This window comes from Adiantum capillus-veneris, chromosome 1, assembly GCF_014529385.1.
Source record: "Adiantum capillus-veneris isolate H3 chromosome 1, ASM1452938v2, whole genome shotgun sequence".
In the NCBI taxonomy this organism is placed as follows: Eukaryota; Viridiplantae; Streptophyta; class Polypodiopsida; order Polypodiales; family Pteridaceae; genus Adiantum; species Adiantum capillus-veneris.
In genome coordinates this window covers 119,645,464-119,717,552 of record NC_140931.1, presented here as the reverse complement: position 1 = coordinate 119,717,552, position 72,089 = coordinate 119,645,464, and the positions used below count along the sequence as shown (strand labels likewise).

Genomic DNA, 72,089 nt, shown 5'->3' with positions numbered 1-72,089 from the left:
GGGGACTCCTTTCATTCTGTGAACGGATCACCAAAGCCTTAAGTACTTCATGACGCAGACCAAGCTCTCCGACAAACAAATGAGGTGGGCAAATTTCCTTTCGCAATTCCATTTTCATATTGCTCACATTGCTGGCAAGCATAATCAAGTAGCCGATGGACTCTCAAGACGACCAAGAGTGAATGTGGTATCCATAGCAACTCACAATGATCTATCTTCTATGATAGGTGAGTACGCTATCGATCCCAATTTTAAAGATGTGATTTCAGCCCTTGCACTAGGGAAGAAGGAAGAACCATTTACCCCACAAGATGGTTATCTTCTCTATGGCAACAGGCTATGTGTTACTAACTCACTACATGAGAAAGTAATGTATGAATCTCATGCTCCTCGTTATGCGGGATATAGAGGGATTCAGTCTACCCTAATAGGGATAGAAACATACTTCTATTGGCCCGTTAACTGAGTCGACGTTAGTTAACAGAAGCTGCTAAAGACTGAAGACCGAAGATATACAAATGCACATCGAGGATGAATACAAAGAAGCAGTGAAGATAGGAGTTACACACTTTTCACATTTTTCCAAAATGGCTATGTATTGTAATTTCCTGAATTATTTAGCCAATGTCATCATTGTAACGTGTTACGGGCTCAATAAGAGTTCCAAGGTGTAAATCATAGCCCAGGTAGTGTACCTAGGTTGCAGATACAATAAGTGTGGAGTCTCAAAGGTCTTGGGCGCCAGACATTACACATTTTAGACTTTGGCTAAGGTATAAAAGCCAACTTTGTAAAGATTTTATTAAGTTTTGGATAAGAAATACACAGCGTGAGCTAACGGCGCTCACTTCTCTCCTTCTCGCGCTTCTTACTCCCCCTTCGGTTGTCACATTGCGATTGTGTTTGTTGCATTCCAACCGCATGTAAGAGCTCTACGAATTGACGTAAACACATCACGGTATTTCGTAGCTTTTGGTGTCGCCGACCCTAGGCCTAATTTCATCATAACTAGGAATTTACACTTCAAAATCAAAAACTAAGCATAGACGGGGTATTGGGGCATCATTGCTAAGCATTTAGATGCATTATGGGTCAAAAACGACTAAGGTCAAAAATCCACTGCTGTTAATAATCGCGATTTTGAACTTGACATAAAGTGGGGTTTGAAACCATAAGCATGTGTGCTTAGGTCTTATAAACTTGTCCTAGAAGTTTCGTAACGTTTGGATGTCATTTGATGCTGTAACAGATGTGATTTGTTTGCCGATGAGCGATTGGCTTTTGGTGATTTCAGACACTTGAGTGTAGCTTGAGTTAGATGCGAGTTGTTAGTTGTTTTCCGAGAGATTGACAACCTCTTGTAGCCTCTATGCACTAGTCGAGTACGCTTCATCCCATGGTTTGACAAATTAATCGTGGTTCTCGCTAATACTGCAATAAGATAGGATGGTGAGGTTAGACATGCATCCCACATTTGGTGCCGTTGCCGGGGACAAATAGACCTAAATTAGGGAAAACACGAGCGTCTTGTGTAGTTGTCCATTAACTTCCTCTAGGTTCACCTAAAGTAAAACTTTCTTTTTAGAAACTTCATAGCTTAAGATTGTGGTCTTTTGCTGTGTAGAGGTAGCTTGAAAGTAATCGTACTTGCTGAGTGCCTTTAGGATTGTAGGATTGTAGATTTAGATTAGGATTTGCAGAATGATTGAAAGGCGAGACAAGTCTTAAGATCAAGGCTCTAAAAACCGTAAAAACAAGAAAACAAGTGTTTGTGGATACTTTCCACAACCCCATTGCATGAGAACGTAGAAGTAGGGTAAGTAGGATCCGAGGTGGATTTCAGAACATTGCTCACTCCAAACGAATCATCTATGAGTTGTTTATGTGAAGTTGCAGAGTTTCAGGTCTACGGCTAGAAATAGCACGAAAAGACTCCAACCCACTCAATCCAACTGGAGAGTAAGCCTAAAAGTTGTATGAACCAGTGGATAAGCTCAAGGACACTTCGAGGTAAAAATTTCAAGAGTTGACCAAAACTCAGATTATTTACTTTTTCTTGACATTTTAGGCCAAATTAAGTTTTGACTTGATTTATAGGCTCAAATAGATCATGAAAAGAGTGTCCAGTGAAAAAGTTCAAAAAAGTGTCAATTTTGGGCCAAGGTTCATACCAGTGATTCATTATATGTGTACAAACAACTTTCAGCTCAGATTTGACAAAGGTTCATACCAGTGATTCATTACATGTGTACAAACAACTTTTGTAAAGACACAAAAGATTTGGATCACCAAACTGGCAAAAACTAGGTAAAAACTAAAGTTTGTACTGACTTTCTGAGTCTGAGTGTAATTTGGAAAAAAATTTGTCCAAACTTGATGAAATTTGATTCATAGGCTTATATTGATGTGATAAACCTGTGTACGTGATCACTTGATCAAAAAGATGAAAAAATTTATCAGTTGTAAATAATCGCGATTATTTATATTTGTCCCATTTTTCAACTTTTTTGGCCAAGTCAGCATACCACTAGTTTTACCATGTTATAACAAGGCCACAAATCAAATTTGGTAAGATTTGGATCATTGGATTGAAAATTGTGACCAATTTTGCAAAGTCAGTCTGCGGACAGAAAACTGATGACCATTTGACCAAAAGTTGTCCAAACTTGATGAAACTTGGCTAGAGACCTTAACTTGAGGTGCTTAACAGATATGTGTCAAGATTGGAACAAAAACTTGCAAAAATTTAGCAGAAGTAAATGATCACGATTATTTACATCTGCTCCAAAAATTGACAATCTTGCATATTTGAGTATACCACAAGGTAAAGCATACCAAGTAGACCACACAAATCAATTTTGATGAAATTTGGATCACAAAAGTGAGAATTAAGCCAGATTCTTGAAATCGAAGTCTACGGACACGAAACAGTTGATAAACTTGATGAATCTTGTCCAAATTAAGTTTGAACTTGATTCATAGGCTCAAAATAGATCATAAAAAGATTGTTTAGGGAAAAAGTTGAAAAAATTGTTCATTTTAGGTCAAAAGTTAATAATCGCGATTATTAACTTTTGGCTCAAAACTGATCAAGGTTGATACCAAAGACTCTATGCATGATTGCAAACATCTTTTGTGAAGGCTCATAGAGTTTGGATCACAAAACAGGCTAAAAACTTGGTAAAAACTGAAATATGTAATGACTGTCGAGAATTGAGTCTGACTTGATGAATCTTGTTCAAATTAAGTTTTAACTTGATTCATAGGCTCAAAATAGATCGTAAAAAGACCGTTTAGGGAAAAAGTTGAAAAAATTGTTCATTTTAGGTCAAAAGTTAATAATCACGATTATTAACTTTTGGCTCAAAACTGATCAAGGTTGATACCAGAGACTCTATGCATGATTGCAAACATCTTTTGTGAAGGCTCATAGAGTTTGGATCACAAAACAGACTAAAAACTTGGTAAAAACTGAAATCTGTACTGATTGTCAAGAAATTGAGTTTGACTTGATGAATCTTGTTCAAATTAAGTTTTAACTTGATTCATAGGCTCAAAATAGATCATTAAAAGCCTGTTTAGGGAAAAAGATGAAAAAATTGTTCATTTTAGCTCAAAAGTTAATAATCGTGATTATTAACTTTTGGCTCAAAATTGATCAAGGTTGATATCAACCAGAGACTCTATGCATAATTGCAAACATCTTTTGTGAAGTCTCATGAAGTTTGGATCACAAAACAGAACAAAACCTTGATAAAAATTGAAATATGTATTGAATGTCGAGAACTTGAGTGTGACTCGGTAAATCTTGTTCAAATTCAGTGAAACTTGACTCATATACTTATATTGATGTGTTAAACAAGTGTACATGCTCATATGACCAAAAATATGCAAAAAATTACCAAAATAAATAATCGCAATTATTTACTTTTGAGGAAAAAAGTTCATTAAAAAAAAACTGTAGTAAATAATCGTGATTATTTACATTTGCTCCAGAATGAGAAATTTGGCACAACTGAGTATACCATAGGGTCAAGCACATCAAGTAGACTCCACAAATCAAATTTGGTGAAATTTGGATCACAAAACTAAGACTTAAACCAGATTCTTGGACACTAAACAGTTGATAACTTGGACAAATCTTGATCAAACTCAACCAAACTTGTCCAGGGACTACAACAAGGTAATTACTTGGCAAACCAAGCCTAAAAAGTGTAGAAACTGAGAAAAGTAAATAAATTGAGATTATTTACTTTTGAGCCCCAAAAACAAGATTTTGCACTTTTGAGCTTGTACAGTGCTACAACAACATAATACAAGGCCACTGGTCAATTTTGGGTTCCATCAGATCCAAATTGGTACCTGTTAACTTAGTTTCAAGTTGCAGATTAGTCCTTTAGCTCCTCGCAAGGATAGGATTTGGAAATCTCATGTGTGAAGGAGTATGAGCGGAAGTGCGACGCGAGAGAGCGTGCGAGAAGAAGAGCATTACGATATGGTGAACTCACTCTACTGTGATGTGTAGAGCATAGTGAGTTCTTATTAGGTTTCAACAAAAGAATATGTGTACATACCTGGCGGCCCGCCCACTTACCTAGGCGACCACATTGGGCTTTATACCCCAACAACCTCTCACTTAAAGTCCAATGTGGTACTTTAAGTGTGAGAGAAGCTACTATACAAGCTAATATACAAGAGATATAGAGAAGTGATGTACTACCCTACACCTAACTGCTTGCGAAAATGCGCAAAGCTCTCTGAGAGAAGTCCTTTTGTAAGTAGATCAGCAGGATTTTCTATGTTGTGAAATTTGACAAGCTGAAGTTGCTTATCCTCGAGCATTTCCCTGATGAAATGATACTTCACATCCACATGCTTTGTCTTTGAGTGATAAACTGGATTGCGAGCCAATTGTATAGCACTTTGACTATCACAATATAACACAGGCATCTCTTCTTTGATTCCCAAATCTGTTACTAGTCGATTAAGCCAAATTGATTCTTTGCATGCCTCTGATGCTGCAACATATTCAGCCTCTTTAGTAGACTGAGTAACACAATCTTGTAATCTAGAACGCCATGATACTGCTCCACCAGCCAATGTAAATACATACCCTGACGTAGACCTTCGGTTGTCTAAGTCACCTGCATAATCTAAGTCTGTAAAGCCCTTTACACTTAGCTCCTGACTCCCATAGCATATACACATTCTCCTTGTAGCTTTCAGGTATCTCAATATTCCTTTCACTGCCTCCCAATGTTTCTTGCTTGGGTTTGACATGTATCGACTTACTACTCCCACTGCAAATGCAATGTCTGGGCGAGTAGCAATCATTGCATACATCAAACTACCCACTGCAGACGCATATGGAACCTTATCCATTTCAGCTTGTTCTTCCTCAGACACAGGACAATCTTGTTTGCTAAGTTTCACATATGGTGGCAATGGAACACTCAATGCCTTTCCCTTCTCCATATTGAAACGTTGCAAAACCTTGTCAATATACTCTGTTTGAGATAACCAAATCAACTTCTTTGATCTGTCTCTCTCAATGCGCACACCAAGTATATGACTTGCCTCACCCATGTCTTTCATGTCAAACGATTTTGCCATCTTTGACTTCAAAGCTGAAATTTCTTCCAAGTACTTGCCAGTCAACATGTCATCCACATACAAAATAAGGATCATCCAACTGCCATCCTTAGCCTTCTTTGTATATAGACAGTGATCGAAGTCACTACATTTGTAGCCTTGAGAAAGCATAAACTTGTGGAACTTATGGTACCATGCCCTCGGTGATTTTTTTAAGCCATAAAGACTCTTTAACAACTGGCATACCAAATCTTCCTTGCCTTTCTCAACAAACCCTTTTGGCTGCTGCATGTAAATTTCCACATCTAAATCACCATGCAAGAACATTGTCTTGACATCCATTTGGTGCAATACCAAATCTAATATGGCAACCAATGCAAGAAAGCATCTCAATGTAGTCATCTTGACCATCGGAGAGAAGACTTCATCAAAGTCAATGCCTTGTTCTTGCTTAAAGCCCTTGGCAACAAGCCTTGCTTTGTACTTTTGCTGACTATCATGAGCGGTGATCTTGTACCTGTAAACCCATTACAAGGTAGAGCCTTTTTGTTCAGTGGTAATTTAACTAGCTTCCATGTCTGGTTTTTATGCAGAGCTGTCATCTCTGACTGCATGGCCAATTGCCAATTCTCGGAGTCCTTCATTTGCACTGCTTCCTTGTAACATGAAGGGTCATTGCAATCAGTCAACATGACATAGTTCATAGAGGGAACAAACAAATCAGGAGGCCGAGAGATCCGTCCCGATTTACGCAAAATAGGTGGTTGCGGCTCAGCCACAACCTGGTTCCACTCTATCCTGTCCTTGCTCCTCTTGAGCCCTGACATTTTGTCTTGCATGTGCAGGTCCATCTTCTTGGAAGACAACTCTTCTAATCTCCTCAACCCTCTCTGGTTTAGAATGATATTTGGCTTCATTAACGTGAACATCATTGCTGCGGATAACCTTTCTGGATTCGGGGTCCCAAAGTCTGTACCCAATCTCACCAGAATTACCATAGCTTAGAAAGATGCACTTTCTACTCTTTGGCTCAAGTTTGTTCCTAAATTCCTTTGGAACATGAGTATATGCCTCACAGCCAAAGAGTCTGAGATGCTTGTATGAGGGCATTTTGCTTGACCATACCATCTCTGCCACTGAATCCTTCTGCAAAACCTTGCTAGGAGATCTATTTATCAGATGAACAGCTGTTGATACAGCTTCAGCCCAAAACCCATTTGGCAGTTGTGTATTAGACAACATACTTCTGACCTTCTCTTGTATGGTCCTATTCATCCTCTCAGCAACACCATTTTGAGGAGTATTGTGAGCAGTAAGTTCACGTTTTATACCTTTTGACTCACAAAAGTCCTAAAAGGCCTTTGAAACATACTCTCCACCATTGTCAGTGCGTAAGCATTTAAGCTTCTTGCCACTCTGATTCTCCACAAGTGTCACGAACGTTTTGAAAACACTAAACACTTCATCCTTGTGCTTGAGGAAGTAAACGCATACTTTCCTCGAGTAATCATCTATAAATGTCATAAAGTAAGAAACTCCCCCTAGAGATAGGTTAGGAATAGGTCCACACAAATCACTATGAACAAGTGCCAACTGTGTATCTCTTCTACTGCTTCTATGCTTATGTGGCTGCTGTGTTTGCTTACCATACAGACAATGTTTACAGAATTCAAAATCATTAAATGAAAAGCCAGGCAAATAACCAGAATGAGACAAGATTTCCATTCCCTTCTTGGACATATGTCCTAACCAGCTATGCAACAAAGAAACGTTCGGCTGCTCGGTTACATTGATTACATTTTTAGAGACATTTGATACATAAATCATGTAAAGTCCTCCAGACTTTAGTCCATGTGCTACTGTCATAGAACCCTTGGATATCTTCCACATGTTCAGTCCAAAAGTGATGACGTAGCCAGCATCATCAAGTAAACCTGTGGTGATCAAGCTCTTTGTAATTGCAGGAACATGTCTCACATTTTTCAGCGTGAAAGAAGAGCCATTCTGAAACTTCAATTGAACATCTCCAACACCTAAGATCTCACATGTCTACCCATTGCCTAGCTGAACATGATCTTTAGTGGTCACATAAGAGGTAAACCACTCCTTGTTTGGAGACACATGAAGTGATGCCCCTGAGTCTATAATCCAGTCACTCAGTGCATTTCCATCAGATGCTGTAAGAAGAGCTGAGTCCATTGTATTCTTCAAGAAGTAGATGTCTCCTGACACTAGACTGTCATCCTATGCACAACAGTGTTTGTCACATTTATTTCTTGAATCTTCACTGAGGACTTGTTCTTCTCACCATGGTCTTCAGCTTTCTCTTTGCCTTTTTCCGCTTTCCATTCTCTGCAGTCTCTTTTCATGTGACCCTTCTTGCCACAATGGTAGCATTCTATGTCACTCTTGCCTTTAGCACTGCGGGACTTGCTTCGAGACTGATTCCTCTTTCCACCTTTGTAATTTTCTTTGGTCCTTCCCCTGACAACTAAGGCTATTCCTTTTCCTTTGTCCATTGTCTTTCTGTTGGTTTCTTCAGTAAGCAAACTGCCTTCTACACCTGCTATGGTCAAACCATCTGGAGGTGCAGAATTACTCAAAGCTGTGCGAAAAGTGTCCCAACTTTCCGGCAATGTGACTAACAGGAATATAGCTCTAATAGGTTCATCAAACATGACACCTTGAGCTGACAACTGATTGTAGATGGTGTTGAATTCATTTAGATGATTGGACGTAGGTGTCCCTTCTTTCATCTTCAAGTCAACAAGCTTCTTAAGCCAATATACCTGTGAAGCTGCACTCTGCTTCTCATAAAGATCACTCAGCTTTGTCCATGCTTCATAAGCTGACATCTCGTCTGCTACATTGAAGTAAATGCTTTCTGCCAAAGTCAGCATAATGGTAGAAAGTGCCAATTCATCCATTTCGCTCCATTCATCTTCGTCCATATCTTTTGGTTTTATCCCCTTGAGCTTTATAGGTTTTATCTTCTTCTTTTGTACCAACACGTGCCAAATGTACTTCTTCCACAATGGGAAATTGGTTCCATCCAGCTTCTTGATATTGTAAAGAGCGGTGTCCTGTGATCCAGCCATAGCTACGCTTGACAGTAGTTTACTTTCCTAGGAAAAATTCGGCAGAGTTTACCTTGTAAGCTGACCTCTGAACCAATATCAACCTGTCAAATGAACCAAGAAAGCTTCAGATTCTGCAGAAATTTTGGCAGAGTCTCCTTTGTAAAATGGCTCTGGTGTACTCAAAAAACAGACCAAAACAGCTCCAAAAACCATTGTCTCTCTAACATTGTAAGCTGTGGGTAAACCTGTCCTGCACCTGTACTGTCTCTCACTGTCCTATCACTGTCCTGTAAGCATAGACTGCGACAATGCCTCAACGGCAGTAAAGCAAAGATGCAATCCCAGCTGTCTAACTCATAGTCAATACATCCTAGCTGCCTATCTAAGGGTGCTCGAGGGATCGCTCCAAGACCTGTATCACTGAAAGGATCTCAACATTTGAGAATCCCCCAGCACAATAAAACCTCACTCGACCCTCAACAAAGGCTGCAGTAAATCTGACAATACATATGTTGGGTTAAAGGCCCGCGTGTCCGGCTACCCGTTGTTCAGCCGCCCATGTACAGCCATTCATTTACTCATTCATAATAACTATACTCACAACTACACATTGTAGTGTGAGTACCGCCCCGCCACACACTGTGTCTATCTCCTTCTTCGTGCTGGCTCTCTGTGTGTGTGCTCTCCGATCCCAACAAGTGGTATCAGAGCTTGGTAGTGAGAGCATTGAGAGCTTCATCATCATTGTTGAGTGTGTTGAAAATTGCTGCTGTTTCATTGCTGTTTTTCGGTTTCGCGCACACGCGCATTTCTAAAGAGCAGAAGGTTTTTCTGAGCTTGGCATTGGAAGGTTCAGCACTCCGCGAGTATTTTCACCAGGCGTCCCGGGGTTTAACCCCCCTTTCGGAGCCATTCGTGCCATTAGAAATCCCATCCGAGCTACAGACTAGGAGCTGCGTTTTTCAGCTCTCTTTGGTAGTTTTCTGCTGCCAGAGCTTCCATAGCCATTACAGGTGCCATTGTTGTAGTGTCTTCCACTTACATGAGCCCATAGCTCATTTGAGAGTGTGTAGCCTCTTCTTGGAGTGGCCTCATACACACAGATAGAGTTGGAGTTTTTGGCGACATTGTCTTCTTCGACTACAGGTGCAGGTACAGGTACAGGTACGGGTACAGGTTACAGGTTACAGGGAGCTTTGGATACAGGTTTCTTCTGTGGTAACAAAACATGTATTTTGACTGTGGGACAGCCATGTATATGGTTGTGGTTTGAGTGGGAGCTTCTACTCTTCTGGGCAGTCTGTTTATGCGTGTTCTTGAGCTACAGGTTTACATCATCTATGTATGTTGATGGATGTGGATATGGCAGTTTGACAGACACTCTTTATGCATGATATTGTGGAGATTTGGTTCACTTATACATAGAGCGGGTTTGCTCTTGCTTGCAGTGTTGCGGTTTGAGTACGGACAGGTACTTGGTTGACAGTAGAGATTGGACTTCGTTGAGCTTGTGCATTGGTTATATGCTCACTTGGATCCATTTATGCTCACGGATTTGTGTAAGCTTGGTCAGCTTATGTCTCTATTGTGGTTATTCAGACATGGAGTATGTTTATGCCTCTATGACAGCTCATTGTTGATGCATTTTGTGGGACGGTTTGCCTAGGCCGGTTGAGTTACAGGTGTCACGGGTTTATGCATTTGTTTGTGGATTTCTACGTACGTTTTTTGACCATATTATGGGCTGATTTATACTCTATGTGTTTGCTCTTTGATTGAGCAGCAGGTGTTGTCAGATTTGCAACACTACTTTGTTGTGGCAGTTTGTTGGTTGGTTACATGTTTCTCATTGTTGCATTCTTGTTGTAATGGGCACTAAAGAGGACACAGTTTTCAATATTGAGAAGTTGGATGGTGCTAACTTCTCATATTGGAAAGATCAGATTTGGGATGTCTTGGTGCAGAAGAAACAGATTCGACCTCTAAAGTTGCAGGGAGTTAAGCCAGAGAACATGGAGAGGGATGATTGGGAGGAGTTGGATGAGATGTGCAGGTCTACCATTAGGCTTTCCCTTTCAAAGTCTGTTTATTACAATGTGAAAGATGCACAGGGTGGAGCTTATGAGCTATGGCAGCGGATTTGCGATATGTATGATAAGCATTCGGCTGCTTCTATGGTGTATTGGATTAAAAAACTTATTGATTTGCGAATGGAGGAAGGTGCTTCCATGAATGCGCATTTGAATGAGTTCAATACAATTTTCAGCCAACTTGCTACGCAGAAAATTATGTTTGAGGACAATGTAAAAGCTATGCTTTTACTTGTCACGTTGCCTGAGTCATGGGACACATTTAGGACAGCCATAAGTAACTCGGTTCGTGCGGATGAGTTGACAAGTACTAATGTGGAGTCTAGTCTTCTCACGGAAGAGATTAATCGAAAGAATAATGCAGGTAGTAAGTCTTCTAGTGCAATGGTTGTCAGAGGCAGGACTATGGACAAGTATAAGTCCAACAGGGGTAAATGTGCCGGCTGGTTTGAAGATTGAGGATTGTGTCATTGACAGTGGTGCTTCTTTTCACGTTACGCCTCATAGGTCGTGGTTTCATGACTATGATGCTTCGAGCACAGGTACTGTCAGGATTGCCGATGGGCGTTCTATGCAGATTCATGGCATTGGGGATATTCATTTGGCTATGCCAAACTCTACTACGTTTGTCTTGCAGCGTGTGCGTCATGTGCCGGCTCTTGCAAAAAGCTTGATTAGTGTGGGTCAGTTGGATTCACTTGGTTTCAATGTATCTTTTGGTGATGGAGGTTGGAAGATCACTAAGGGAAGCCTTGTTTTGGTTAAAGGTGCTAAGAGGAATACATTGTATTCCCTTTGTGTAGCTAGTGTGGCTGATCACACTGTGGGGATCACTGAGCAACCTCCTGCTTCTTTATGGCATTAGCGTTTGGGGCATATGTCACTGAAAGGTTTGAAGTTGTTGGCACGTGCGGATTACATTCCCGTTTCAGATTTTGGTGGTTTTGAGTTTTGTGAGCATTGCCTTTATGGTCGACATGCTCGGTCTTCTCATAAGAAAAGTGTTCCACACAGATCTTTGGAAAAGCTAGCTTTGGTGCATAGTGATGTATGTGGGCCGATGCCCAATGCTTCTCTTGGAGGTGCTATGTACTTTGTTACGTTCATTGATGATGCTAGCAGGAAGGTATGGGCATACCCCATTCGTCAGAAGGATATGGTGTTTGATATATTTAAGCAATGGTTGGCTCTTGTCGAGAACCAATCAGGTTGTAAGTTGAAGTGCTTACGTACGGACAATGGGGGTGAATTTATGTCTCATGCTTTCACAACATTATGTGTTGAGAAGGGTATACAGCGCGAGCTTAGTGCTCCCTATACACCTCCTCAAAATGGTGTGGCAGAGCGCATGAACAGGACTACACAGGAAAAAGTCCGTAGTATGCTTTCTATGGCTGGTTTGTCCAATGGATTTTGGGCTGAAGCTGTTGCCAGTTCTGTGCATTTGATAAATCGTTCACCTAGTGTTCCTTTGGGCTTCAAAGTGCCTGAAGAGGTATGGACAGGTTTGCCACCTTCGTATGGTCACCTTCGTGTTTTTGGCTGTGAAGCTTATGTACATGTACCTAAGGCAAAACGCAGCAAATTGGATCCAAAGAGCAAGAGATGTATCTTCTTGGATTATGGTAGCTCTGGTGAGATGGGTTATCGATTGAGGGATCCTATTGACAGGAAGATTGTGCGCAGCCATGATGTTGTTTTTCATGAGGACTCTATGTATAGAGCATCACCGCAAACGGTTGAGGTTCGGCGTGTGATATTTGAGGAGGATGGTCATCGGTATGATGGTCCCATGGCTGCTCGTGGGCAGCAAATTGACCCTCAAGTGGGAGATCAGCCCTTGTTGGGAGATCATGTAGATGTGGGACAACCCTTGTTGGGAGATCATGTAGATGTGGGACAGCCAGATGCACCTCCTGCACAGTCTTTGAGGCGTTCAAAGCGGCGTGCAAGACAGCCTCAGCGTTTTGTGCCTTCTATGGATTATGTATTGTTGACTGATTGCGGGGAGCCATCATGTTATGATGAGGCCATGTCTAGTGTTGACAAGCTCAAGTGGGAGCAGGCTATGCAGTCAGAGATGGATTCGTTGATCCAAAATGAAATGTGGGAGCTTACTCCTTTGCCAAAGGGTAAGAAGGCACTACCATGCAAGTGGGTTTACAAGATAAAATTGTGTTCAATGGATGCAAAGCCTAGGTACAAAGCAAGGCTTGTGGCTAAAGGATTCAAGCAATAGAAGGGCATTGATTTTGACGAGATCTTCTCCCCAGTGGTGAAGATGTCTACTTTGCGTATGTTGTTTGCTTTGGTAGCTACAGAAGACATGGAGTTGAAGCAAATGGATGTAAAGACAGCTTTCTTACATCCGGACTTGCACGAGGATTTGTACATGGAGCAACCAAGTGGGTTTGTTATTCATGGTTCAAAGAAGATGGTATGCCGGCTTCTTAAGACCTTGTATGGGCTGAAGCAATCATCTCGTGAATGGTATCGTAAATTTGATGCATTCATGAGTTCATTGGGCTATGTACGTAGTTATGAGGACCCATGCCTCTATACTCGCAAGGCTGCAGATGATAGTCTTATTGTTTTGGTTTTGTATGTGGATGACATGCTGATCGCAGGGAAGCGTATTTCTGATGTGGATGCCTCGAAACATAGGCTACATGAGACCTTTTCCATGAAGGATCTTGGGGATGCCAGTCATATTTTGGGTATGCGGATCACTCGTGATCGTTCTCGCAAGATGCTCTTTCTTAGTCAGAAAGAGTACATTGACAGGGTGCTTGAGCGTTTTCATATGGAAGGGGGGAAGGCCATTAGTACCCCGTTGCCTCCATATGTAAAACTCAGCCATGATGACTGCCCTCAGACAGATTTGGAGACTACAGAGATGTCTCAGATTCCCTATGCGTCAGCTGTTGGTTCCTTGATGTATGCCATGGTGGCTACGCGTCCAGATCTTGCTCATGCAGTTGGTGTGGTTAGCAGGTACATGTCTAACCCGGGCAAGCGTCATTGGGATGCAGTGAGAGGTATTCTCAGATACTTGAGAGGGACTTCAGAGTTGTCCCTATGTTATGGTGAGAAGGATATGTATGCTTGCGGATATACAGATTCAGACTATGCAGGGTCAGTGGACTCGAGGAAGTCTACTAGCGGCTATGTGTTCACAGTTGCAGGTGGACCGGTTTCGTGGGCATCATGTTTACATCCATGCGTTGCTTTGAGCACTATAGAGGCTGAATATATGGCTGCCACTGAGGCTGCCAAGGAGGCCGTATGGCTCTCACGACTAGTGGGAGATCTTGGTATGGCTGGTGATGCTCCGATTCTACATTGTGATAGCTAGAGTGCCATAGCGTTGGCACGGAATCCTGTCTTCCATGCGAAGACAAAGCACATTGAGGTGAGGTATCACTTCATACGAGAGGTGCTAGAGGACAAGCGCATAGAGCTTGTCAAGGTACACACTGACGATAACCCTGCTGATCTACTCACGAAGTCGTTAGCCTCACAACGGTTTGCACACTGTAGATCGCTGATGGATATGGCTTGACTTCTTTTGCTGTACTTTGGCCACTTTAAAGGCACACTGCCTTTAAGTGGGAGATTGTTGGGTTAAAGGCCCGTGTGCCCGGCTGCCCATTGTTCAGCCGCCCATGTACAGCCATTCATTTACTCATTCATAATAACTATACTCACAACTACACATTGTAGTGTGAGTACCGCCCTGCCACACACTGTGTCTATCTCCTTCTTCGTGCTGGCTCTCTGTGTGTGTGCTCTCCGATCCCAACAACATAGACTTCCCACAAAGTCATACATCCACAAATTTCCCACTATATGTTGTAACCGCTGCGGCGGTTGTTTGCTGCATGACTCACATTGGGCTTTATACCCCACCAATGTGCTGACTTACTTAGGTCAAATTGAAGAACCACATTGCAGGCAAAGAATTGGGAGCTTGACAAGAGCAGAATTCAAGTCAAGTGGAAAAAACGGATAACAGTCTAATCTGCAGGTTAGGTTATTCAAGGCCTAGATTTTCATCATTTCAAAGGCTGCAATCAATTCTGACACTTTCGAGCTATAGTTAATCAACTCTTGTGACTCTAAGAGAAATCAACTGCCAGAAGTACTTTAGCAAAAGCAGTCTTATCAAACCCGAGAAAAAAAAAATTCTAATCAATACCAAAATCTGCTAGGAGACAGTTTTTACAGAACTAGACGACATGGACTCATCTCGAGCTGAGAGTTCAAGTACAGCAAAGCAATCCCCGTTAGCAGTGGTAACACAGGTACAAGTGCAACAGAGCAGATTTTACAACTATATGGCTACAATGGAGACAAAGTCTTATATGCAGATTCAAAAAGTCTTATATGCAGATTCAAAAGGCCATAGATATCTAATGAGCAGCAAAATCAGCACAGGAGCCAAGATCTTATTAATGAGAGTAAAGCCAGATTTGGAGAATTCTCAGATGGTCACAGACTTCAATGGAGCCAGGTATTGCAAGCTCAAAGATGAAGTGCAGATAGAAGTTCAGATAGTCAACCCAAGTGTTTATCCAGAAATTTGCACAAGCCAGCAAAACATACAGTTAGTGCATATGCAATCAGGGTCATTGTACATGGACTACAGTGGTCAGATCTATAATCGAGAAGCAGAAATGAAAATTCCGACATATCAATCAATTGAAGCCAGTCTAATTGGAGAACCGAGCCAAAGACAGTACAAAGGGTCAAGATGGAGCATTCTACAACTTGATGCTTAGTGTTTTAAAAGAAGATGCCGACAACTTGGTAAGCATAGAAACATAAACTTCTCAGCTAGGGTTTGACATGACAAAACCAAATGAAATACCACCAGTCATGGCGTATTGCTCACATTATGGACGAAAAGGTGGACATTTTTCTGAAGATTGTCCAAGAAATCCTGACAACTAGGACATATCAACCGCCAAGCAAGGTACAGAGAAAATTGGAAATGCGAATTTCGATGTAAGTGCATTTAACTCGTCAGTTTTAATGCAATCAAATGATTCTGCATTACCATTAGAAGCACCAGCAAAAACACTTCAAGTTCAAAATCAGCATAAAGAAGCACAGGCACCTGAAAAACTTAAAATTGATTCTTTGAACAACAAATTCTTGCATGAATTTGGTCGAGGTGTCCAGATATCACTGAAGGTTGAAAAGATTGTTAGGTTTGCAAATGATTTTTCATCCATTGCCACAAGTGTGCAATCATTCACGAGTCTAAGAGACACATCAGACAGAATGATGTTAGCTTGCACACTATGTAGAACAAAAAGGACAATTATACAAAAAGGATCAACCAGTGTTTGAACGGCCCACATACCAGCTCATAGAAGTGCGTCCAGTGATAGATCAGAAAGGATGGTTCATTTTAGAGGAAATAATATATTATAGCCCATCCTCTCTAGAGCTGAAGGATATTACCCAAGTGAACCCAGAAATCTGTTCAGAGCCAAATTGTCCTCCATTAGAAATCAAGCTTTGATGTTGTGACCAAACAAGCATATACTTTGACCAAAATAGTCGTAGATATAGACGAGAGTCTAGCATTTATGATGCCTTGGGTCCTGAAACCACAGAAGCTCGTATCATAGGAGACCCATGGGATAGACAATATCATGGAAAAGATAATGCTATCTACAGTTTGACTTGGGGAATAGTTTTTCATGTTTCACAGAGATACATAGAAAACTATGCAGAAGGTTTACATATGCCAAACATCAACAGTGCTACCCAAAGTGTACCTTCACAATCCCAAAAGGTGAGACTCAACCAGAGCCAAACAGTTTTGAGCTCTCACAATGAAGCAGGCTATAGTGATCACCCTAGGAAGGGGGGAGCTGCAAATTCATCAAGCTCACCTCTAGTACCGGAAAATGCTACACCAGTTAGAAGCCCAAGAACTTCTAGCCAACAGACCCCTTCAAAGCAGAAACCATTGGAAGACCATATGGTTGTTGGAAGTTTTCCATTGACCCAGAAACCATCAAAATCTGTAGAAAATTTCTTCTATTGAAGATCATCAGGGACAAAAGTTTCAGTCGATCTCCACATGTCAAAGCCAAAAGCCGAAAAATCCCACAGTGCTCAAGCAATTGCATGAGACCAAGCTCACATATGCATATCAAGATGCAAATGGCAATGATTCCCAACAGGTTCATGACCTTGTACAAGCCCCTACGGAAGCTAAACCTAAAGTCAAGGACTATCTGAAGATGATGCAAAGCCTCAAGCTACCAGAACAGGTGATAAAAAAGACAAAATCAATGAAAGCTAAAGTCCAAAAGGCCACACAAAGGTCACCACCAAAATCTCCTCCAAAGAGACAGATTCTGCCAGAAAGCACAGTGGATCTTCTAAGATCAAAAGTTACTCAAATGCAGGCACACAGTGCTCAACAGTTGCAAGAAAAAGGTGCAGTATTACAACAAAACGAGCCAACATCAACGAAAGCAGGTGGTCAAAGCAAAAAAAGTGCAGATAAAGTTCAACCAAATTCAATCAAGTGCAACATTATTGGTGAAAACGAAGAAAAAGTCTCAAGCAAAGTAAAGCTAGATTTCCAACTAGACAAAAACCTCATGTTTTTTCGCACTTGGAAAAGATGTGGCCAACCACAGCTGGAAGATGCTCTTGGATTTGTGAGAATATCTGGAGTTATACGAGCAGAATGTTGGGGAATCATCTCCACCACCATTGAAGTAAGTTCACAGATCATCGTAGCTCAATTCTACGTGATCACAACAAAAGTATGCCAGACAACATCATAATGGGAATGCCAATGGCCGAGAAGATGTTAGAGATACAAAATTCAAACATGACGAAGTCATCATAGACAACAAAGAATGAAGACCAAGACTGGTCACTCGCAGGCGACAACACAAAGTCCTCAAGCACAATTCAAATGGAAGATCTTATTGAAGATGATTCATCTCCATTGAACAAAACTTTAGAAGAGCTTAAAACAAATCAGGCAATAGCAAGTGCATATCAAACAGAGCAAAGAGCAACCATAAAATCTATTGAGCAGAGAATGCCACCAAAGTCAGAAGTTAAGAAGAACGAGGTTGCAATCAACCAGGAAGCAACAGGAAGTTCAAAGATCAATCACTCATTGCCAGTTGAATCATCTGATGAAAGTCAGATTGGAAAACAGGGTCTCAAGCCACCCTCCATAGAGACATAGTTAGATCAAGATGAGACCATGGAAAAAGCAGAACAAAGATCTTCAATAGAACCAAAAATGCTAGATTTAGAGTTGCACAAGTCACAATAATCAAAGAAAAATCTTGCAGACAAAGGTAAAGCTAAAGTGGACCCTCCACCGACTAGCAAAGAAGTTGTGACAGCATATGCCCCTACATCAAAGAACCCTCATGGATCAGCTTCTTCAAGCAAGTCAGGCTTTCAAAACTTAAAGTCAAGTGCTGACCCAACTGAAACTTCTAAGGAGACACCCAAAAAAACAAAGATATATCAACCAAAGTACTCAAGAAAGCAAAGGAAAGTCAAGCAAGTGTTCGTTCCGAGCAGTTTAGTCAACGTCAATGATCCGATTTGGGTTAAAGACGGAAAATCAACACAAAAAGACAAACCCATGGAATGGATAGCATCACACTGGAGGTTAAAGTAACATGAGTAGTATGGAGGTAATAAACAGATATGGGTGCCAAAACCGCAGGTTAGGGCATATGAAGTAACTTCAAGTCCCTCCCAAGAAAGAAGGCCCACAAGGTATCAACCTCGACAATATCCTAGGATACCTAAGAATCAAGTATACAACAAAACAACATTGAAAGATGCTAAAGTCAACCACAACTCTCAAGAGGATACAAAACAAAGACGGAGCTCAAAGGATCTTTCTCTCAGACAAGGATTCTACACAGGTTATACAAAGATTTGGCTACCAGTCAACTGCAAGCCAACTGCAACTACACCAGACCTGCATGAAGATCTAAAAAACTCAACAAGACCTAGAGCAAGGCAAAGTCAACAAAGGAGTTACAAATGTCATCAAGAGATTTGGATTCCTAAGTCTTCCAATGCTCCTAGTCAAAAGCCAAATGCCGACAGTGAACAAAGGCCTACAACAACATCAAAGACTCCTATCAACCGACCTATTTGGAAAATCAAACAGATAATGGAATCTTCAAAGTCAAAGAAGGACGACCCAACCAACGCAAATGTAGATTCAAAGATAATAAAACAAGTATGGCAAAAGAAACCTTTAATGCCAGCTTGGTCCTTCACTAATCCTCTTTTTGAGGATTCAAGCTTACTTTTACCTTATGAAATGTTTGTAGTAAGCACAAGAATGTAAAAGTCAAGTCACCAGGGTACAAAAAACACTCTTTGACATAGTCAGAGTCGGGTTGTTGAGCCATAAAATGAGCAAAGCACTAGTCCCAAAGCTTCAAGTCATAATAAACTCTGTGCTAAGAGTTGTAGTTATAAGGCTTACACTCAAGCTGGAAGAGTTGAGCATATCTAAAGTCATGTTGCTCATGTTGGATGAGATGAGCATAAGAGTCGAAGTCTAATAACTTACAATTGGTGGAGTGTTGTAGAGTCCAACACTCACGCACAGTGCACAGTAAGATGAGAGCACATATCCTCGTCAACGAAAACCATTCTTGAAGGGGTGTCAGCTTGCTAAGCTATGTCATATGCTTTTATAGCTACACTATCTTTTCTGAAGACCCCTCAAAATCCTTTTGGCACAGCATATTGTTTTCCATGCATTTTTCTGTATGCATAAATAGGATGTCCCACCATTTGACATATGCATTAGACACTCTTTTTTTCTTCCACCTATGCACCTTGAGTGGACTACAACAGGCAAAAAATGTTCCATCGTGCTACCCTTTCATATTTGCTGCCTCTTTATTTCCATATCTATCAGCAAATAATCCTTTGAGTACTTAATTAATATTTCCTATGCTAATAAGTACTCCAATAATGCGCTTATCTCAAAGACACTTTTTTCCCACTGGGTTTTTTCCTTTGGTCATCCAGGTATTAGACCCTAATTTAGAACCTCATCATTCTATTTCCCTTGTACATAGTTTTTGTAAATAAATAGAAGCCTCCTCATTATGCTATTGCAACGGACAAATGCAACATTATCTCTCACATCAGACATATTCGGACCAATGAAGATACTACAGCATATTGAACCTCATCAAAAAATTCAATGACGTATGAAGACAATCAGCCCATCAACAACCAATCAAAAACCTTTCACAACCTCCACGGACACTTTTCAACAGTGCCCGAGGATGTGCACTAAAATCGGAAGGGGAAAATGTTAACTGAGTCAACGTCAATTAACAGAAGCTTCTAAAGATTGAAGACCAAAGACGTACAAACGCACATCGAGGATGAATACAAAGAAGCAGTGAAGATTGGAATTACACACTTTTCACATTTTTCCAAAATGGCCATGTATTGTAATTTCCTGAATTATTTAGTCATTGTGATAATTGTAACGTGTTATGGGCTCAATAAGAGTTCCAAGGTCTAAAGCATAGGCCAGGTAGTGTACCTAGGTTGCAGATACAATAAGTGTGGAGTCTCAAAGGTCTTGGGTGCCGGACATTACACATTTTAAACCTTGGCTAAGGTATAAAAGCCAACTTTGTAACGATTTTATTAAGTTTTGGATAAGAAATACACAGCGTGAGCTAACGGCACTCACTTCTCTCCTTCTTGTGCTTCCTACTCCCTCTCCGGTTGTCACATTGCGATTGTGTTTGTTGCGTTGCAACCACAGGTAAGAGCTCTATGCATTGACGTAAACACATCACGATATTTCGTAGCTTTTGGTGTCGCCGACCCGCGGCCTAATTTCATCATAACTAGGAATTTACACTTCAAAATCAAAAACTAAGCATAGGCGGGGTATTGGGACATCATTGCTAAGCATTTAAATGCATTCTGGGTCAAAAACCACTAGGTCAAAAATCCACTGCTGTTAATAATCGTGATTTTGGAACTTGACCTAAAGTGGGGTTTGAAACCATAAGCATGTGTGCTTAGGTCTTATAAACTTGTCCAATAAGTTTCGTTACGTTTGGATGTCATTTGATGTTGTAACTGATGTGATTTGTTTGCCGATGAGCGATTGTCTTTTGGTGATTTCAGTCGCTTGAGTGTAGCTTGAGTTAGATGCGACATGTTAGTTGTTTTCCGAGAGGTTGACAACCTCTTGTAGCGTCTATGCACTAGTCGAGTCAGCTTCGTCCCATGGTTTGACAAATTAATCGTGGTTCTCGCTAATACTGCAATAAGATAGGATGGTGAGGTTAGACATGCGTCCCACATGGCCTGCCATGAAAACAAACGTACAAGAGTATGTTTCAAAATGTGTGGTATGCCAAAAGACGGTGGTTGATAGAGGGAACCAACCTGGATTGCTTCAACCTTTGCCAATCCATAATTCACCATGGGAGAGCATATCCATGGATTTTATCTTCGGATTGCCCAAGTCTATCCATAGGAATACAAGAATATGGATGATAGTGGACAGTTTTAGCAAACAAGCACATTTCATACCTGTTAAAAAGACTATCAAGGCCCATTAAATGGCTTGAACCCTCTTTATATCACAAATCTTCAAGTACCACAACTTGCCAATGTCCATAGTGTCGGATAGAGATCCTAGAATGACCAGTAATTTTTGGAAGGGTCTCTTTTAGAATTTAGGTACAAGGCTTAACTTATCTTCGGCCTATCACCCCCAAACGGATGGCCAAAGTGAAATAGCTAACCTAATAGTTCTTGATCTACTAAAAGCTTATGTTACAGAAGTAGATCAAAAGTCCCAATGGGAGAAGTACTTACCTTTAGTGGAGTATGCTTTCAATAACATAGTACATACTTCCACGAGGAAAAGCACCTTTAGTGGCGTATGCTTTCAATAACATAGTACATACTTCCACGAGGAAAAGCACCTTATAAGGTGATGGAGGTAAGATCAAAAAGTCAAGGTACATGGGAAGATCTTTGTTGCAGATGAATATAGCCGAGACTTGCAAGAATATTTTCAAAAAAATTAAGGATGTTATATCAATCTCTCAGCAAAGGCAAAAGGCTGTTGCTGATAAGCACAAAGATCCCTAGCCTTTAAACAAAATGATTGGGTTTTGCTTAAATTTCCCAAGGCTCGATTAAGTCACACGATGGGCAAGAATCCTATGGGGCACCAAAAGTACTATGCTAAGTTAGAAAAAAGGTACTATGGTCCCTTTCAAATTCTTACGCCGATCAATGAGATGGCCTATCAACTCAAGTTGCCCAACAATTGGCTCATACGCAATGCTTTCCATGTCAGCCTACTAAATCCTTACAAAGGAGAGCCACCTCAAGAAGCAACCATTAAAGACCCACCGGAGATCGAGGACCAAGAAGAGGTGTTGCAACCTGCGTCCATTCTCCGACATGAAGACAAGGTATTGAGAGGCGGTAAGACTATCCAAAAATATCTTATCAAGTTAAAAAATTATCCTTTTGAAGATGCTAGATGGATGCAAGGCATACAATTAAAGGATAACCTAAACCTTGTACATGCTTACAATGATTCCCTCGAGTAAGCGAATGTATATATGTATCAATGAACAAAGTTCTGTCTTATAAGACTCTCTTTTTCTTTATTGTGCACAAATGGCAATAAATATGCATGCTTAGGATCATGTTTGTGGAGACGACGTTTCCCAAACACCAAGTAAAGCTTGTCACTCTACAATGGGAGATTGATATGGACTAATGTGCAGACATGCTTGCCTGTCGGTAAGGCTCTCAAGCACCAAATGGACTAGTCATCCATTCTAGAACGGTGTCGTAGGGTAAAATAGGGATCCTCTACCCGCTAGCAAACAGACTAATGACTAGGCTTTATCTTCTCTACCTCATAGTCGAGGATGGCTATGATTTCAAGAGAGAGGTAATGTCATACAAACTACTATCTAATTTTCCCAAATGATTTTCTCATGTTAAACTGATCATTTAATATGGGGAGGTACCAGGGAGTAAAAGCTAGAATATTGGTAAGGTTGCCAGACCGATCTCAGCAGGGATCCAAAGGAGGGAAAATAGGGATCCAAAGGGGGACATTCTGCAAAAGAGCAATGTGCATCAATGGGGCTTAAAAGACCTAAGGTTTAGCTCCAACAAGACTTCCATAGGCTAAGGTTCCAAAAATTAATTAAAAAGTCTATTGGCCAAAAGTGGAAAAATTGGATGGTTATGCGAAGACTAAAAAGTCTTCCCACATCCGTAGGAAGGAGGGGGCAAGCCCTAAAGGTAGGGACACACTCCCAAGCTCTCCCTTTACACAAAGGGAATAATGGACACATGGCAAGCTCCTAGCCTAGATGCCCCCAATCTCTCCTCAAATCCTATTGGATAGCCATAGAAGTGGACCAATGAGAATTAGGCTAGAGTAAGATTAGTCTAATCAATTTAAAAATGCTTGATAAAAGAACCAATAAACATTAAGCTCCCTAGAAGACTATTGACAGTCTACCAAGGGGTCCAATGAGCATCCATCAGCCCAATGGCTTGCTTGATCCCTATTGGCCAGAAGACTAAAAGGTCCAATGAGAGTTTAAATAAATTATTTCAATTACCTAAAGCTCTCACAAAAGGGGAAAGGGGGAAACTTGTCACAAGGATATCAACTATGCTTCTTAATTGTTATTGGATAAGCTCCGATACCAATGTAACATTTAATGCACTAGTAACTTGTGTGTAGCGGAAAATGATAACATAGTGAGCATTTCATTAAGAACAAATTCCTAATGAGAATAGAGAGAGTAATTAGTTGAAGAAAGCAACATAGCAATTACATCTAGCTAGTTTGGCATAGACAATACTTGAAAAGAGAGAGAAATAGAACAATTGACAACAGTTGGGGTCCTGCTCCATGTAAATCTGGTCCTCAACTGTTGTCAATTGTTCTATTTCTCTCTCTTTTCAAGTATTTTCTATGCCAAACTAGCTATATGTAATTGCTATGTTGCTTTCTTCAACTAAGTACTCTCTCTATGCTCATTAGGAATTTGTTCTTAATGAAACGCTCACTATGTTATCATTTTCCGCTACACACAAGTTACTAGTGCATTAAATGTCACAAGAGGTGAAAGGGAAACAGAGACCAAGTGGGAGACTAGAGCTGGTAAAGGCAAAGAGAAGGTGTACGAGCGTAGGGAGCAGCCAAAAACTAGCAAAAAGAGGAGGCATTGCAAGATCAAACAGGGTGATTTCCAACTAGGATGCGGCTACCCCAATTATGACATGGTAAGTGATGTGCAAAGCCAAAAAGCTAATATAACTTTTGGTCAGTTGTTGGCTTTGAATCCTAAGCTGAGGAGATAGTGGTCTACAAGTGTGTGCATGAGGATACCAAAATCTAAGGGAAATATGCACGCAATGCAGAACATGGCCTTAAGGGTGGGTAGTCCAACAGATGCTCTTCCTCTTGTGGATGAAGTCATTGAAAAGAGGATGCAAGTACATGCCTATATAGACAGTGGAGCATAGGTTTTCATCATGATGGAGGATGCCATGAGGGAAACAGGTGTTAAAGCAATGGCTAAATCAAATGTGCACATGAGGATGGCTAGCCATGCCATAGCTAGGTGTTTGGTCGTGGCTCAAGACGTGAGAGTAAAGGTGATAAGCATTGAGTTCCTAATCAATTTCTTTGTGATGAAAGCAGGTGATAATGTGTACCCTATCATCTTGGGTAGGCCATGGTTACTTGCAATAGGTGCTAAACAAGATTGGAAGAGTATGGTGTTTACCTTGCCAAACAAAGAGAGATGAAGATAGGTGGTACTTGATTTGAAGACCAAAGAGAGCCGTTTCCATCCAATGGTGGTGAAAGACGAGGATGATATGACAAGCTATCAGTACAAGACCGAGACAACTTATGATGAAGGCTATATAGATATCGAAAAAGAGGAAAGCAAGGATGATATGTTGAAGATAGATGCCAATTTGTTTGGTGTCATTGTTGAAGGCTCTCATGCAAAAGAGGAAATGCAACCATAGGTTCATGGCATAGGTGCAGATTGTTGAAGGCTCTCATGCAAAAGAGGAAATGCAACCATAGGTTCATGGCATAGCGAGGATTTGACCAAGCAGGAGAGATAAATCTATGTCCAACTTTGTGCCTCTTTTCCAAATTTATTTGCAACAGATTCCAAGGATATGCGAGGAACAAAGGGTGTCAAGCACAAGATAGTTCTCAACGAGGGGTACAAGCGAAAAGTGCAGAAGCTAAGGAGGTTAGGGGAGATTCAAAAAGAATCTCTTTAGCAGGAGGTAAAAATAAGCTCTCTCTTGAAGAGCTTGAAACTTTTCGCAAAATTCACAAATGTTTTAAGTGTGGGGAGCAAGGACATGGCTATCGTTCTTGTCCCAAAAGAAATGCTCGCAATGAGACTCCTAGAGCTTCCACTATCGAAGCTTCAAAAAAGAGGATACTCATTGCAAAGGATCACCTCTCTCCTATGCTTGGGGAAAGGTAAGGGAGCATGATGCTTTCATCCTGTTTGACCCTGGTTCTGGTCTCAACTTCATATCAATGGAGTTGTCCACCAAGTTGGGCATTCAAGATTTTGAGATGGGAGATGCTGTAACGGCCGATGCCGCTTTCAAGGGACAACAAGCCTTCGTTACTCCCTTGATTGGGAAGTTGAGGCTTCATGTCCAAAGCTATGTCGACAAAGAAGACTTCTTCATCTCTCCTCTCCAGCATGAGGATGTTATTCTAGGGATACCATGGTTCAACCGCATGGCTGCCAACATGAAGTTCCCTGAAAGGAGAATCTACTTCACCTACAGGGGAAAGACTATGTATATAGATGCTAATGAGTTTGGTCGTACTATACCACTTGTAAATCCTCTCGCCCTTGATAAATCAATGAAAAGCTCAATTTCTGTGTACATGATTTTTGTCAAAGAATCCCAAAAAAGATCCTAATGTTTCATCAAAGGTGAATGGTAGGAATCAAGAAGAGTTAGACTTGTCTAACTTTCTAAAAGGATTCCAAGATGTGTTCATTGATGATATCCCTATGGACTTACCTCCAAAACGAGGGGATGATGACCATCGAATTGAGCTCCTATAAGGAAGCTCACCGCCTAACAAACCTCCTTATTGAGTTTCGCAAGCTCAACAAGAGGAGATCATGAGGCAAGTACAAGAACTGATAGACAAAGGAATGGTAGATTAAAAGCTGCAAAGACTCTGTCTAACAAGCATGAGATTTCATCTCAATAACCCATGAAATGTTAACTTGGAAGCTAGTACAAAAGTTTAGTTTTAATGTGATCTAGGTTTAAGCTGAAAATCTATGAGTATTTTGTCTAAAATATTGTGCAAAGTTTTGTACGTATATATGAAATAAACTTAGGACCTTGTTGGCCTAAAAGATCAATGTTTCACATTCCAATAAACCATCACTTTGAGCCCAAAAAAAGAGTCATTTGGTAATCAATAAATCAGTAAAGAGCTCGATATGTCTATTTGTAATTTCATTCTAAAGTTACATATCTATGTCCGCAGAACCTACAACATGAACTTTGTCTGAGTTTCTTCGTATATCACTCCTTGAACTCAGCATAAAAGGAGCCTAATGCAGCGTGGGTGGCTGTGTGTGGTGTTGTGTGTTAACCACTATCAAAATCTAGTTATAAGTTTACTTAATCTTTATCGGCTTGCTTTTAGAACTGATAACAAGAGTTTACTTGATCTATATCCATCGTAGATTAAGTATAAAAAAGCATGCAGTTATTTCTTTATTTTGTAAAAAAACCAGTAGCCTACTCAAGATCTTTTATTACTACCATGGTTATCACCACAGCTAGATATGAGTGCAATCAGGTGACATTACATCTCTATCACCAAAATCCAATTCCTTTCATCTCATAGGATATCGTTGATATTGACACTCAATAATCAACAATCATTCAAGGATGATATAGTAAAAGCCTAGAATATCAGTTTCTTCATGTATTTGCATAAGCAAGTAGATTTAACTCAAAGCTATCCAAAACCTAGCATTTCCTATGTCATTGGATGACCAACCAGCATCATGTTCACGACATGTAAATGGAAAAACCAGTAAAATGTACCAAGTAGGTCAAAATTATTTACCCTAAAATGTATAATTTAAAACTCACAGCATAGTAAGTTCCCTTAAAATTGAGTAGAACTACCGTACTTATGTAATTCCAAGCTAGAATGAGCTATTCAAGGAGTTAACATAAGAAATAGTTATCTGATCTATCACTTTATGAGATTTAATTTGCAATTTTCTACAAGTTTAATGCATGTGAGATCCCCCAAACCAACTCTTCTAAGACATAACTTCCCTTTGATTCTCAACCATGTTTTTGTATTATTTTTTACAACGATGTGATGTGTTTTTGAGGAATGATGCAAACCACCCAAAGTCTTTGAGAAATGTTTTCTTTATGCTTTTGGACCTGGATGTAAATAAAGCATGCTTGTACAAAGTGTACAAAGGTTGTGTGTGCCAGTTGTCTCTACGCATGAGAGCCTGTTGTGCGGGGTACATAGTTTTGTTGTTTTTGTACATAGAAGTGTCGAGAATTCAAAGAGTGAGTAAGTGATCTAAAATTATGAAGAGAAATTGAGATTTATCAGGTTGGGGTCGTGAGTGAGGAGGAGTATTCAATTGTGAAGAAGAAACTATGTGTTGCTGCAGCTTGCGATGAAGGGTGGGGGTTTTGATGTAGGGGTGCACCCTCTTGCCTTGCGAGAGCTTGGTGTGGTGAGTTGAGAGTATGTCTCTCCTCAATTGTCTGATGAAAGTGGGTGCTTAGCTCTACATATTGACCTCTCTTCATTTTTGTTTGAGGTATGGCAACTATGTTGTGTGTAATTCCATGTGGCGCAACGAATCGAGGGGAGACTATGCGCTGCAATTCCTTGCTTACACATGTGAAAAAGGGCAAGGTTTTCCCCAATTTTTCCATCACTTTTTTTGAGTTTTTTTGCTGAAATTTGTGAGTTTTTGAATTGGGCTTCATTTGGATGGGTTTTGGTCAAGCTATGTGTATATATGGGAGCCCTATGGAGTCTCTACTAGCACATGGAAGGGCGTTTGAAAGGAGTGAAGCCCTTGGTTTTATAAGGAAAAGTTCATAGATTTTTTAATTTTTTTTTCCATCACTTTTTTTCTTTGGTTTTTTGGATTCCTTTGCTTCCTTTAGTGCATCCAAGTATAGTGGGAGTTGTAGCAGTGTAGAGAGAAGCTAGTCGAGGGTAGTCGAGATTGAGTGTGAGTGAAGCTAGTCGAGGTTGAGTGTGAGTGAGGGTAGTCGAGGGTTGAGTGTGAGCAAGGCTATCAAAATTTGTGAGCAAAGATCAGTTCATATTATCTTTAGAGAGCTATTCTCTTCATCATATTTTATTTTGTGTTGGTTTGAGGTGTTGTAGAGGCCAGCCCTCCAATCCTTCACATAAACTGGTGGCTCCACGAAGGAAGAGAGAGTATATTTTGCTGCTTTGATTGCCAGGCTGGAGTCCACTTGGGAATCAATTCAAGGCCTTGTGTAATCTTGGTTTGAAGATGATTTTGCAAGATATTGATCACTTGAAGAAGTACTTGGAAGCTTGTGAGAATGTATTGACAATTGTGGACAAAAAGATGACCATAAGCAAGGTTTCAAATTTATGTTGGCTTGCCAATATAGGAAATTTGACTTCTTACATGTACTAAAGAAGTATGTCATGGATGATGCTATGTATTAGACATGTGATAGTTGGACAAATATAAAGGATGCGCTTGTGGATTTTGGCAATGAAGGGTATGTTGATGACTATGCATATTTGTGGGATAAGGGTATGTTGATGACTATGCATATTTGTGGGATAAGGAAGACATTGCGATTGATAGCACATGCAAAACGGATAAGGTTATGAAAATTGTGAATTTGAATTTTCTAGTATAAAGAAGCTCATTTGTGTAAGCATATGGTAGAGTATGCATTGTGGAACTTGAGGTAGGTCTTTGTGATCAAGAAGTCAAGTGTGAGAATGAAGCATCATGTGATTGTATGGAAGATGAACCTGTAGATGAGATAGACACTTGTCATGTGGATTTGGATACTACAAATGCTCTCATGGATACTTCTCTTGGTGATAAAAGTGTTGATTTTGATGACTCAAATGTTGATTTGAAGCCCTTTTTAATGAATGATATTGAGATGTAGGAAGACTATGTGTCTACATGTGGACTGTTTGATGACAATGTAGTAGAAGTTTTGGAAGCATACGCTACAATTGAAGGTCAAGATGTGAACTCTTTGGACTCTTCTCTTGGGTATAAGAGTGCTAATCTTGATGGTCTTCATGGGTTAGAAGACTCTCATGTCCTTAATGTTGCAATGGATGAAGACTTTGTTTCAATGTATGGCTTATTTGATGAGATAGCTATGGACACAAATCATGTCAAAGATAGTTGCATTGAAAATGATCTTATGGAATTTCGTAGTGAGAAGTTTTTGATTTTCATGCTTATAAGGTTTATATGGATCCTATGGTTATGCATGAGACTATGATCTCCAAAGATTATGCTTCCACTTATGGCTGGTTGGATGATATACCTATGGTTGTCAATGTGTGGATGGTTGTGTTATGATTCTATGCATTCCCATGTTGGCTTAAAAGTACTAATTTGGACACTTTGAATGTTGATTTGAAGCCCACATCTATGCATGAGTTTATGCTCTTCAACGATGGTATACTTAATGATGACATGTTTGATGAGCTACTTGCTATTGCAAGCTCTAATGTTAAGCAAGAAAAAATTTTAGAGGAGTTTGTGAGGGTAATGAAAGAGGGCTTTTTCTTTGGAAAACTTGATGAGATGGATGGTCATATGCTTTGTGTTAATGTTTTTGATATGCTTACCAATTTAAATGATGGCATGCCTTATAGTCTTAACTGTGGTGGGCAAGTGAAAGTGCTCTTTTGTGATTTGGCATGCAAGGATACTTTGAATGTCTTGATTGGACAAATTATGGTTGCAAATGTAGAAGCTTTGATGGATAGATTTGAGATCAGTAATTTGTATGAAATGAAGCATGAAAATTTTGTCTTGGATTCAATGGAATCTTATGTGTATGACAGAGGGAAGTGTTTGGTGTCTTGAGCATGTAGGTCTTTGCTTCAATGGAAAAAGATTTTGGTATGTTGTGTATGGTTATTGGAATCTATGGGTATCGGTGGTGAGAGAATCTATGCTGTTTTTAGCTCTTTTTTAATATAGTGATGCTTTTGTGGGATGTAAAGGGGAGGATGCCTACAATGCTTTAGTATGTCTATGGAACACTTGAAAGTGTTCCAAGCTTGTTGGGGAGGCAATATGTGACCGGTTTTTGAGGAATGATGCAAACTGCCCCAAAGTCTTTGAGAAATGTTTTTTGATGCTTTTAGACCCCTTGGATGTAAATAAATCATGTTTGTACAAAGTGTACAAAGGCGGTGTGTGCCAGCTATCTCTACACATGCGGGCCTGTTGTGCGGGGTACGTAGTTTTGCTATATTTGTACATAGAAGTTTTCGAGACTTGAAAGAGTGAGTAAGTGCTTTAAAAATATGAAGAAAAACTGAAATTTTATCAGCTTGGGATTGTGAATGAGGAGGAGTATTCAGTTGTAAAGAAGAAACTCTATGTTGCTGCAGACGGTAGTGAAGGGTGGGGGTTTTGATGTAGGGGTGCCCCTCTTGCCTTGCGAGAGCCTGATGTGGTGAGTTGAGGGTGTGTCTCTCCTCAATGGTCTGATGAAAGTGGGTTCTTAGCTCTACATATTTCCGTCTCTTCATCTTTGTTTGAGGTATGGCAACTATGTTGTGTGTAATCCCTTGTGGTGCAGCTAGTTGAGGGTAGACTATGCGCTGCAATTCCTTGCTTGTACATGAACAAAATGACAAGATTTTCCCTAATTTTTCCATCATTTTTTTGCTGAAATTTATGGGTTTTTCGATTGAGATTGATTTGGATGGGCTTTGGCTATGTGTATATATGGGAGCGCCTATGGAATCTCTACTAGCACATAGAAGGGCATTTGAAAAGGAGTGAAGCCCTTGGTTTTATAAGGAAAAGTGCAGAGATTTCCATTGTTTTTCATCACTTTTTTCTTTGGTTTTTAGATTCCTTTGCTTCCTTTAGTGCATCCAAGTATAGTGGGAGTTGTAGCAGTGTAGAGGGAAGCTAGTCGAGGTTGAGTGTGAGTGAAGCTATCATAATATCTTTAGAGAGCTATTCTCTTCATCCTCTTTTATTCATATTGGTTTAAGGTGTTGTAGAGTCCAGCCCTCCAATCCTTCACAACTGCTTTATAAGGCATATATTGTACATGCTTTCATACATGTTTTAGACACACTTTCCCTTACTGTTATGTATCCAAAACACAAGCAAAACAAACCCAAAGACCATAAGTGTTTAGTGTTCAAAGAAACATATGATAATCTATTTAAAATATTCATCTTGATGAAACTAGGAGTGTAACAATATGTACTGAGTAGGTGCCAGAGCACCTACCTGCATCATGAAGTTCTATGGTCGACAAAGGAGCTTGGATATACCCAATACTGTTGAATGGGTTGTTGGAACCATTAGTGTTTTCATATGGATCTCCATGACCTTGTAGTTGCATACGTTTGTGTGTGTGTGTGTGTGTGTGTGTGTGTGTGTGTGTGTGTGTTTTATCACATGCTTGCGTGTGGTATTGCATTAGTGCAAGAGAGGTGTGTTAGGTAATGTAGCACACTCTTGGCATGTTGATAGCGTTAGAGAAAACTAAGGTAGGGAAAAACCCAATGAGGTTTGGGAGTTGTTGTCTGTAGATTAGGACTGTGAGGGTTTTACCTACAAAGGGGTAGTGTTAAGTGTCGAATCTATAGCAAAGGGCGAGGATAAGCAAGCTATTGTGGAGCTGGCTGCTCCGACTCAATCTCAGGTGACTTTTGAAATTGAAATGGACTGTTGTCTGAACCGTTTGATGGGTTGTGATTCACTTGTTGGTATGGTAATACTCTCATGCATATACCGCTAGAGGTACTTTAATGGCAACTTCTGTTGAAACATTTTTGTATTTACAGCACTGGTCTTTTCTCACCTTGTGAGTTAGGAATTGCTTTTTCCTATCATATGCATATGTATGGGCACCCTTTTGGTGTCTATGGATTTGGCTTATGATTACTTTCGAATTTAGGCATATTTGTCAAGAAAACATTGAAAGGTTGTATCCTCTTTCAAATACTGGATAAATGTGACCTTGAGAGTCGGTTAAAAGAAGGGTTGTAATGATAGAGGGCTTGCTTAAATATTCGGTGTATGACCCTATGCCATGGTGGTTATACTACTCTGGTTGTCTATCGAGCTTACCACTCTTATTCAGATACGGTCCATGTTATTGTGTTGATGGATCTTGAGAAAAATAGCTCAAATGAGCTGAATGAATGGTTGGTTATGATGGATGGTGGCCGAATATGGTTATGGTTATGATGTGTTGTGGATTATGGTAAATATGGTTGTAAATTGGCTGCTCATAAGGCCAGATGAGGTCGCTTATTACACTAATGTTATGGGCATTTGTGGCACACATCGCTGGTTTTTTGAAGAAATGAGGAAATATGGAATATCCCTTCTATGTGGGGATAAACACTTATACTTACTACCTTACATAAGGTCTTCGACTCCAACTAAATGGGTGTAGGGCTTATGTACTAATGTCTTTTTATGTTACAAGTGACTCCAAAGTATAGATTGATTGCACGTATGAGTACTGTCACTAACCCAGAGATAGCGGCAATGAATGCCAGACTTTGTAAAGGCAAGAAACAGGAATATGTGGCCCACTTCGAAGCTAAATTGCCTCATAAAACTCGTCTTCTGCCCTTTCTCATGAGAGCTTGGAAAGCACAAGGGGCCATATATGGTTTTCCACCTTGTAAATGAAACCATCTCTGAATAAACGATTAGCTTTACCTTTCTTATTATTTATCTTTGAAAGCAATTAAGTTGGGTGACATCTATAACATGTGGGATACCCATGCATCACCTGCATACACGGTGCCAATGATAATGAAAGTTGTGTTGTTCCCATGGGTGTAGGTGAGGGTTACCTTCTCAAAGATGGTTTTCAAAGTTCCTTGGAGTGAAGATGGTGGATTATATATCTTCAGGTTCTTAACTCTCTTATACTTATGTATAAAGACCGTTTTGTAATATGAATGGGAACTATACCACCTTCTCATTGACATAGTTTCTAGTGTCTTTAGTAATTTGAAAGCATTCTTTGGTGTTTATGTTATATTATTACTGGAACACACATACACAAACACCTAACACCAAGGGTAGTAGAAATACTATTCAAAGACCGAGTTAATATATTTTATCCCTCAGTGTTTGTCCTAGATAGTTGTTCCTGGGACTAATACTTGTGGGATGGGGCTATCTTCACATGGCCCTTATAGGTTCTCCTGGTCGGTTGAAGGATGAAGATGCTACCAATTCTTACCATTAGTCATTCCTATCTATTATTAACACGATTTCTCTTTGATCATGCAAAGCTTAGCACTATCTCAAGGGTTAGAGCTTCCTACTGAGCCTCTTTCTATCTAAAGCCTTGCTTCAAGTACTTAGATGCATTCATGACCCTTTGGCATCTGAACTAATAGTAGGAGCTTCTACGGATCTAGCCAACTCCTTGGTCCAAACCATGTCACCCTCGTCCAACTTATAAATAACTCTAAGGAAGGGGTTGCAGATCTCTCTGAATTCATAGAGAACATTCCTTCTTAACACTTGCTCATAAAGGAGAGTTAGATAAATTTTCGTCTAAAGGTGCTGAATTGACCAATTACTTACGCAAATTATGTGGTCTTACACCTGGGTTTGTTTCAGCTCTGTCCATTCCGGTACAAACAGCATCCAAATGTCTTTTTTGCAAGGACCCCTTGGCCCTAGATGCTGTCAAAGCCTTTCAAAAAGAGACGTGTTCTCTCAGTAAAACCTCGCTAATGGAAATGGTGCCTAAAGTCTCCCGAGTTTTCCCCTTCTTGCCTTCCGAAAAAGTTGAAATCGAATCACTTGGTGTGGACCATCACCTTTGGGCCCTGCCCAACAAAGGATTTTTAGCTCCCATCTCTATTGAGACCTCAATTTTTCTAGCCAACCTTTTGGTATCTTCAATTGAAGAAGCACAAGTCAAAGTGTTAAGGGGTGTCCAATCTCTTGATAAAGGTGACCTTATTAAAGCTCCTTTTACTATGCGGTTTCTTGATACTAAGAAATGTGGCTCAAATAATGGGTTGTATGTACGTAAAAGGGCTTGATGGAGTTCTCCAAAAGTAACTATGAGTACTACACTGAGTCGATTTGGAACATTTACAGGCCTTATGTCAAATGCGCTTGTCAGTTTCTTGACCCTAAGGCTTCTTGTGAATCAAGCATTATCTGGTTTGATCATGTTATATGGTATGCCCTCAACAACTTGGATCTCATGTTTCCTGATGCTCCTTCAGCTCACTACCTCTCCCTTTTCTGCTCTTAGCTTGGAGGCTAGGCCAAGGAACTTCTGTTAGCTCAGATGGCGTTTATTTAGTTTTGCTCCCTTATGCTTTCTCTTCTCAAAGAACTGGCTACGAAAAAACCTGGGCTTCCTTTGACTACTTATGGTAACTACCTTGGTATTAAAACTCTCCTAGGCTTGCTAAAACCTAATATGGATGCTTATATCCCCCTAGCAAGAAGCACAATTAGAGGGAGAGAAAGAGGGTATCCTGTCAAACACTTGTTGGATTTGTAAATGCAGGTATTACGTAATGAGGTTGGCATAATGCATCTGATATCTCATGAGGACAGTGGGCATGGAGTTTTTGTTCATTGCGTCTTTGCCAACAAAATTTTAGAATTTTTTGCACGTCATTTTATTTTTAACAAATGATTTCTCTCTACATTTGGTTATGAGGATCTACTTAACCAGGTTAGAATAGGGTGGAGATTTATTGCTCTTATACTACATTTTACACTCTAACGGGTTTCTTAGAAAAGGAAAACCCTTGTCATGTGATTGTCACTTATGGAATGAGTTTACAATTGCATTTGGCAATGTTGGAAGGCATGTTTGCACCACGAATCTCTCTATTATTGAGAATAGCTTTGTAAAATGCCTCCTTTCTAAAGGACTCAATCTCATACCTCTTCAACCACTCAATCCTCATATTGCTTTAAAAGCACTTACTGACCGACTTGGTCAGAAAACTCCAATTGGAGGTATCAATTCAACAAGAATTGAAAAAAACGTTGGTGGATGTCTTCTCCAGTCTAATTTCACAACTCCCATATGAGTGGATACGTACTGAGTCTACTTGGCTTACCATGGAACTTTCCTTGGCCTTTTGCAAGCTTAAGTCGAAATGGTTCATTGTGGGTTTAGATAAAGCATATAACACGACATCTGTCATCTGCAAAAAGCTTGCCTTTGAAGCAACTGAAAACAGACTCAGAGGTAATGAGTTCTGTTACATTGCAGAAGACCTGGATATTATTATCCAAAGAACATCTAAAAGTATGACTGTGATAGGATTTCAGGAAGAAACTACCAAGCTTCCCATCATGTTTCCAATGTTTAAAAGTCGTAAAGGTAAATTTCGATGTATCTCAGATGCTTCCAATTGTCTTTTTTCCAAGATTACGAAACATGTCATGGAAGGACTTAATTTGATAAGTGATGATGTGCTATTAAAAGAAAAAATGTAAGACGCTTCTCACAAGTAGACATTCAACCCTTTTGGATAGTTGGTAACTCGTCTGATGTCATCTTAAACCTACCTTCGGCCATTTATTCGTATATATAGCAAATATTACCTAATGCTATGAAAATATCCCTTTAGTAGGTGAATATGGTCTCATAAATGTATTAAATTGTCTTGTAGACTTGGCCTTCTCTAATAAAGCAAAAGATGGATCCTCTAGCGTCTCCTTTGTTAAGACAGCCAGGTGGGTGAAGAAAGTGAGCAAGACTTCACCACTTTACATGAATAGTAATCAATTTAAAATAATCATTCAGTGGATTTTGAACCATTGCTTTTTTGTACTTGGTAATGATTCCTTTCGTCAAACAAGTGGCATTCCTATGGGATTCTCTTGTTCCCTAGCTATGTGTAACCTTTATTTACTATATTTTGAATATAAATGGATTATTAGGCAAACTTCCCAAACAAAAGGTCTCTCTATATTTATAAAGTGTAATCACACTTTTAGATTTATGGATGAGATATTAAGTATTAATAATCCCAACTTTGCCCAGCACGTGTTGGATATTTATCTTAGCAATTGAACCCACTTTTTTAGAACAAGATACCGTCAATGGTATTGCCTTCACTAAACGTACTAACTATCTGTCCATTGGATTAATTATTGACACTTGCTTTGTCGGTAACTTTTCTAATAGATTTTTTTGGAAACGAGATCACCTTAGACTTACTGCTGCTGAGTTTGTATTAAAAAAGAGCAACAGACCATTCAAAATGGCTCTACATACTTGTTTAGGTATTCTTCACTTAATTATCTACTCCTCCTCTAAATGTATTAAATTGTCTCGTAGACTTGGCCTTCTCTAATAAAGCAAAAGATGGATTCTCTAGCATCTCCTTTGTTAAGACAACCAGGTGGGTGAAGAAAGTGAGCAAGAAGACTTCACCACTTTACATGAATAGTAATCAATTTAAAATAATCATTCAGTGGGTGGTTCTGAACCACTGCTTTGTTGTACTTGGTAATGACTGCTTTCGTCAAACAAGTGGCATTCCTAACCTTTATTAAGTATATTTTGAATATAAATGGATTATTAGGCAAACTTCCCAAACAAAAGGGCTCTCTATACTTATAAAGTGTAATCACACTTGTAGATTTATGATGAGATATTACGTATTAATAATCCCAACTTTGCCCAGTAGGTGTTGGATATTTATCCTGCTTGCTTAGCAACAATTGAACCCACCTTTTTAGAACAAGATACCATCAATGGTATTGCCTTCACTAAACGTACTAACTATCTGTCCATTGAATTGATTATTGACACTTGCTTTGTTAGTAACTTTTCTACTAGATTTTTTTGGAAACGAGATTACCTTAGACTTACTACTGTTGAGTTTGTATTAGAAAAGAGTAACAGACCATTCAAAATGGCTCTACATACTTGTTTAGGTATTCTTCACTTAATTATCTACTCCTCCTCTAATGTATTTTCAGCTCTAAAAGAAACAGGGGTCCTTATTAGGAAATTTCAAGCTAAAGGCTTCCATAAACGAGTTTTGATTTCCACCATAACAACGGCTCCGAGTAAAAATGAAAGGCTTGGGGTCAAGTTTGATGTTGCATTACTTAGTCTTTTACTGAGGAAGTAGGCCCATATCTAATGGGCCTACTAGACTGATTAGTTATGGTGTTTGGATAAGGGTGGGCGTGCACACACACACACACACACATTGCTAGGGATAGTGTGCTAACTTCACTATACTAATAGGCAAAAACATGAAATGGTGGTCATTATTTTCTACCTTCCAAGTACTTTCAAGAAAAATGGTCACATGGAGAAATATTCTTTAAAAAGACTAAAAATTTTCGAAGATTACATGTATACATTCCTCTCATCAAGAGCTTTCTCCTCATATGTGGCAGATCATGTACATCTCTATTTTAAACATTTAGTTGAGTGTCCATATGTATACAAGGTAGTGTCAAAGACACTACTTCGACCACCTTTTAATACTGATGCTCCTTGTGTACTGGTACTAGTAATGGTATTGGTACCAGTGCTACAGGTGTACTTGTACTAGTATTATATTATACTGAACGGATACTGGTATTGGTACCAATGCTATAGGTGTACTGGTACTGGTACTGATATTATATTATACCGAACGGATACTGGTACTGGTATCGATACCAGTGCTACAGGTGTACTGGTACTGGTACTATATTATACTGAACGGATACTGGTACTACATATGTACTATTACTGAAGCTACTGGTATTATACAGGTACTGGAATTGTATTGTACTGAACTGGTACTGCTGCTACTTATGTGATATACTCGTACTAGTAGGGGGTACCCCAATCAAATAAATATGAAAAATGACCTCATTAAGTTTAAATGAAAAAGGGAATGATGAGGGTTAAGTAGAAGGTAGTTGACTTCATTTTCGGAAATGGATTCTCTATTTCTAGTCACACACATCGGCAGCCATGCCAAATCTCTCTCTCTCTCTCTCTCTCTCTCTCTCTCTCTCTCTCTCTCTCCACGCGATGTCTGCAGGCCAAAGATTTGATGAGGGGACGGGTTGGGTGGCATGGAAGGAGGGACGGAGAGGGGAAAAGGGCGGAGCAAGGCCTAAAGCTCTCTCTCTCTCTCTCTCTCTCTCTATGTGTGTGGCTGTGCGTTTTGGGTTGTGCAAGATGCAGAGGGAGGAGAGAAGGGTGAAGTGGTAAGAGTAGCAAGGAGGTCGACAAGGGCGGCAAGCGGCGATTGGCGGCGGGGTGAGAAATCACATGGGGATGTAAAAGGTGCATCAAAAGTGGGGGAATCTTTGGAGTATTGAGGTATTATATTTAAAGTGTTGCCAATAGGAGTAGTACGGGCACCATTTATGTACAATATTATACTAAACTGGTACTGGAGCTACTTGTGATATTGGTACGGGTACTACTTGAGTGCTGATACTCTATTGGTACTGTTTGTGTACAATTATATATTGGACTGGAGCGCAAGCTTTAGACATAGCAAAAGAGAGCGACATGCTTTGCACTAGTATTATTATTATGGCTGCTTCGTCGAGTTAACTTTCCGTCACCGCGTGATGTGAGTTGAACGAGAGTGATGAGCGCGGGTGCTCCCGACTTCTTTTGCAGAGAAGCGCAGCGGCTTCGGTACGCCGCGCGTTCGGCTTTCAAGGTAACCCTCTTTCAACTTTAGGCGCACAAGCTAGACACATGACTTACAGGCTCTCACTGTGCAGCTCTTGCAAATCCAGAAGCAACACCAGCTCATAAAGCCAGGAGCCTCCGTCCTCGATTTAGGATGCGCTCCTGGGGCTTGGATGCAGGTAAGAAGTTTGCGCCCCTTCTCAACCCCCCCCCCCCCCCCCCCCCCCCCCCCCCCCCCCCACCCCCAACACACACACACACACACTCACTTTTTTTTTTTGTTGTAAATCTGCTTTGAACGAACACACACACACACACACACACACACAAGCCACATTGAATGTTCATGCAGTTGTTAAGCAGTGTTCGATAGGGGAAGGGCCTAGTCTCTGTTATGGAGTTTGTCCTCTTTTCATGGGTTAGTGACACTTGCACTTCTTGGTTACCATCAGGAATGCTTGCAGAGCTGTGCCATGCCACCAGGAAAATCTGATTTTCTATTTCGGCGGCTCAGATTCTGCAACATGCAGAATGTCTTCATTGCTGCTACTTTTGGATACATTTGTTTGAATGCTGATTTCTTAAGAATACATGGCCAACATACAGAAGTTTTAACTAATATGGTAAGTAGAAGAAAAGAATTCTGCATTGCTTATGTGGTGCATCCGAGTGCATGGAGATTATTCGAAGTTGATACTTTGTGATTTGGTATCGATGAACGATCGCATCAACAAGTTGTTTGCAAAGCAATAGGAGATATAATACGTGGGCAAGACGATCTCAGTAGTCATAACAGACATTGCAACCGTGCCCTTGCTTATTACATTGGGCTATCTCCTGGGAGGAGCTTGTTTCCTTGCTGTTGGATCAGGAGGATCAGCTTTAGAGCATGGCATCCTGAGGAAGCTAGTAGGGAGCGTTGATCAAACATTGGTCAAGAAGCAACAAGAACAGTTGGCAAAGATGTATAGTCTTGTTCTTCCAAGACGGAGAAGATGCGCTACAAAGTTGTGACAAGCCTGGTCATATTTTGTCAGACTGTTTTAAGAGTTTGCTAAGAAAGGCTCAAAGTCATCAGATTTGACAAAGTTCCATTTTGGAGCTGTTGCTTGCTTGAAATTTGTGGTTGTTGGATAGTGTCAGATCTCATTGTGTCTATGCGTAGGAAGTGGTTTCGGAAAGTGGTGCTTTACCTCCCTGTCACTTCCCTACACATCAGTATCGTTGACCTTGTTATATCTCACCAGTGTGAACTTGGCCCTTAGGTTTGGGTGATTATGACACTCATTTTTTGAGCCATCTTGTGCGATCACTACGCTTCAAATATAGACACTTGGTAGTGCTTGATCAGATTCCCAACTTGGATACCCGTTCTTGAGGTGTGGGGCTAGGCAAGAGTAGCTACAGGCTCCCATGATTGGGGTGGAGGGGATCCGGCTCTATGGTGGGAGGTGAGTTAGATGTTTGCACCTTATGTTGCTTTGTACATGTGTTTGGTTTATGTCATGTCTTGTTGGAAGATGTATCATACGGTGGCACTAACATCAAAATTAAAGCTACTACCGACTCTCCTAAATGGCACGGCGATGTGCTCAAAAGCACTAGAGCTTTTGAGGTTGCGATGGTCCAGTGCGAATCTCATAGCCACCAGAAATGGTGTTTTTTGGGCCAAGAAATGAACTGGCAGTTCGGTGGAAACAGAGTTTCTTCCTTGCAATTTTTGGGGACCCCTAAAATGGTTGGCAGATGGTGGTGGTGCATGGGAAGGTCCTCTATATCTAGTGAGGACAGTGTTGAGGATGTCACAAACTGCTGATGTGTCAAGCTCCGAAGAATGGAGCCAACTTGCAGATCATGGCGGAGGGGCCTAAACCCTAAGAAGAACAAGCAACAGAAGAAGAAGTCCTACCAACTTATGGAACCCCGTCCAATGGGGCCCAAGTGACATAAAGGATTAAAATAAAGCAGGGCCCACACATAGCTTGCGCAACCAATTGATGACGTGGCAGTTGTACGGACGCTCCGGATTTTCCACTGGCTGATGACGTGGCAGACTGTACGGATTTCTGCGTTTTGCGTTGACTGTTGATGTGGCAATTGTACGGAATTCCGTGATTTACGTTGGCAACATTTTTGGCATTGCTTTTGGAGAAGATGCTTTTGAGTTTGAAGGCTTTTCACTGTAACTGCTTTTGGGGCCTAGGGCCGTTAAATACGAGGCAATGGGCTCATTTTCTGGCATGCTTCCTGGAGAAGGTGCAGAGTTTGGAGTACCGGCTTGTACTGTGTTGATGCAATATAAAGAAATATCGAAAGGGATGCCAAGGTTTGGGGCCAATACTCTCTGGGGTGGAATTTCGCCACTCCGTGTCGCGTGTTGTCTCTCTCTCTCTCTCTCTCTCTCTCTCTCAGTTCAGTTGTAATTGAAGTGCTAAAAGTATGTTCAATCTGTTCTTTTTCTATTGGCACGTGGTGCCCGTCTTGTGACAGTGGTATCAGAGCATCAGGCATGTGCTTTTTTGAAAGCATACCGGTGCTACAAAAGAGCAAACCAGAGACTATTGGAATGTTACTTGAAGTATCTTCGGGCCCGACCCCGGACTTATTAGCCACTCCCACCCTTACTTCATCGCGCATCGTGCGCTCCCGTCTTCACCGCTCATGTCTTATAGGGCATAAGCCATAGAGATCACCTGCAAGAGAGGGATCTAGATTTGTTTCGAGTCACTGTTTTTCTTAGAAGCAGTGCCATGCAGATGTTGATGTCTATAGCTACCAAGCGGCACACTCCAAGGACTTGGCAAGCTTTCAAGAAAAAAAAAATTTGATCGAAGTTATATGATTTCTGACATCTTCTTTCGGAGTGCAACTTCTGGCAAAGTGGGGAATGCTTGCCATGGAAACCCTAGCAGATTATAACTTGAAATTTCTCGACATCTCTCAGTAAATGTCTCTTCACGAGCAGATGACCTTGTAGGTCTAGTGTGATTGCTATGTCTTGGGACTACCATCGCCGCCAAAGAAACATTGTCTGTCCAAGAGCTGATGGACCATGCTGTGCTTGGCTACGACCTTATGGAATGTGTCACAAAGTGATGACGTGGCGGACAACAGAAACCCTAATTTTTGCCAGAAACCCTAATTTCCGAAAATCGCAGAGGCTGAAAAAAATAAATATATATATATTTTTTGGAAAATGATGAGCGACGCGAATTTTGCTTTTTTTTATAAGAAAAGAGAAAAGACTCTCTAAGAGAGAGAGAGAACTGATGCTTTTTATTTTAAAAGCTTTTGGGGCTCTGCTTTTGGGCATCCCTTGTACCTTTAAATAAGTGGTGAGGGCTTCACTTCTCAGAGCATCTGGACGCAGAGTCTGAGAGTGAAACCCTAACCGCTCTCTTGTACTTTGATGATTGATTAATACAAAAAGAAATACCGAAAGGGGCGCCAGTCTTTGGGGCCAATATCTCTAGGCACGGAACTCCGTCGGGCCAGTGCAAATCTTTTGTGATCTGTGAATTGTTTTGAAGTGGTTATTTGGTGCTGTCGCGGTTGATTCTTGACTTGGAGTGTCCAAGTCTGTTACAGTGGTATCGGAGCACGGCCGATTTCTCTTCTACGGGAAATCCGATCCCCGAATTTTTTTTCCGCGACACCTATGGCTTCAGGCAATGATCAGTCGACTCCCTCTGCATCTGGAGATGCGGGCAGGGATCACAACGAAGATTCCGGCACGGAGTATGGCCCGCCCAGGCCTACTCAGGCGGAGCAGCAAGAGATGGAGCGTCGTCAATTGATTGGCGATGCAACAAAGATGATGCTCAATTTTGCCAAGGACTCGAAGATGGCAAAATATATGAACCAGACCTCTTTGGAAGAGGTACAGATGGAGTGGCAAAGAACCACAACACCACTCCCGAAACCCGCTCTCAAGAAACCTTCTGCCTCCAAGAAATATATGGAGAAGGAACTCGAGAACGTGGTTGATGCGCGGATTGCTCAACTTTTCGACGTGCAAAAGAAAGGCACTGACTTCCCGGGATATTTGGGTCGTCGATCGACTTTTGACAAGGCAAAGAAACAGAAGAAGGGTGTTCGATTTGAAGGAGTACCCAGTTCTTCTTCTTCTTATAGTTCTTCTAGCTCCTCGGATTTGAGCGAAGAAGACAGAAAAGGTAAAAAGCGAAGCAAGAAACAAAGCTTTGGAAAGGGCAAGAAAAAGGCAAAGAAGGCTACATCTCGCCCAGAGACTGACACTTCTATTGAGGACTCGTCTACAGACAGCTCAGATTCCGATGACGGAAAGTTTTATGCGAACAAGAACAATTTTTACAAAGCCAACCAGTATGACTTTCTCGAAGTTAAAAGCAAGAAAGTCCGAGAGTTTAAGGAAGGTGGCCACTCGATCAAGTTTGATACTTTTCAGGATGCTCAGATGCTTCGAAGGCTTTGTCTTTTATACAGCAGTTTGACATCGCTTTCGCGGGAGGATGCTATTCAGAGCACTCCAAGATTCGGAGAGTTGCCTTACTTTAAGAGGAATGCTCGTACTTGGTGGTCCACGCTTCTTTTAAACACGAGTGTTCCAGTTAAATGGCTGAAATATAAAAAAGCTTTTTATTTCTTCTTGGTTGATGCAAGAATATGAACGAGATATACGAGTTGCTTGGAACCATCTTCGGATGACCAAGAAAGATACAATCAATGCTTATTGTTAAAGATTCTGGAGCTCTTTTCTATCCGCCTCTTCATTCAAGAAGATCTTGTTCAGAGAAAAGATTGAGCGGTTTACCTTGGGTCTACCTACAGAGATCCGAGATCACTGCTTGGAACAGAAGTCAGCTTCTATTCAGGAGTTGATGAGTCGTGCAAAGCGGGGCTTTGCCTTTCACTCTGGCAGTTTGACCGACCCCACAGATAAGGTCATGACACAACGAGCCGAACAGACTTCTCGGAATGAAAGTAGAAAGAAAAAGAGGAACCCAGAGAAAAAGGATGCACGACCCAAGTTTACTCATGAGGAGAGAGCTCGCTTCGTCAGAGAGGGGAAGTGCTTTGGATGCGGGGATTATGGACATATCTCCGCGAAGTGCCCTAAAAAGGCACGGAAAGAACAAAATGATAAAGACGACGACAGGCCTGAGAGTTCGAGAGCAGTTGAGGAATGTGGCAGAAAAGGCAGATAGAAAAGTAGAACTGGTACCACATGGTGTGGGACCTGCACCGAATCTAATGAATGAAAGTACAAACTTTGCTGCTTTTGGGGCAAAGTGAAGGATTAGGAGCTCTTTTGAAGGAGCCAAGGCCAACTTCTTTTCACTTGGAATTGGCGGCTCAATTTGGAATTGCGCCTGACAGACTGACGCCACAGGCAGAGGTAGTTCGACTGGCACTCGTATGGGATGTTGCCATTACACCGAGCATTGGAAAACTTTGTTTGCAATGACAGGGGTGTTCAAGGCACGCGAGTGACGTTCTACTCGGGATCCCTTGGTACCACAAGAACTACGCCGTGGTTGACTACCGGGCCGAGAAAGCGACTTTGATAAATGAAGGGCTTAGAGATTGTACTTGATGAACTTCAGTTTCTTACTCATTCTTTTGGGAGAGAACTGAACGATGGATAAAGGTTGAATATGTTTTGACCTGATCAAAAGAACGCCAAGATTTTTCTCCACACTCATGCCGATTGCTTTTCAGAGGGCCTGAAGATCACACCATTGATCTGATACTTGGAAGCACGCCACCGAATTGGCCACCTTACCGTGTGAGCTGAGTACAGAATGAAAAGATTATGAACCTAGTGAATGACCTCTTGGAAAAGGGTCTTGTCCAACCTAGTACTTCACCGTATTGCTCTCCAGTGTTGTTGGTTTTGAAGAAAGACGAATCTTGGAGAATGTGCATCGATTATAGCTCTCAACAAAATCACCATCAAGAACAGATTTCCGATTCCTAGGATCGATGATATACTTGACAAGTTACAGGGATCCTCGTGCTTTAGCAGGATTGACTTGAAGAGTGGATATCATCAGATCAGGATAGCGCCAAGAGATGTCTACAAGACAGCTTTTCAGACGACTTTTGGGTTATTTGAGTTTTTGGTGATGCCTTTTGGCTTAACCAATGCTCTTGCGACATTTAATCGGATGATGGACAGGATTTTTCGAGAATACAGGCTATTTGTTGGCACTTTCTTTGACGACATCATTGTTTTCTCCAAGAATGAGGCAGAACACAGAGATCATCTGCTTCATGTCTTTCAGGCATTACTAGATCACACATTAGTGATTAATGCAAAGAAAAGTGAATTTTTCCTACCAGAGATACACTTTTTGGGACACATTGTGTCAGTAGCAGGAGTGCAAATGGACCCGGCCAAGATAGAGACTATCCGTGATTGGCCCGATTTGAGGAATGTCCATGAAGTTAGAAGGTTCTTGGGATTGTGTTCGTACTACAGGCGGTTCATACGAAAGTTTGCAGAGGTTGCTTCCCCTTTCCATACCTTGACTGTAACAAACTTGGACACTCCAAGTCAAGAATCAACCGCGACAGCACCAAATAACCACTTCAAAACAATTCACAGATCACAATAGATTTGCACTGGCCCGGCGGAGTTCCGTGCCTAGAGATATTGGCCCCAAAGACTGGCGCCCCTTTCGGTATTTCTTTTTGTATTAATCAATCATCAAAGTACAAGAGAGCGGTTAGGGTTTCACTCTCAGACTCTGCGTCCAGATGCTCTGAGAAGTGAGGCCCTCACCACTAATTTAAAGGTTACAAGGGATGCCCAAAAGCAGAGCCCCAAAAGCTTTTAAAATCAAAAGCCTCAGTTCTCTCTCTCTCTTAGAGAGTCTTTTCTCTTTTTTTAATAAAAAAAAGCAAAAGCAAAATTCGCGTCGCTCATCATTTTCCAAAAAAATAAAATAAAAAAAAATTAAAAAAAAATAATAATCCGCCTCCGCGATTTCTGGAATTTAGGGTTTTTGGCAAAAATTAGGGTTTGCAGGAATTTTAGGGTTTCTGGCAGAAATTAGGGTTTTTGCTGTCCGCCACATCATCACTTTGTGACATACCCCCCTCTTGAAAGCATTGTAATCGACCGCGATTACGCCTGCAAAACCGACAAAAGCCATAAACCGTCTTAGCAGACACTGACTGTTAGTACCTACGTACTAGGAACGCACATCTAGCACATGTACAAAATCGATAGTCACATCACACGACATCACAGGACATCACCAGACATCACACGACATCACATGACATTCAACATTCATTCGGATCTTAGACCATGATTTATCGGCAATGTAGCTAGCAATCACATCTAGGTCCAATCGGGACCTCATCGATGTCCGATTGACTAACCCCTATTGCAACCATGTCTATTCGAGATCAATCAGACCAAAATGCTGCAGTCATTTCGGCATCAGTTCCTGCACTCACAAGAAGTCAAGAACAAATCAGTATCATTATCAGGAATTCCATTTCATAAAGTCATCCAGCAGAATACTGTCAGCTCTCAGTATCCCTGAAGCTCAAAGAGACACAGTATTGCAATGGATTTCATTTTTGATCTCCCAAGAACACAGAATGATCACAATGATTTTCCGATTACATGGCACGTCTGAGACGATTGTTTCCGACAGAGACCCCAGATTTATGAGTTTGTTTTGGAAGGCAATTTGGGAGAACATTGGCACGCAGTTGCAGTTCTCGTCATCGTTCCACTTGCAGACTGACGGACAATTTGAGATTGCCAATTCAATGATTTTAGATTTATCGAAGTCTTGTATCTTGGATCAGAAGACTCAATGGGAAAAGAACTTACCTTTGGTGGAATTTGCCTACAATAACACGATACACTCTTCGACGGGGAAGACGCCATGTGAGATTGTTGAAAGTGCTGCGAAGGTTCTATCCTTCCTGAGCACGAAAGATTAGATATTTGAAGCGGATGAATATTCGCGAGATTTGGATACGGCTTTTGCCAAGGTTCGCGAGACTTTGCAGGAGTCTCAAGAACGACAGAAAAAGGCAAGAGATCGCCATTGTCGCGACTTGAAATTGAAGGAGGATGATTGGGTGCTCTTACTTTTTGAGAAGGCACGCCTACGAAAGAAAAAGGGAAAGGAGAGGCTTTTTTCAAAGCTTAGTATGCGATACTACGGACCTTTCCAGATCACTGAAAAGATAAATGATGTCTCCTTCCGATTGAAACTGCCAGATACTTGGAGAATTCACAATGCATTGCATGTGAATCTCTTGAAACCTGTTAAGGGTGATGTGCCTGATGATGGGGAGCCTGAGGAGCAACCCGAAGTGGAAGAAAACGAGGAGATCCTTGTTCCTGAACAGATTTTGGCACATAACGATACGAAGAAAGGTAAAGTCCAAAGGCGGTTCTTGGTTTAGTTCAAGAACTTTCCTGCATTTGATGCGAAGTGGATGGAGGAGGAGGACCTAGCAGATACTCCTCAGATTGTGAAACTTTACCTCGATATTTTGGTTTAGCATAGTCTACTCCAAACGGAACCCAGAAACTCAGCTTGGCCGAAGATCTGGTGCAGTGGGATGCACAAGAGGGGAGTTACTCCGCTCCTTTGTCAACAGATGCCTCGGTTTTGATACTAAAGTCACTGATGTCTCTTTGAGCTTCAAGGATATTGAGAGCTGACAGTATTCTGCTGGATGACTTTATGAAATGGAATTCTTGATTATGATACTGATTTGTTCTTGACTTCTTGTGAGTGCAGGAACTGATAGACGAAATGACTGCAGCATTTTGGTCTGATTGATCTCGAATAGACATGGTTGCAATAGGGGTTAGTCAATCGGACATCGATGAGGTCCCGATTGGACCTAGATGTGATTGCTAGCTACATTGCCGATAAATCATGGTCTAAGATCCGAATGAATGTTGAATGTCATGTGATGTCCTGTGATGTCTAGTGATGTCCTGTGATGTCGTGTGATGTGACTATCGATTTTGTACATGTGCTAGATGTGCGTTCCTAGTACGTAGGTACTAACAGTCAGTGTCTGCTAAGACGGTTTATGTCTTTTGTCGGTTTTGCAGGCGTAATCGCGGTCCATTACAATGCTTTCAAGAGGGGGGTATGTCACAAAGTGATGACGTGGCGGACAACAGAAACCCTAATTTCCGGAAATCGCAGAGGCTGAAAAAAAATAAAAAATAAATTTTTTTTGGAAAATGATGAGCGACGCGAATTTTGCTTTTTTTTTTTTATAAGAAAAGAGAAAAGACTCTCTAAGAGAGAGAGAGAACTGATGCTTTTGATTTTAAAAGCTTTTGGGGCTCTGCTTTTGGGCATCCCTTGTACCTTTAAATAAGTGGTGAGGGCTTCACTTCTCAAAGCATCTGGACGCAGAGTCTGAGAGTGAAACCCTAACCTCTCTCTTGTACTTTGATGATCGATTAATACAAAAAGAAATACCGAAAGGGGCGTCAGTCTTTGGGGCCAATATCTCTAGGCACGGAACTCCGTCGGGCGAGTGCAAATCTTTTGTGATCTGTGAATTGTTTTGAAGTGGTTATTTGGTGCTGTCACGGTTGATTCTTGACTTGGAGTGTCCCAAGTCTGTTACAGAATGAACCTAACCCTAATTTTTGGTGCAGGTTTCAGGATGGAAAGTCAGTTGACTTTTCGAGCTTGGCTAATGTCGAGATTGCTTTTTAAGTTTGAATTTTGTTCGAGAATCTGTTTGAGAATCTGTTTGAGGAGGTATATATGACGTTTTTTTAGGGATAACAAGAGAAACAAGAGGATTAAGGGAATTCAAATAGCCTTGGAGTGCTTCTAAATCAATGTGAGCATCCGTTGGATTGTGTTGTTGTTGATCGACCAAGTGCAACAATTGTGGAACCACATATTGTGTGCATGAGTATTTTGTGTGAGTGCGCGCGTGTGCGGAAGCGTGAGAGGAGAGAGAGAGAGACAGTAGACCACAAACGGAAGATATGGTGAAGAGGGGCGGATCAACCACCCATAACTACCATGAGCATAAGACCCGTACAATGATCAGATATGATGGAAGTGGGTACCCCCTTGGCCCCATAAATAGGCAAGGGGAGGTAGGGCAATGCCTAGAAAAATCCCCCACGACCCAACAAGAAATAAATGAAATATGAGGGCGTCCGGACAATGCAGAGAAAATGCATATGCAAAGGGTGGCCAGCCTGGAGGCACACTAGCCGTACATGTATGCCCTAGACCTGTGAAGCAACAGACTGGTTTAAGTCTAACACCCCCTCTCAGCACTAAATGCTGAACAAACCGCATGAAGCCGAAGATGTGAGGCAAATGATGAAGATGTCTGCTGCCATGTCCACTGAAGGACAATACTCCGGCGAACTCCACGAGTATAGCAGCAGTCTGGGGTGTTACGACCGCCAAGAAGGCCCAAACCCTATTGACAGAAACTTGAACCTTCAAAGGTATTTCCGTAAAATGCGTTGACATGCTGACGTGGTAGATCGTACGGATGTTGACGTGGCAAGGCCATACGGAATTTTTGCAATCTGCGCTACAGGTGCCACATTGTAGGCTGTACGGATTTTTGCAAATTACGCTGGCTGCTTTTGGGAATCTCGAGCGCTAGCTCTTGGGAACTAGAGCTTTTGGGTGAAAGTGCTTTTGAACTGATTGCTTTTGGGGCTGTGCTGTAATGTGCAGCGGAAGTGAATGATTGTGTATGGCTCAGAATGAGTGAACAGTAAGTGCTCAAGGTTCCTTTTTACTTAGCGGAAGGGAGAGCCTTCTGTGCTAGAAAGAGAGTGAATGTGCAATCACCAAACAAAGTGAATGAACATTGAGAGTGCAAGTGAATGAGAGTGCTAAGGAGAGAGAGAAGAGATACGACACCAGATGGGTTTCCAAACCCCCCCAAGGGCCCCTCTCACTTTGGATTGCACAAAAGACTGGTGCAATGCTTCTGAATGCAATGATGCTAAATGAAGGCTATGCCGACGACGATGGCGACGACGGTGATGATGATGGCGTCGATGACGGTGCTATGGCTGAAAACTGCAAGGGAATAAAATGCTGGCTGTTCCGACCCGAATCTGCAACTGACTGGCTGATCCGGTACGGCTGGTCACGAAACCTTACGGCTGAAATCTGCAGGTGCAAACGCTGCTAATGACCTGCTGAAAACGCTGCTGACGACCTGCTGAAAACGCTGATGATGTCCTGCTGAAAACGCTGGCGATGGTCTGCTGAAAACGCTAGTGATGGACTGCTGGAAACGCTGGTGATGGACTGCTGGAAATGCTGGTGCAGTGGACTGGCGATGGGCTGAACAGTGAAAACGCTGATTGATAGAGCTTTCAAAAACGCCAACTTATGATGCTTTGTCTGCTGCAGAGGAAAATGCTAGAGTGCTTGCTGCATCTGATGCCTGTGCTCTCTTCTGCTCTCCTTCCTTCTCCATGCGCCAAGAGCCTGCCTATATAGCTTTCCCAAGCTGGGTCGATCAGTTTCCCCTTCAGCCCACGATTTGGTTTATTATTAATAAGTGCAAAAGTCACTTATTAAGTTATAAGAGGTGGTTCACATGCTTTTAAAAATGAGTGCTCATGCGGTGGATTATGCACATGCTGGGTACTGGGTAATAATGCTACTGATCATGTTGTGCAATCAGAGGGTATGCAACTACACTAAGTGCCTGGACATGCACGGCCTGCGCACATGCTCACAAAGGTGTTAGAACACTTCCTAGGCTACCTAAACCCTAGAAGTAGGAACAACTTGTCCACATGCACATAGGGCTAGATGTGCACGTGAAATCCCCCCCTTTTCAAGGTGAGATAGTGGTATCTAGCTGTATGGCGTCTATAGAGTGCGCCAACAACTCCTGAGGTCTTGCGAAGTACTCTTCGCGTGTCCACTTTGCTGTGTGGGTTGTGCGATACTTGAACTTCATGAAGGTCTGCAAGGCTTGCTTCTTTGGGCCGCGCCGAAAGCGAGACAGAACGATTTCTTGCGGCTCCAATGCTTCAACTACGTCTATGGTCGTGGATCCACCTTCTTCAAGAATCTCCGAGAAGGAAAATTCCTGAAACCACTTCAAACACAAAACCATAAACATACCCATTAGAGTGAATGGAAAAATATTATTCTCCCTAAATGACTGCGCATGCAATGCATATGAACAAAGTGACGTAGTGTCAAACTGTTCACCAAACACACGCAAAAAAGTGAGATTGAAACTTGACTTTCTGACCTAAACCTATCAATTGGGGCAAATCACAACGGAAATGCCAATGCTCGATGGACAATCGAGGAGAGTACTGTCGAAGTCGATGATGCGGCAGCGTAGAGACCAAGGGGAGTGAGCATGAGAGAGAGAGAGAGAGAGAGAGAGAGAGAGAGAGAGAGAGAGAGAGAGAGAGAGTCTCTTGAACCAGTCAACCTTGCAATGAATAACTGAATGTGTATACAATGGAGGCAAGGGGTTGCTTATATAGCAATCCTAGTAAATTGCCCTACCCAAGACTTTGACAAATAAGTAAAATAAATACCTTAAAGCCAAGCTGAATAATGGGATGACATTGGGTAGTTCACTTGAGATGCCTAAACTTTAACACCCTCTCTGCAACTCATAGTGGACATCAATAGTGAGACTAAGTCGATGAAGAAGCTACCATGGACACCATAGTAGTGGCCACCAACTGGATACACCTCGGTGTTGCTGTCCTCAACTTTGTACCTGAAAGTAATGCCATCTTGAGCATCGGTTGCCTTTGTAGAAACTTTGAACTGTAGACCACACTACGTTCAATAATCCCCATTTGTGAACTAGGAACACATCACGTCCAAAATATAAAACTCCAAGATAATGAATTGTTGGAACACATCCTGTCCATAATCTGACCAACAACAATGAATTATTGCGTCTATCCATAGTGTTTTAGACGTATGATTGGTTCCCTGCGAGATGCATGTGCATTGAACTACGGGTCCAAACACCAATAACTTGAACTCCAACACAAGGGTCCAAATTAATTATAGGGAGTAGGCATTGCCCCCACAAGCCTCTCTCTGGCTGAAGCTACTGGTGACACCTGTCATTTGACTAGAAATCTGACGTTGAGGCCATTGTGGCCACCGCCACGAGTGCTATGCCGATCTCCTCTATCAAATCTTTATTACCGTAATCTCTGTCCAGCTTGCCTTTGTCCTTTTCTTCTTGTAAGTTCCAGCTTTTGCCTTTGGCTTCAAACTCTCGAGCCAAACAACTGTCGAGTCACATTCATGACAACTGTGATCGTACCTCGTGGGTACCGAGGCAGCTAACTGAGTGCTGGTACTGCCATCCTTGTCCAACTGACCTTTGCCGCTGTCCTCTAGCGAACTCCGCCATTTGCTTTTGACTTCACAAACTCGAGCCAAACAATTTGTCGGGTTCCTTGAGAACTGTGCCGATGCATAGGCCGCTAAATGGATGGTTGACGATCCGTTATCCATAGCTGTTGGTTGGTGTTGGTCTTCGTTCTCCTTCGTTGCGTGACATGCCAAGACAAGACCTTTGTTGAGTTTCAAATCCCTACGCACTGCATTGACTGCCACATGGGCCGTGCCTTCCTCAGACAACGTTTCAAAACGCTCTACTGGGAGAGCTCCCATTGTGGACTTTCCTTTCTTTAAAAAGGTCTTTGTTGTAGCGCCCAAGGGCATCTCAAAACGCAACCACGCAAGGTGCCTAGAGTATGCGTTCCAACTGCCTTCATACCATGGGCGTTTCAAAACGCTGACGGGCTTCCTCTTCAATGCAACCGACATCTCAAAATGCATCCGTAAGTGCCCAATCTTGCCTGGCTGACGAGTGCATTGTGCTGTTGCTGCCGCGTCTCAAAACGCAAGCGATAGAGAAGGGGAGGACGGCATCGCTGAGTGCAAAAAAACCAGAATTTCGGTATGCCACAAAAATGGATGCCAAGAAGCTCCTACTGCAGTAGTGTTTTAAAACGTTGAAGGGCAGCGATAGTGTGGGGGAGTAAACGCCGGTGACGAGGCCTTCTTCTTCTCTTCTCTGGAAGCTACTGCTCCACGCCAAGGCCTTCAATCATGACACGGCTCTGATATCATGTCAAAGTCGACGATGTGGAAGAGTAGAGACCAAGGGGGCACAGAGAGAGAGAGAGAGAGAGAGAGAGAGAGAGAGAGAGAGAGAGAGAGAGTCTCCTGAACCAATCAACCTTGGCAATGAATAATTGAATGTGTATACAATGGAGGCAAGGGGTTGCTTATATAGCAATCCTAGTAAATTTCCTACCCAAGACTTTGACAAATAAGTAAAATAAATACCTAAAGGCCAAACTAAATATGACATTGGGCAATTCACTTGAGATGCCTAAACTTTAACAAGTACCTGTAGGACCAACTCCTTCATGCGTTGGTCTCTTTGCACCTCTCGCTCTAACTCCATAGCCTCTCGCTTCTCTTCGGCCGCTATGCGTTGAGCCTCGTGTGCTTGCTCATGCTCTAACTCCATAGCCTCTCGCTTATCTTCGGCCGCTATGCGTTGAGCCTCGCGTGCTTGCTCCATAGCTGCCCTTCTTTCTTCGGTTGCTAAGCGCACTTGCTCACACTCACGCTCCATGGCTGCCCTTCTTTCTTCTAAGGCGGCACGTTGCACCTCTTGTTGTAGCATCATCTCCATCATCGACTTGACCAAAGCCTCCATAGGATTTGGTGTAATCCGTGCGTAGATGGGGATGGGGGAGGATCGGGGAACAATCCTTCCGGTGTAGAAACTTCTTTTTTTCCAATTCCACTCTCATCACCTTCACGCAAAGTATCCATGCCACTTCGGGTGATGACCATGCATTGAGTTCTTGGGTACTTGGGGTTCTTGAGGTTCTTGAGTTCTTGAAGCTCTTGAGATCTTGAAGGTCGTGAGGTTCTTAAGTTCTTGAGGTTCTTGAGTTCTTGGCTTGCAATCTGCGTTTAAGAAGGCTTTTTTCTTACCCAAGCTCGGGCAAAGAGGAACGAGGGGAGGCTGGACAAGCCCTTCTTTCTTGGGTTACTTGCCACTCTTCAAAAACACAGATTAGGGATCGACACGCCCAAGTGGTCTTGGGTTACGTGCGATCACAACAAGCAAAAAATTTTCTTGTGGTTCTTTGTGCTTCTTTCCTTGACTGATGATACCAAACACCTCCAAAGAGCTGAGCTCTGATACCAATGTAATGTGCAGCGGAAGTGAATGATTGTGTACGGCTTAGAATGAGTGAACAATAAGTGCTCAAGGTTCCTTTTTACTTAGCGGAAGGGAGAGCCTTCCGTGCTAGAGAGAGAGTGAATGTGAATGAACACTGAGAGTGCAAGTGAATGAGAATGCTAAGGGGAGAGAGAGAGAAGACACGACACCAGATGGGTTTCCAAACCCCCCTCCAAGGGCCCATCTCTCTATGGCTAGAGAGGAATTGACTTTGGATTGCACAAAAGACTGGTACAATGCTTCTGAAGCGACGACGATGGCGACGACAGTGTCAACGACGATGCTATGGCTGAAAACTGCAAGGGAATAAAATGCTGGCTGTTCCGACCCGAATCTGCAATGGACTGGCTGATCCGGTACGTCTGGTCACGAAACCTTACGGCTGAAATCTGCAGGTGAAAACGCTGCTAATGACCTGCTGAAAACACTGATGATGTCCTGCTGAAAACGCTGGTGATGGTCGCTGGTGCAGTGGACTGGCGATAGGCTGAAATCGCTGATTGACAGAGTTTCCAAAAACGCCAACTTGCTTATGCTTTGTCTGCTGTGGAGGAAAACGCTAGAGTGCTTGCTGCATCTGATGCCTATGCTCTCTTCTGCGCTCCTGCCTTCTCCATGCGCCAAGGGCCTGCCTATATAGCTTTCCCAAGCTGGGTCGATCAGTTTCTTCAGCCCATGATTTGGTTTATTATTAACGAGTGCAAAAGTTACTTATTAAGTTATAAGAGGTGGTTCACATGCTGTAAAAAATGAGTACTCATGCGGTAGATTATGCACATGCTGGGTACTGGGTAATCATGCTAATGATCATGGTTGTGCAATCAGAGGGTATGCAGCTCCAATAAGTGCTTGGACATGCATGGCCTGCGCCCAGGCTCACAAAGGTGCCAGAACACTTCCTAGGCTACCTAAACCCTAGAAGTAGGAACAGCTTGTCCACATGCACATAGGGTTAGATGTGCATGTGACGTGCTTTTGGGCATCCCATGTACCGTTTATAAGATCCCTTGGGACCTCACTCTGTGGAGGATCTGGATGCAGAGTTTGAGAGCTGAGGTCCCTCGAGAGTTGTACTTTGCAATGATTAATGATAAAGAAAGGGATGCCAGACTTTGGGGCCAATACCTCTGGGCACGGAACTACGCCGGGCCGTGTTCTCTCTCTCTCTCTCTCTCTCTAGCACAGGATCATGATGGTTTGGTAGCAGAGCACTTTATCCATGCCAGAGATATGCTTGCAGAGCCTCTTGCTATGATGTTTAATAGAGCCATGTATGAGGGTTTTCCTAAGACTTGGAGTCCACTATTGTGCCTATCTTCAAGTTGGGAGATCCTATGCTTCCCGGGAATTACCGAACCATCATGGTTTTTCACACTCTGGCTAGGCTATATGCATCAATTCTTGAGCATGAGCTGAGTGGATGGGCAGAGCGAGAGGGCATACGGGTAGCAAGACATGCAGGGTTCAGGAGAGGTTTCTCCACTCTTGAACAGATTTTGACACTCAAAGCCATTATTGAGGAGGGTAGACACCATGGCAAGAGGATATATTGTAGCTTTGTGGATTTCCGCAAGGCCTTTGATACAGTGCCACGAGCCAGACTCGTACGCATATTGCAGGACATTGGGGTGCCCTCAGAGCTGATTTGGGGGATCTTAGCTTTATACAGGACAGTGGTAGGACAGGTACGCACTACTCAGGGCATGTCCGACATGGTTCACTCCACCATTGGGGTGAAGCAGGGTTGTCCCCCATCTCCAACTCTCTTTGGGATATATGTAGATGAGTTTTCAGATTATTGAAGGAGTACGAGCGGAAGTGCGACGCGAGAGAGAGTGCGAGAAGAAGAGCACGACGATATGGTGAACTCGCTCTAGTGTAATGTGTAGAGCATAGTGAGTTCTTATTAAATTTTTACAAAAGAATATGTGTACATACCTGGCGGCCCGCCCACTTACCTGGGCGACCACATTGGGCTTTATACCCCAACAACCTCCCACTTAAAGTCCAATGTGGTACTTTAAGTGTGAGAGAAGCTACTATACAAGCTAATATACAAGAGATGTAGAGAAGTGATGTACTACCCTACACCTAACTGCTTGCGAAAATGCGCAAAGCTCTATGAGGGAAGTCCTTTTGTAAGTAGATCAGCAGGATTTTCTGTGGTGTGAACTTTGAGAAGCTGAAGTTGCTTATCCTCGAGCATTTCCCTGATGAAATGATACTTCACATCCACATGCTTTGTCTTTGAGTGATAAATTGGATTGCGAGCCAATTGTATAGCACTTTGACTATCACAATATAACACAAACATCTCTTCTTTGATTCCCAAATCTGTTACTAGTCGATTAAGCCAAATTGATTCTTTGCATGCCTCTGATGCTGCAACGTATTCAGCCTCTGCAGTAGACTGAGTAACACAATCTTGTAATCTAGAACGCCATGATACTGCTCCACCAGCCAATGTAAAGACATACCCTGACGTAGACCTTCGGTTGTCTAAGTCACCTGCATAATCTGAGTCTGTAAAACCCTTTACACTTAGCTCCTGACTCCCATAGCATATACGCATACTCTTTGTAGCTTTCAGGTATCTCAATATTCCTTTCACTGCCTCCAAATGTTTCTTGCCTGGGTTTGACATGTATCGACTTACTACTCCCACTGCAAATGCAATGTCTGGGCGAGTAGCAATCATTGCATACATCAAACTACCCACTGTAGACGCATATGGAATCTTATCCATTTCAGCCCGTTCTTCCTCAGACACAGGACAATCTTGTTTGCTAAGTTTCACATATGGTGGCAATGGAACACTCAATGCCTTTCCCTTCTCCATATTGAAACGTTGCAAAACCTTGTCAATATACTCTGTTTGAGATAACCAAATCAACTTCTTTGATCTGTCTCTCTCAATGCGCATACCAAGTATATGATTTGCCTCACCCATGTCTTTCATGTCAAACGATTTTTCCATCTTTGACTTCAAAGCTGAAATTTCTTCCAAGTGCTTGCCAGCAATCAACATGTCATCCACATACAAAATAAGGATCAGCCAACTGCCATCCTTAGCCTTCTTTGTATATAGACAGTGATCGAACTCACTACGTTTGTAGCCTTGAGAAAGCATAAACTTGTGGAATTTATGGTACCATGCCCTCGGTGATTGTTTTAAGCCATAAAGACTCTTTAACAACTGGCATACCCAATCTTCCTTGCCTTTCTCAACAAACCCTTCTGGCTGTTGCATGTAAATTTCCACATCTAAATCACCATGCAAGAACGCTGTCTTGACATCCATTTGGTGCAACACCAAATCTAATATGGCATCTCAATGTAGTCATCTTGACCACCGGAGAGAAGACTTCATCAAAGTCAATGCCTTGTTCTTGCTTAAAGCCCTTGGCAACAAGCCTTGCTTTGTACTTTGGCTGACTATCATGAGCGGTGATCTTATACCTGTAAACCCATTTACAAGGTAGAGCCTTTTTGCCCCGTGGTAATTTAACTAGCTTCCATGTCTGGTTTTTATGTAGAGCTGTCATCTCTGACCGCATGGCCAATTGCCAATTCCCGGAGTCCTTCATTTGCATTGCTTCCTTGTAACATGAAGGCTCATTGCAATCAGTCAACATGACATAGTTCATAGATGGAACAAACCTATCAGGAGGTCGCGTGACACGTCCAGATCTACGCACAATAGGTGGCTCAGGCTCAGCCACAACCTGTGGTTCCACTCTATCCTATCCTTGCTCCTCTTGAGCCCTGACATTTTTTTTTGCACGTGCAGGTCCATCTTCTTGGAAGACAACTTTTCTAATCTCCTCAACCCTCTCTGGTTTAGAATGATATTTGGATTCATTATAGTGAACATCATTGCTGCGGACAACCTTTCTGGATTCGGGATCCCAAAGTTTGTACCCCATCTCACCAGAATTACCATAGCCTAGAAAGATGCACTTTCTACTCTTTGGCTCAAGTTTGTTCCTAAATTCCTTTGGAACGTGAGGATATGCCTCACAGCCAAAGACTCTGAGATGCTTGTATGAGGGCATTTTGCCTGACCATACCATCTCTGACACTGAATCCTTCTGCAAAACCTTGCTAGGAGATCTATTTACAAGATGAACAGCTGTTGATACAGCTTCAGTCCAAAACCCATTTGGCAGCTGTGCATTAGACAAGATACTTCTGACCTTCTCTTGTATGGTCCTATTCATCCTCTCAGCAACACCATTTTGAGGAGGATTGTAAGGAGCAGTAAGTTCACGTTTTATACCTTTTGACTCACAAAAGTCCTGAAAGGCCTTTGAAACATACTCTCCACCATTGTCAGGGCGTAAGCATTTAAGCTTCTTGTCACTCTGATTCTCCACAAGTGTCACAAACGTTTTGAAAACACTAAACGCTTTATCCTTGTGCTTGAGAAAGTAAACCCATACTTTCCTCGAGTAATCATCTATAAATGTCATAATGTAAGAAGCTCCCCCTAGAGATAGGTTAGGCATAGGTCCACACAAATCACTATGAACAAGTGCCAACTGTGTATCTCTTCTACTGCTTCTATGCTTATGTGGCTGCTGTGTTTGCTTACCATACAGACAATGTTTACAGAATTCAAAATCATTAAATGAAAAGCCAGGCAAATAACCAGAACGAGACAAGATTTCCATTCCCTTCTTGGACATATGTCCTAACCGGCTATGCCACAAAGAAACGTTCGGCTGCTCGGTTACATTGATTACATTTTTAGAGACATTTGATACATAAATCATGTAAAGTCCTCCAGACTTTACTCCATGTGCTACTGTCATAGAACCCTTGGATATCTTCCACATGTTCTGTCCAAAAGTGGTGACGTAGCCAGCATCATCAAGTAAACCTGTGCTGATCAAGCTCTTTGTAATTGCGGGAACATGTCTCACATTCTTCAGCGTGAAAGAAGAGCCATTCTGAAACTTCAATTGAACATCTCCAACACCTAAGATCTCACATGTCTACCCATTGCCTAGCTGAACATGATCTTTAGTGGTCACATAAGAGGTAAACCACTCCTTGTTTGGAGACACATGAAGTGATGCCCCTGAGTCTATAATCCAGTCACTCAGTGCATTTCCATCAAATGCTGTAAGAAGAGCTGAGTCCATTGTATTCTTCAAGAAGTAGATGTCTCCTGACACTAGACTGTCATCCTATGCACAACAGTGTTTGTCACATTTATTTCTTGAATCTTCACTGAGGACTTGTTCTTCTCACCATGGTCTTCAGCTTTCTCTTTGCCTTTTTCTGCTTTCCATTCTCTGCAGTCTCTTTTCATGTGACCCTTCTTGCCACAATGGTAGCATTCTATGTCACTCTTGCCTTTAGCACTGCGGGACTTGCTACGAGACTGATTCCTCTTTCCACCTCTGTACTTTTCTTTGGTCCTTCCCCTGACAACTAAGGCTGTTCCTTTGCCTTTGTCCATTGTCTTTCTATTGGTTTCTTCAGTAAGCAGACTTCCTTCTACACCTGCCAACTGTGTATCTCTTCTACTGCTTCTATGCTTATGTGGCTGCTGTGTTTGCTTACCATACAGACAATGTTTACAGAATTCAAAATCATTAAATGAAAAGCCAGGCAAATAATCAGAACGAGACAAGATTTCCATTCCCTTCTTGGACATATGTCCTAACCGGCTATGCCACAAAGAAACGTTCGGCTGCTCGGTTACATTGATTACATTTTTAGAGACATTTGATACATAAATCATGTAAAGTCCTCCAGACTTTAGTCCATGTGCTACTGTCATAGAACCCTTGGATATCTTCCACATGTTCAGTCCAAAAGTGATGACGTAGCCAGCATCATCAAGTAAACCTGTGGTGATCAAGCTCTTTGTAATTGCAGGAACATGTCTCACATTTTTCAGCGTGAAAGAAGAGCCATTCTGAAACTTCAATTGAACATCTCCAACACCTAAGATCTCACATGTCTACCCATTGCCTAGCTGAACATGATCTTTAGTGGTCACATAAGAGGTAAACCACTCCTTGTTTGGAGACACATGAAGTGATGCCCCTGAGTCTATAATCCAGTCACTCAGTGCATTTCCATCAGATGCTGTAAGAAGAGCTGAGTCCATTGTATTCTTCAAGAAGTAGATGTCTCCTGACACTAGACTGTCATCCTATGCACAACAGTGTTTGTCACATTTATTTCTTGAATCTTCACTGAGGACTTGTTCTTCTCACCATGGTCTTCAGCTTTCTCTTTGCCTTTTTCTGCTTTCCATTCTCTGCAGTCTCTTTTCATGTGACCCTTCTTGCCACAATGGTAGCATTCTATGTCACTCTTGCCTTTAGCACTGCGGGACTTGCTTCGAGACTGATTCCTCTTTCCACCTTTGTAATTTTCTTTGGTCCTTCCCCTGACAACTAAGGCTATTCCTTTTCCTTTGTCCATTGTCTTTCTGTTGGTTTCTTCAGTAAGCAAACTGCCTTCTACACCTGCTATGGTCAAACCATCTGGAGGTGCAGAATTACTCAAAGCTGTGCGAAAAGTGTCCCAACTTTCCGGCAATGTGACTAACAGGAAAATAGCTCTAATAGGTTCATCAAACATGACACCTTGAGCTGACAACTGATTGTAGATGGTGTTGAATTCATTTAGATGATTGGACGTAGGTGTCCCTTCTTTCATCTTCAAGTCAACAAGCTTCTTAAGCCAATATACCTGTGAAGCTGCACTCTGCTTCTCATAAAGATCACTCAGCTTTGTCCATGCTTCATAAGCTGACATCTCGTCTGCTACATTGAAGTAAACGCTTTCTGCCAAAGTCAGCATAATGGTAGAAAGTGCCAATTCATCCATTTCGCTCCATTCATCTTCGTCCATATCTTTTGGTTTTATCCCCTTGAGCTTTATAGGTTTTATCTTCTTCTTTTGTACCAACACGTGCCAAATGTGCTTCTTCCACAATGGGAAATTGGTTCCATCCAGCTTCTTGATATTGTAAAGAGCGGTGTCCTGTGATCCAGCCATAGCTACGCTTGACAGTAGTTTACTTTCCCAGGAAAAATTCGGCAGAGTTTCCCTTGTAAACTGACCTCTGAACCAATATCAACCTGTCAAATGAACCAAGAAAGCTTCAGATTCTGCAGAAATTTTGGCAGAGTCTCCTTTGTAAAATGGCTCTGGTGTACTCAAAAAACAGACCAAAACAGCTCAAAAAACCATTGTCTCTCTAACATTGTAAGCTGTGGGTAAACCTGTCCTGCACCTGTACTGTCTCTCACTGTCCTATCACTGTCCTGTAAGCATAGACTGCGACAATGCCTCAACGGCAGTAAAGCAAAGATGCAATCCCAGCTGTCTAACTCATAGTCAATACATCCTAGCTGCCTATCTAAGGGTGCTCGAGGGATCGCTCCAAGACCTGTATCACTGAAAGGATCTCAACATTTGAGAATCCCCCAGCACAATAAAACCTCACTCGACCCTCAACAAAGGCTGCAGTAAATCTGACAATACATATGTTGGGTTAAAGGCCCGCGTGTCCGGCTACCCGTTGTTCAGCCGCCCATGTACAGCCATTCATTTACTCATTCATAATAACTATACTCACAACTACACATTGTAGTGTGAGTACCGCCCCGCCACACACTGTGTCTATCTCCTTCTTCGTGCTGGCTCTCTGTGTGTGTGCTCTCCGATCCCAACAAGTGGTATCAGAGCTTGGTAGTGAGAGCATTGAGAGCTTCATCATCATTGTTGAGTGTGTTGAAAATTGCTGCTGTTTCATTGCTGTTTTTCGGTTTCGCGCACACGCGCATTTCTAAAGAGCAGAAGGTTTTTCTGAGCTTGGCATTGGAAGGTTCAGCACTCCGCGAGTATTTTCACCAGGCGTCCCGAGGTTTAACCCCCCTTTCGGAGCCATTCGTGCCATTAGAAATCCCATCCGAGCTACAGACTAGGAGCTGCGTTTTTCAGCTCTCTTTGGTAGTTTTCTGCTGCCAGAGCTTCCATAGCCATTACAGGTGCCATTGTTGTAGTGTCTTCCACTTACATGAGCCCATAGCTCATTTGAGAGTGTGTAGCCTCTTCTTGGAGTGGCCTCATACACACAGATAGAGTTGGAGTTTTTGGCGACATTGTCTTCTTCGACTACAGGTGCAGGTACAGGTACAGGTACGGGTACAGGTTACAGGTTACAGGGAGCTTTGGATACAGGTTTCTTCTGTGGTTACAAAACATGTATTTTGACTGTGGGACAGCCATGTATATGGTTGTGGTTTGAGTGGGAGCTTCTACTCTTCTGGGCAGTCTGTTTATGCGTGTTCTTGAGCTACAGGTTTACATCATCTATGTATGTTGATGGATGTGGATATGGCAGTTTGACAGACACTCTTTATGCATGATATTGTGGAGATTTGGTTCACTTATACATAGAGCGGGTTTGCTCTTGCTTGCAGTGTTGCGGTTTGAGTACGGACAGGTACTTGGTTGACAGTAGAGATTGGACTTCGTTGAGCTTGTGCATTGGTTATATGCTCACTTGGATCCATTTATGCTCACGGATTTGTGTAAGCTTGGTCAGCTTATGTCTCTATTGTGGTTATTCAGACATGGAGTATGTTTATGCCTCTATGACAGCTCATTGTTGATGCATTTTGTGGGACGGTTTGCCTAGGCCGGTTGAGTTACAGGTGTCACGGGTTTATGCATTTGTTTGTGGATTTCTACGTACGTTTTTTGACCATATTATGGGCTGATTTATACTCTATGCGTTTGCTCTTTGATTGAGCAGAAGGTGTTGTCAGATTTGCAACACTACTTTGTTGTGGCAGTTTGTTGGTTGGTTACATGTTTCTCATTGTTGCATTCTTGTTGTAATGGGCACTAAAGAGGACACAGTTTTCAATATTGAGAAGTTGGATGGTGCTAACTTCTCATATTGGAAAGATCAGATTTGGGATGTCTTGGTGCAGAAGAAACAGATTCGACCTCTAAAGTTGCAGGGAGTTAAGCCAGAGAACATGGAGAGGGATGATTGGGAGGAGTTGGATGAGATGTGCAGGTCTACCATTAGGCTTTCCCTTTCAAAGTCTGTTTATTACAATGTGAAAGATGCACAGGGTGGAGCTTATGAGCTATGGCAGCGGATTTGCGATATGTATGATAAGCATTCGGCTGCTTCTATGGTGTATTGGATTAAAAAGCTTATTGATTTGCGAATGGAGGAAGGTGCTTCCATGAATGCGCATTTGAATGAGTTCAATACAATTTTCAGCCAACTTGCTACGCAGAAAATTATGTTTGAGGACAATGTAAAAGCTATGTTTTTACTTGTCACGTTGCCTGAGTCATGGGACACATTTAGGACAGCCATAAGTAACTCGGTTCGTGCGGATGAGTTGACAAGTACTAATGTGGAGTCTAGTCTTCTCACGGAAGAGATTAATCGAAAGAATAATGCAGGTAGTAAGTCTTCTAGTGCAATGGTTGTCAAAGGCAGGACTATGGACAAGTATAAGTCCAACAGGGGTAAATCTAGAAGCAAGTCCCGTGCAGGCACAAGTAAAAAGGATGTGGAATGTTTTCATTGTGGTAGAAAAGGCCATTTCAAAAAGGATTGCTACAAGTGGAAAAGGGAAAATGGAGATGGTAAGAAGAAAGACCATGATGCTAAGGACAAGCCTAAATCTAATGTCAAGATTGAGGAGTTAAATGCAACACAGGGAGAGCTGAGGTGCAGAATTACTCAAAGCTGTGCGAAAAGTGTCCCAACTTTCCGGCAATGTGATCAACAGGAACATAGCTCTAACAGGTTCATCAAACTTGACACCTTGAGCTGACAACTGACTGTAGATTGTGTTGAATTCATTCAGATGATTGGACATAGGTGTCCCTTCTTTCATCTTCAAGTCAACAAGCTTCTTAAGCCAATATAACTGTGAAGCTGCACTCTGCTTCTCATAAAGATCACTCAGCTTTAACCATGCTTGATAAGCCGACATCTCGTCTGCTACATTGAAGTAAACACTTTCTTCCAAAGTCAGCATAATGGTAGAAAGTGCCAATTCATCTATTTCGCTCCATTCATCTTCGTCCATTTCTTCTGGTTTTATCCCCTTGAGCTTTATAGGTTTTATCTGCTTCTTTTGTACCAACACGTGCCAAATCTGCTTCTTCCACAATGGGAAATTGGTTCCATCCAGCTTATTGATATTGTAAAGAGCAGTGTCCTGTGATCCAGCCATAGCTACGCTTCACAGTGGTTTACTTTCCTGGGAAAAATTCGGCAGAGTTTCCCCTGTAAACTGACCTCTGAACCAATATCAACCTGTCAAATGAACCAAGAAAGCTTCAGATTCTCCATAAATTTTGGCAGAGGTAAAATGGCTATGGTGTACTCAAAAACAGACCAAAACCAGCTCAAAAAACCACTGTCTCTCTAACACTGTAAGCCGTGGGTAAACCTGTCCTGCACCTGTACTGTCTCTAACTGTCCTGTCACTGTCCTGTAAGCATAGACTGCGACAATGCCTCAACGGCAGTAAAGCAAAGATGCAATCCCAACTGTCTAACTCACAGTCAATACATCCTAGCTGCCTATCTAAGGGTGCTCGAGGGATCGCTCCAAGACCTGTATCACCGAAAGGATCTCAACATTCGAGAATCCCCCAGCTCAATAAAACCTCACTCGACCCTCAACAAAGGCTGCAGTAAATCTGACAGTTCATAGACTTCCCACAAAGTCATACATCCACAAATTTCCCACTGTATGCTGTAACCGCTGCGACGGTTGTTTGCTGCGTGACTCACAGCCAGCAAACCCTCAACAGACATACATCATCTCTGACAATACATCCCATGTGGAAGTACCTGCAATGTCAGGATGAAATCTGGAATATCAAGCAGCAAACACAAGCTACCTGATGAACTAGTGGATGTCGCCTACATTCTGTGTGTAGATGCGCCCGTGTCGTATGTGACACGCCTCCAAGAACTGTGAGCCGTCCTTCGATGTGTAGACAACCACAAATCAGCACTCTGGGAGTGTCGATATCCTCAGCACCTGCAGTCGTAGGCCGAAAACCCCAAATTTGCAGAGTTGGATCTGCACCCGCTGAGACCACGTAGTCGAAAATGGCTTGCGCAGACCTTTGTCGAAGTCGAACGGTGGCCGAGATGACCTCAGAATGAAATTCTGACAACACCAAGCCCTTTGGGTCCTCCCACGAGATTTGGGGCCGTGTCTTCGCTTGTCGAATTTCACTCCAATCTGAGTTGGTGACTCTAGCCTCCTGTAGTGCTGCCCCGAGCCTCGATCTGAGCTCTGATATCAGTTGAAGGAGTACGAGCGGAAGTGCGACGCGAGAGAGAGTGCGAGAAGAAGAGCACGACGATATTGGTGAACTCGCTCTAGTGTAATGTGTAGAGCATAGTGAGTTCTTATTAGGTTTTTACAAAAGAATATGTGTACATACCTGGCGGCCCGCCCACTTACCTGGGCGACCACATTGGGCTTTATACCCCAACAATTATGTACATACAGTGGGTGATAGAGGTGCCCAACTTGCAGGGACATGGATTCTGTTGCTATTATGTGCTGATGATATTGTGCTGATCTCCGATTCTCCATAGGGGATGAAGCGTCATTTAGATGCATTGCATGGATTTGCAGGGGACAGTGGATTGTTTGTGAACCTTGGTAAGACCAAGGTAATGGTGTTTAACACCACGACGCAGTGGGTAAGGAGGTCTGTCTCCACTTTTACATATGGTTGAGAGACTGTGGAGTATGCAGATACATACACTTATCTTGGGGCGGTTTTTAGTGGTCCAATATTTTCCCTGAGGTGTGTAGCAGATACGCGATTGACCAGAGCCTATGTAGCATTGGGGAGACTAGAGAGGATATGTTTGCAGGTTCAGTTCCAGGAACCTCGGACAAAGCTTTGGCTCTTTGACACTTTGATCACTTCGGTCATGCTGTACGAAGTGGAGATATGGGGCCCCTCAGTTGATCATCATAGCAGAGCTGCCAGTACTGATGGATGGAGATGTATGGAGAAGCCCTTGGTGTCTATGATTTCTCGGATGATTAGGGCCAAGGCCTCAGTACCACATGACATTGTTAGGACGGAGCTCGTTGCTCCTCCATTGGTAGTGGAGACACTCACTCGATCAGTTTCATTATGCATAGCACTTGGGTTCTCCCTAGAGATAGATATGCTCGATTAGCACAAGAGTCTTCGCGACAACCGGCATTGCAGGGAGATAGATCATGTTGGTATTCAGAGATGGCATCTTGGTTTCAGCTACATGGCTTTAGTATGGATCGGCTACCCCCATTTCAGTACTCTCTGTATGCACCCTCCATCTCCCTCACTAGGGCAGAGATTACCAAGCTCATCAGACAGGACTTGATTCAGCTCGATATGAAGAGGACATGGATACAACCTACACATGAGCTAGGTACGAAGATGACTTTCTATAGAGAGCATCTTCTCCAACTCACGAGGATGGTTTTGTGTTCAGATCAGGATACATGGACACTCATCTATCCCACGGAATACGATGTGCTATTGGTCAGATACACACATCCTCACTTCAGCTAGAGATCAAGACAGGCAGATTTAGAGTAGTACCCGTTGAGTCCAGGATTTGTCAGGTGTGCCAGATAGAGCTAGAGACAGAGCTACATTACATATGTCACTGCCCAGTATACTATGAGATATGAGGCCGCTTTCACTGTCTATTTAGAGAGGGTTTTGGACCACTTTCTAGAGTCATGAGATACTAGGATCAGAGATGCCTCGGATTATACTTACTGGAGATTCGCAAACACAGAGAGGACCTCTTGAAGAGGGGCACAATGAGAGAGATCCAGCAACAGCGGAAGATTACAGATTTCTTTCAGTCACAGACAGAGGAGTCCGAGCAGCCCCAACAGCATAACAACACTAGAGGCACCAGAGGCATACTGCTTGATCGGGCGATAGAGTTAGGGCGGTCCCGTCACCCACAGATGAGGGGGCCCACTCGACATCGACGTAGACTGAGACAGAGGATCCATACCATATTGGCGCGACGTAGGAGCCGTCCCGACAGAGTGCCTACCTTGGAGGACATTGAATCTCTATAGCCTTTTGGATACTGATGTATATGTATATGATGCCTCGACTGTCAGAGAGCTCCATTGTATCAGCTCACCCTTTGTATTCCCCTTGTATCAGCTTTCACACCTCCCTCCTACCCACTATTTTCTTTTCAATTCTTTGTACTTTTTGTACCCAGACCTGGTATTAGATTCACCACATGTAACCTTTTGGTCTCATAGGTCATTTTGGCCTTTTGAAGACGTTAATTACATTTCATTTCTGTGTGTGTGTGTGTGTGTGTGTGTGTGTGTGTGTGTGTGAAAGTTCAGTGATTTTGAAGTTTCTGCTCGTGTGTTGCTATTGATTTCTCACTTGGAGTGTCCAAGCATGTTACAGGTACTCTTGCACAAGAGTGTTGGTGGCCTTGAAACGCAATTGTCAACGCCCCTAGATGGGTATTTCTTTATTGACTAATATAATATAAGTATGAACTTCTCCTCTGAGATGGAAGCTCGTGCACAGGCAGCCTCACTCTGTAGATTCGGAGCCCCTAAAAGTGATCTATAGGGCGTGTTTTATAGCCTCTCAAAAGCCCCAAATAGAACACAAAAAAAGAAAACCCCAAATAATTTTAGTAAAGCAAACATAGTAAAAGTTTACATACAATTTCAGAGAGAGAAAAGCACAGGCGATCAGCTTTTGAGAGAATTAGCTTTAGAGAGAGAACAGTGCTTTGCTGGTAAAGAGAAGATTTCCATAGAGAGAAAAAATCAGCACTTCTCTATGGAGAGATAACTGTTTAAGAGAGAGAATAGTAAATGGAGGTTTAGAGAGAAAATCAGCTTTCCAGAGAGAGAAGAGAGAACTTGAGAAAGAAGTGCGTGACATTGTTACCCCACTTTTGTTCTTCCTCTGGGTGATAGGCCATTTAGCATCTCCAGAGGTCTCTTATGTACACAGAATACAGCCAGGAGCCACCTTTCTAGAGAGAGGAATTTTGTGACTGGACGAAAATACTTAATGATCAGTTGTGTTTCTGGTCCAGCTGCAAAAACCCTAACCTTACCAAAGAATTTACATAGGGGCCACCTTTCTAGAGAGGAATTTTGTGATTGGACAGAAATACAGAGTGATTAGTTGCGCTTCTGTCATAATGTAAGTGCATTTACAATGAGAGAGAGCAATATTCTAAAGTGGATCTTTGTGTATCAACACTTCCAACCCAATCAAAATCACCATGTCTATCAAGAATATCACTACTGTCGTGGGTTATATGAGCAATAGTGTGTACACAGAGGCTGTTGCTTTACTGGGAGCTGTATGTGGGTATTTGTGTATAAATTTCGTTTAGGATTATTCAGTTGCCTATAGCAGTTGCTTTGGCCACCAGGAGCTATAAGTATGCGTCCTACATGTCAATGCTAAGCAAATTCTGTGAGTTGGCTCACAAAGGGATTGTACACACTGTTGCTCATCAATATAATTAAGTGTGAGTTATAGGCTCCCACCCAAGAGAATAAGCGTGCTCTTTCTCGATACGACGACTGCAATTCTGAGAGAAAGTAGGGCCTAATGTCCTTCATAGAGATGCAAACATGCTGTCTTCAAAAGCTAGCACCCAAAGAACAGGCCCACGTGTGTGTGAATGACCCATTTTCTGCAGCCATCAGCTTCCCGTTTGACTTGTGAGGTTTGCGATGTGTCACTGGGGTTTGTTTTGGCTGCACATTTTTTTCTTTTCAGGCACGCACTGGTGATGAGCTGCCTCTACTGGTCTTTTCGGCTGCATTGCTGCCACATGGTATGGTCACGCCACATCAGAATCTGCTTCGTCACACTGCCACCAGCAGTATTTTCTGATGACAGATGTGGGGGGAAGAGGGCCACTTTGGACCCCAATTAATGATTATACATATTGGTGAGTGGCTAAAGATTGCTTTATCTGCTTAGGAAGTGGTGTGATTCTGTCACTTTCTATATACAGCAGCCTTTTGCGTCCTCACTTCCTGCTTATACTTGGCCCCTGACTGCCTGCCTCAACGAACCTCCACTTTTTCTGCTGCTTCTATTGGTGTCACGAGGGCAAACCACTGTTTCAGAAAAGAGCTCTCACCCATTTATTTCTCCTTTTAACCACGAGTGTTTATTGTAAACTTTCTTTGTATTTCGGATACAATTTTGATTGAGATTCTTGGTATCAGTATATGTTTGTATCTGCTCCGCATTTTGGTTGGATGCCATTTATCATGTAAAGATCAATTTAATGATGATCCTCATCTTGCTTGAACTCTTTTCTTTCCTACAGCCTCTTTTGTTTCAGCTTTTCATGGTATCAATTTAATTTCAATCTCAAATTTTCCTCCTTCCAGGTGGCTTGCCAAAATCTTGGTCCCCTAGAAAAAGGAGGTCTCGTTCTTGGTGTTGATGTCAAGGTGCAACTATGTTGTGTTGTTTATCAACATTCCTTTCTTTTGAACTGCAGTGTTGAGCGTCTACTTGGTTTTGCAGAGCAGAAAGTAAAGGTACCAGCAGAACATTGCGACGAACGTGTCAAGACTGTGTGTGCGGATGTTTTGAGGCTTGATTCCCGTGGGTTGTTGGGTCATGCCCAACTGGTAAGAATTGGGACATCATATTGGCTGCATTTGTTTCTTGCAGCCATGTGCAAGTATGATGTGAATTAATGAATTGGTTTAATCAGGAAAAGGGGTTTTCTGTAATATTGTCGGATTTGTGTCCGCCTGTTTCTGGCATTGGATCCAAAGATGCCGCTCTTTCAAATGAGCTTGGGTTAAAAGCTTTGAGATTGGCTGTTGGAGGTCGCTTGAAATATCAAAATGGAGAGAGTGATGATAACAATCAATCTGAAGTCAGGCATGGTTGCCAAGGAGAGCATGGTGTACTTTTGCCTGGTGGTAGCCTTGTAATCAAGTTATTAGAAGGAGAAGAGAGCCAAGGTATCTCTCTCCTTTTTATTTTGACTTTTATCGTGGACGGTGCTTGAATTTTGAATGCTAATTTCTGAGTGTTGTCAATAGGTTTTCCTAAGCTCTGCAAGGGGATGTTCAAATCCACAGCGTGGCTAAGACCAAAGGCTACGCGTCCTACGTCAAGGGAGATTTATTTTATAGCCAAAGGTCTAAGATGATTACAGATACATCACATGGCTTTTTGTCTATGAGCTTGCTATTGTTGGTTTTTGTTATGCTATTGCTTTAAAACAAGTGACCAACTTCCTGTATGGTTTGGTTTTACAAATGAGGTCCCATTGACCGACAAACCTTAGGAATTTTATTTTACTTTACCAGCTGAGGCTTGTGAGGCGAATCCTCCTCAACAAAGTACTTTTATGTTAATGGCAATAACAAGATTGAATCATTATACTGGTTATCGATAAAATACACTAAAACCCTTTTCATTATCAAGGGTAATTCAGTTCTTGTTTGCTTGGGAACATTCTCTTCCTTTTGCAAGTAGACATTGTCTTCAATGATTTGTGATGGAAAATGTGAGTTGGAAGGTTTCACTAAATTGGAATGTGGCTTGCACTTTTAGCTTGTTTGCCACATCACTAAGTTGAGATCATCACATCACCATGTGAGGTCGTGCACTTGAAGGGGGAAGGTCCTTTTGCAAGAGACAAGCATTCAATATTGTGATGTGCCCAAATTTGGACCCAAAGTGAGCGTGTTCTTGTGAGAGTGCACCTCTATTTGTATTACTAACAGACAATCATGATAGGGATCAGACTAGGCTTGTCTGCCCACACCACACCTCCTTCCTTGGGGAGAAAAAGACGACTATCTTGTAGAGGAGAGGCAGTATGGCTATCCATGGGAGTTCTCTTGTATGCAAAAGCCCGAGTATTTCCCTCCTTAGTCAATTGGAAGAGCTATGTTTATCAATACAATACTTGATCCAAGCCTAACCCTTAAATGACTTAAGTTACATCTCTTCATTATGTGAAGGTTCTAATCCTTTCAAAGTAGGAGTTTTAAACTACACAATTAAAGCAAAACGGGAGAGAGGGAGAGAGAGTTTATTGGGCTGTTGTTGGCTTGGGTGAGAGTGAATCACTTTTCATGAACTGTTACAATAGGGTTCACACCTAGGCTTGTTTAGCCGTCCTTTTTTTTTTTTTTGCAAAACTCAATTGTGACAAGGTCATGCCATGCTCAAACCAAGCCACGACAGCTCCCCCATGTCAAACTTACATCGGCTTAACGGGAAGCCACCCCAATGCCAGTGATAAGATCACCCTTTCACCCAAGAGGGCCAAACATATCGGCTATAGCCTTGTTCCGCTCATCAGAGTTGAATTGCTTCTCGAACACCATGACCGCCTCCCTGCTTGCTTGGACTATCTTTGTGAACTTTGTTGTTTGAATATTCGATTGTTTCTTGCCTTCCAGAGTGATGGAAATAAAAGAATCTCACAATTTGCGTTGTGAGCGGAATGGAAACACACAGAACGGCTCTATAACAACCCGACACACACTCTTGGGAAGATACACACACAATATGGGGCACCACTCGGCTTACACAACCCTCCTGGCCGAGACAGGGAACACACCGATGGAGTGCGAGGAGAGAGACTATCCACTTGTCCACTCCACACACACACACACACACACACACACACACACACACATACCCAAAAAAGCTCAGCTCAAAAGCGGAGAACTTCTGATGCTTAGATACAAATGAGCTTGGGCCAACACCAATGGGGTAAACAGCTGACACAATATGGGTAAAAGATACCAGATACAATCACAAATTGGAGCAGAAGCTTCGCTCATAGGAGAAACTTACACAACAAAAACAACAAAAAAAGAGTGAGGAATTTGGCAAAATGGACAGCGCCATCGCGTCCGGAACGGCCCAAAATCCCAGTCTACAATGTCAAAGTGCTCAAATCCGACCTCAGATGAGCAGTTTACGGCCAAAACAGGCTCCAAATACCCCAAAAACAC

General features: G+C 42.1%; 1 protein-coding gene across 1 annotated transcript; it reads left to right on the top strand.

Moving 5' to 3' along the window:
* Positions 1-38,651: 38,651 nt before the first annotated feature.
* On the top strand, positions 38,652-70,561 carry LOC147465438 (FtsJ-like methyltransferase family protein). Its single transcript, XM_086511667.1, has 6 exons — positions 38,652-38,807; positions 38,872-38,958; positions 69,486-69,548; positions 69,630-69,731; positions 69,818-70,073; positions 70,155-70,561. Exons 1-6 carry the CDS (start codon positions 38,733-38,735, stop codon positions 70,262-70,264), a joined length of 693 nt encoding a protein of 230 aa, XP_086367793.1. The 5' UTR covers positions 38,652-38,732; the 3' UTR covers positions 70,265-70,561.
* The last annotated feature ends 1,528 nt before the right edge of the window (positions 70,562-72,089 follow it).

Excerpts from the sequence above, each read along its gene's own strand:
- LOC147465438 (XM_086511667.1), top strand. The coding sequence starts at position 38,733 with ATGAGCGCGGGTGCTCCCGACTTCTTTTGCAGAGAAGCGCAGCGGCTT. Across the intron at positions 69,549-69,629 it reads TTCTTGGTGTTGATGTCAAG|AAAGTAAAGGTACCAGCAGA; the intron begins GTGCAACTATGT and ends TTTGCAGAGCAG. Across the intron at positions 69,732-69,817 it reads TGTTGGGTCATGCCCAACTG|GAAAAGGGGTTTTCTGTAAT; the intron begins GTAAGAATTGGG and ends TGGTTTAATCAG.